The sequence below is a fragment of the Candoia aspera genome, chromosome 2 (assembly GCF_035149785.1).
Source record: "Candoia aspera isolate rCanAsp1 chromosome 2, rCanAsp1.hap2, whole genome shotgun sequence".
NCBI classification, from domain to species: Eukaryota; Metazoa; Chordata; class Lepidosauria; order Squamata; family Boidae; genus Candoia; species Candoia aspera.
The window spans coordinates 4,302,679-4,361,674 of NC_086154.1; the positions used below are offsets into that span (position 1 = coordinate 4,302,679).

General features: G+C 45.5%; 2 protein-coding genes across 2 annotated transcripts; both read right to left on the reverse strand.

The window, feature by feature from the left end:
• Window positions 1-1,375: 1,375 nt before the first annotated feature.
• On the reverse strand, window positions 1,376-9,165 carry LOC134491920 (zinc finger protein 595-like). The gene is made up of 6 exons (XM_063295999.1): window positions 8,604-9,165; window positions 8,173-8,302; window positions 7,939-8,021; window positions 6,458-6,584; window positions 6,285-6,374; window positions 1,376-3,634 (listed from the first exon to the last, which is right to left on the reverse strand). Exons 1-6 carry the CDS (start codon window positions 9,015-9,017, stop codon window positions 1,764-1,766), a joined length of 2,715 nt encoding a protein of 904 aa, XP_063152069.1. The 5' UTR covers window positions 9,018-9,165; the 3' UTR covers window positions 1,376-1,763.
• A 12,862-nt stretch (window positions 9,166-22,027) lies between these two features.
• LOC134488845 (vomeronasal type-2 receptor 26-like) lies at window positions 22,028-30,547 on the reverse strand. The gene is made up of 4 exons (XM_063291178.1): window positions 30,263-30,547; window positions 24,142-24,276; window positions 23,203-23,329; window positions 22,028-22,926 (listed from the first exon to the last, which is right to left on the reverse strand). Exons 1-4 carry the CDS (start codon window positions 30,545-30,547, stop codon window positions 22,028-22,030), a joined length of 1,446 nt encoding a protein of 481 aa, XP_063147248.1.
• Between the last annotated feature and the right edge of the window lie 28,449 nt (window positions 30,548-58,996).

The following is a 58,996-nucleotide window of genomic DNA, read 5'->3' on the forward strand; positions in this document are numbered from 1 at the left end:
TTAGTTCCTTTGATCTATTTCCATTGGCCCCTTCACAATGACTCTCTCAACACTTCTGCTTTTTCCAAGGACAGCATTGAAATTATTTTGTGTCTGTTCCTTCCTGCAAATTAAACAGTTTCAATCTTCCATAATTAGAACAGGGGCTATAAACATCTCTTGGGATCTACTCCTTCCATGTAGAGGGTCTGGGAGATGACCTGGAAGGAAACATGCAGCAACCATCATATACTGTAAGCAAAGAGGGGTGAAACACTTCTTAAGTCCCGGCAAGTAAGACAGTATTCGGAGGAGTCTGAGGCAGGCTCCTCCCTGATTCACTAGTGTATAAGGAGGGAAAGCACAAACAGGCTTGCAAGGTTTTGTTACTATGGCCTATCTCTATAATTCTAATGGTATATGAGAAAGACCTTGAAAGATGGGGCAAAGATGTGCTACCTAGGGAAGGGGCATAGCCTGCAGCTGCATAATGGGAGGAGAAAGAAGCTCCGAAGGGACCTTCCCTAGCTTCCCAGGCTGTCAAGGAGACGGCAGGAGATTTGTACTTTCAGACTTGCTAGATTCTGTTAATGTAGCCTTACAAGAAAGAATTAGCTTATCTGGTCATACTTCCTCTCTGGCCTACCTGGGGAGGCTAACAATAATGCATAATTCTAATCTTCCTGTGGAGTTAGCTTTCTGATTTAGTCTATCTCAGAGGGCTAGCATCCTCCCTTTTTTTTTTAATATCTTGAGTATCTGTCGATTGATTATATGCCATGAAGTTGGTGTAAACTCTTAGCAACCACATAGATTTTTCCACGACAATCTGCCCATAATCTGGTCCATGAGGTCTTCCAATGATCCACTCATTGCCACTGTAACATAGTCCATCCATTTTGCTGCTTGTTGTCCTCTTCTTCTTTCCTTCCACCTTTTGCAACATTACAGCCTCCTCTACAGAGCTAGGTCTTCGAATAACGTGTCTGAAATATGTCAACACAATACAAGGATACAATTCTGTACCTTCAACTTTCACAGCTACCTGGTGGAACACTATAGCAGCACAACACAACCCTGAGGATGGAAGGATGGGGGCCTCAAGTTGCTTATCCTAGAAGTGCTTTGGCTCTTCACTCACTGATTTGTGTTCTGAGGTTAGGTGCTTAGTAGTTCTCATGGCCATCGCCTAACTCATCTGGCGTCTTCTTCAGAAATCCCAATGTGTGAGAGAGACAGGTCTCCCACTCCCTGCTGCCTGTCTGATAGTAAAAAGGTTTTTAAAAAACTAAATAATGGATTAACTGCTATAGTGCCACCTCCTGGCTGTATAATGTTGAGGTATATGATTAGAGGTTCAGCCCTTCCATAGGAGAAAGGCCAATCTCACAAGATATGAACAAAATCAAACTTTATATAAAAGAACAAACTGAATATTAAAAAGACTAATTTAACTTTGGAGATTTTTTTAAAATACAGGCAACATTCTTGGCAGACCAAAGATGATGCTGATAGGCTACTAATAGGATTTCTCCATCACTGCCATTATTATTAACATCAAGGGGAGAAGGGGGAGAAAGTGATGACAATGATTATGATGATTTTTAAAAGGAAAATCCTATTATCTTCTGTTGTTTTCGTCCCAATAATTTTTTGTTCCCTGGCTACAAGTGCAGCTCTCAGTCTGGAACTTCAGATTTATATTACTTCCTTTTCTGAAGACTAACTGATGAGAACTAAGATGAATGCTTTGACTGAAGGTCTTTCCAAAGGTCCATGAACTTCTAAAGTTTTTCCTTCAAATGGACCCTTTTATGGGAGTTAAGGGATCTCTTTTCCCTAAAGTTCTTTCCACACTCCATGCATGTATATGGTTTCTCTCCTGTGTGGATCCTTTTATGGATAGTAAGATCACTGCTCTTCCTGAAGTTCCTTCCACACTCCATACATTTATACGGTTTCTCCCCCGTGTGAATCCTTTTATGCGAAGTAAGGGAACTGGTTGTATTGAAGTTCTTTCCACACTCCATGCATTTATATGGTTTTTCCCCTGTGTGGATCCTTTTATGCGAAGTAAGGGAACTGTTTGTGCTGAAGTTCTTTCCACATTCCATGCATTTATACGGTTTTTCCCCCGTGTGGGTCCTTTTATGAGAAATAAGAGAACTGTTTGTGCTGAAGCTTTTTCCACATTCCACACATTTATATGGTTTCTCCCCTGTGTGGATCCTTTTATGGGAAGTAAGAGAACTGTTTGTACTGAAACTCTTTCTGCACTCCATGCATTCGTAAGGTTTCTCCCCAGTGTGGATCCTTCTGTGGGAACTAAGGCCTCTGCAATCAATGAATCTTTTTCCACACTCGGTGCATTTATATGGTTTTTCCCCCGTGTGGATCCTCCTATGGGAAGCCAGTTGATTGCTCTGAGTGAAACTCTTCCCACACTCCATGCATTTATATGGTTTCTCCCCCGTGTGGATTCTTTTATGAGAAGTAAGTTGACTGTTCTGAGTGAAACTCTTCCCACACTCCAGGCATTTATACAGTTTCTCCCCTGTGTGGATTCTTTTATGACAGTTAAAGGTGCTGCTTCCCCTGAACCTCTTCCCACACTCGGCGCACTGATACAGTTTCACCCCAGAATGGATCCTTTTATGGAAATTAAAGGCACTGCTCCATCTGAACCTCTTCCCACACTCGGTGCACTGATACAGTTTCACACCAGAATGGATCCTTTTATGGGAATTAAAGGCACTTCGCCACCTGAAGCTCTTCCCACACTCCATGCATTTATACGGCTTCTCTCCTGTGTGGATCCTTTTATGAGATGTAAGAGAACTTGAATCTCGGAAGCTTTTTCCACACTCCATGCATTTATATGGTTTCTCACCCGTGTGGATTATTTTATGGGAATTATAGGTGCTGCTCCATCTGAATCTCTTCCCACACTCGGTGCATTTATATTGTTTCATACCAGAATGGATCCTTTTATGGGAATTAAAGACACTGCTCCATCTGAAGCTCTTCCCACACTCCATGCACTGATAAGGTTTCTCTCCTGTGTGGATTATTTTATGAGAATTAAGTCCTCTACAATCAATGAAACTTTTCCCACACTCCATGCACTGATAAGGTTTCTCTCCTGTATGAATCCTTTTATGGGAAATAAGGCAACTGCTTTTATTGAAGCTCTTATCACATTCCATACATTTATATGGCTTCTCCCTTGAGTGGATCCTTTTATGGGAAGTCAGAGAAATGTTCTTGCTGAAGCTTTTTCCACACTCTGTACATTCATAAGCTTTCTCTACCATGTTCATTTTTGTATGTAAAGAAAGAGCCCAAGACTCTTGCCCATCCTCCCTGCATCCATATCGTTCTTCTTTAATGTGTGCTCTGGAGTGTTGATTTAAATCTACTACATCTTCAAATATTTTCACACTTTCCCCTAAACATCTCCTTTGTCCTTTGCCATCTTCTTGCACAAAGAAATCTTGAATTTGAGTGCACTGGACAGTGGAGATTTTCTTTCTTCTATTTTTTAATGGTGTTCCTCCGGGACTTTTGGGTTCCATTCTATTTCCAAGTATCTCCTTTTGCTGTTTCTCAGTGATCATCTGGAATGGTTCCATCTCATTCTCTTGCCCTCTGGACCCTTGGAAATGAGAAAATAAAAATACTAAGAAGACAAAGGAAAAGAAACAGATCAAACCATCAGAAGTGCTGAGAATACCCTGCTGAAATTCTGCTAATGACTCTCCATCACAAAGTCAAATAAAGTCATTCAATGTTTACTCATTTTGGGCTTGCAGTTGGGTTATTACCAAATTTATATGTGTACGAAATTGGACAGAAGGAATATTTAATTAACTAATTTAGAAGCTGCCCAACTCCAAAATTTCTCTTTGAGGCTTACACAACGTAAGAAAATAATAAAGAAGAACCTAAGTATCCAGACAAACTAAAAAACAACCAATCACCACAGAATCCACAAACACCCTTTCCCAAAGCCAGATTTTTAACAATTTACAGAACATCATTGTGGCAGGAATCAAGGAAATTCTGAGGGGATATCATTCCTGGGGGAGGTGCTACAATAGAGAAGCCATGCCTCCTGGTTCCTGATAGATGGCATTGCTTGATCAAGGGGACCAAAAGCATACTAATTCTGCCGGATCTCACTGGATGGGCACAAACCATGGGAGACAAGCAGTACCTCAAATAACCTTGCCCTATGCCAGGAAGGGCTTTATAGGTGATAACCAGCACCTTGAATTGCACCTAGAAGCCTACTGACAACCAGTGAAACTCATAGAGCAGTGGTGTCATGCCCAACTCTGCCAGCGCCGCTGCATTCTGGACTAGCTGCAGCTTCTGAGTGATCTTCAAGGTAGCTCCATGTCCAGCACATTGTAACAGTTTAATTGTGAGGTCACTAGGGTGTGAGTGACTGTTTGGAGGGCCTTTCAGTTTAGGAATGGGCAGAAATGCCACACTATGTATGAATGAATAATGAATCTATACAAAAGCCTTCTTGGCTTCAGTGGCCACCTGGTCTTTGAGCAGGAGCTGTGAGTCCAAGATGCCCCCAGATTGCACACCAGTCTTGAATGGGGAAATATAAACCCACCCAAGATAAAGATAGAATGTCTCTCAGATCCAGGAGGCCAAAAAATATACAGCAGGACTGAGCTGAGTCTATTGTGTCCATCCAGACCAGCATAGCCTCTAGACACTGGGACAGAACACAAATAGCTTCACTTGGCCAGTCTAGGATCGAGATATATAATTGGGCATCATCTGCATATTGATGATACCAGACCCTGAACCAGCAGATGACCTCACCTAGTGGTTTCATGTAGATGTTAAACAGGAAACGGGAGAGTAAGAGGTTGAGGGTGAGATCTCTCTTGCCATCAACACTGATTGAAACGACCAGTGAAAAAGGACAACCAACAGATAAAAGTTGAGTGTCCTCAACTCCCACTGAGAAATCAAGGAATACCAGGATGGACAGATCACCCCCATCCCAGGTCTACCAAAGGTCATCAGCAAATGCGACTAATGTCACCTCTGGCCTGAAACCTGAGGGAAATGGGTCCAGATAATCAGCTTCCTCCAGGATCCTTTGCAACTGCTGCCAGACTACCTTCTCAACAACCTTCCCTTGTCCAAAATCATCAGGATTCTTGAGGAAGCTGAGGCATCACCCCCTCCCTCAAAGAAGCTGATACCTCTGCACTTACCCAGCAATATCTTATCTCCCAGGCAGCCTTAACAACCCAGGAACGGCCTAGATTTAATAAACAGGTGGTCAAACTCACAGTTTGGAGGACCCTATCCACCTCCTCAGGTATCTCAGACTCAAACACACCCCAGATAACCCGAGACTGTGCCCCAGGCACCTCAGCTGGACTTGCCCAATTAGAGTCCAATTCCGAGTAAGTCTGAGCGATTTAATCTGCCGGATAGTTGTAATATTCTTTACAGCAGCTCTGCAGATGTTCCTGTAGCCCATCCCTCCCTTGTAGGAAACAGGTCATCTTACATAGAGCTACTAGACGTCTCTCGGCAGATGCAATAAGGGTGGAGAAATATTGATGTTTCACCACCCTTAGTGCCACTAGGCAATCCTGAATATGGGCACTTACCCATGTTCTTTCAGATTCACTCTGGGTAGTTTCTACCTTACCAGCAGTAGAAACCTTCAGAAAGTAGGATTATCTGAAAACAAACCATGCTATTGTCATTTTCCTTACATATTAACTCTCAAAATGTATCTCTGTAAGGTCTCACCAGAGGTCAGATTCAAGAAACTGAAGGATCAAAGGAAAGGAGCTTCTAAAATTCGGTCCCAGGATGCCTCAAAGGACAACTGGAGCCAAGGAGAGAGGCAATTGAATTTAGGTTGCTATACATCCTTACCTACCTTTCCTGAACTACAATATTCATTTTCCTTTCACCACAACTACATCTTTGCAGAGAAATAATACCTGGCATAGTTGATCAGTCAATGGAAAATCACACGTCAGTCAGTGGAAAATCTGCACAGGGAAAAACCGTATCATCTGATTGAAAAAGCCAAGGCTCACAATGAAAGGGAAAGGGACAATAGCCAAAGAAACTCCCTGAGGAAGCAACGCAGTTCGTAGGCCGAACAGGCAAGCAGCGGGCCCCACTCAAATAGCACCATCAAATGCCAATATACTAGTCTATAATTGCTGAATTTAAATTAAGACTAAAAAGGGAAAAGTCACTAAGAAGAACCACCAAACAGTTAGATAAGAACTTGTCACTTGACCCACCTAAGGAAGCAACACTTGATCTCTTCCCTTCCATGGAGTAGAAGACTGGATTTTCTTTCTTCCAGCCAGGAGATGAGATCTGGTTGAGGACTTTTTGAATTAAAAATAGCTCATTACAACTGACCACAAAATGCCACTTCTAAATATCACAGCACAGAAGAGAGGGCTCTTACCCAAAGAGGCCACGTGCCTAGCATTCTCCAGCATGACTTCCTTATGGAGGGCTTTTTGGTGAGGATCCAGCTGAGACCACTCCTCCTTGGAGAAATGTACAGCCACCTCCCTGAAGGACACGAGAGACTGAACATGGGGGAAAAAGTTCTCTATTAACAGACAGGCCCAGCAAAGATTTGCGAGTTCTTTCAGAATTCACAAATCTGCAATGGACAAAACAGGCATTTTCTACAGGATCCAAAACTAGGTGAGTAAATGGCGCCTTTCGCTGACAGTACGTTGGGGACACATTTTTATAGAATCTGCAGGACTTCAGGGCCATTCAGTGAGAGAAAGAACAGGGTTATTCAGGATTAACTGGCAGACAGGCCTGGGACACACCACCAATTAGTGGCTCCAATCCTTCCTGTGGATTGGTGGGGACAATTTTCACCAGTGTTTTGGGTTATCTCCTGAGGGATCAAAGCTGCCAACTCTCAACCCTACCGGAAAGGACATCAAGAGATATCTGTAATATTTTTTTCAATATACAGGTGATCTTCTAGAGTTGCTTGATTTTATTTTATTAAATAAATAAAATCTGTAGCTCAATGTCTGCTTTTTATTTGATTCCAGGGAAGCTGAGCCAATGTCTGGATGGGAGATCAAAAAGTGAAGCTCAGGAGGAGCTTTCCCTAGCTTTATTGACAGCATCCAATCATCTGGATCTCCTTAGAGCAGTGTTTTTCAACCTAAGATTGCGAAAGACTTCTTTAGAGGCTTGATTGAAACTAAATCTTACAACCCAAGCATTTAAAATGCAATCAAGCCTCTTCCGTCCGGCCAGTTTCCTTAGAAATTTATGAAGTAGAAATAATCCCATTATCCTATTTTCCATATACTCTGTCATTTTAAGAGTTTATACCTGGCAGCCTCTTTCAACATCATTTTTAAAACTGGGATTCCTTTAGCTTTCCTTACATTGTTCTTCAGGGGTACTTTTTAAAATTGTAGGTAACCAATTTGATGATTTCACATTTAAGCAATTCTCCACAACGCAGATTCTTTGGGAAGATGAACTTGCAACTTTTCAAGTGGATAAACTGAAGTGGCTCTTTGTTTTAAATGCCAGTATTTATTTATTTATAATTTATTAGCCACCCAACTCCAATGGACTCTGATTTATTTGCTTAAATCCTTGAAAGATAATTTAATTCCTGACTCTTGCAGGATACCTTTTTTTGCGCACCATCTTACATTCAAGAAGGGAAATCATTGAACTTGCTGAAAAAAAAATGGATCAGAAAGAATCTCTCAGGGTCAGTATTTTGTTTCATAAGATTTCCAAAAGACTTTTGTGAAATAGCTATGCAGAGAGTGACTGGTCAGTGATTTCTACACTCCACTTGCTTAAGAACCACACATTCTACACTGAGACCAAGAAAAAAATGGGAGGCCTTCACTGGTACATCCGCATCTTCTCTGATGTTTCTCCTCCTACCTGAGCTGGAGGTTCAGATGCTCTTTTGATTCTACCAGGAAAAGGAGATGGTCCTACAAATGCCAACGACATCTCTTTGCTTCCTGTCAGGGAGTCAAAAGTAGTGGAATCTAAAATTTTAAAAGCAGAATGAATAAACATGGGACAATATGGTACACTGAAGAACACAGAATATGAAAGGTAGCTGGCATCTCTCTAGGAAAATTTCCATCACTCGGAAGGCCTCTCCCTTACCTAGTGAGGTGTCCTGACTGTGATCTTCCTTGGAGAAGCCCCCCAAAAGTGCCCTCTGAGATGGATTTGAGGGATCACCCCTCCTTCCATCAGGACATTCGGCAATTGCCTCCACGAAAGACCTCTGGATCTGATGTACCAGAAGGAGCAAAGGGGAAATAAGGGAACAGCACGTAAAAAGAAACAGATTCTTCTCCTCTGCCCATAACTTCATAGCCCCTTATATGCATTTGTGGGGATGGAAAGTGACTACCAATCAATTGTCCCCAATATGTGCCCTGGAAGGAGCAATGGGTCAATTTACATAAACAGTTATTTAAATAATGTTGTCACAATATCAGTGCCACAAAACTCATGCAGGGAGATATCTAGGTATTGAAACAGAGAATTCATAACATTAGCACCCCTTTCAGACTTCCACATTCTCCCACCTGCAGCTCTTCTAGCCTCTTCTCCTCTGCCTGGCTCAGGAGGAAGCCCTCGGCCAGGGCCACCGCCTGGGAGCTGGTCTCCGCCCCACACTCCCGCACCCAGCTCTCCATGTCTGGGGGCAGGATGGCCAAGAACTGCTCCAGGACCAGCAGGTCCAACATCTGAGCCTTGGTGCGTCTTTCTGGCTGCAGCCACTGATGGCAAAGGTGGGAGAGCTGGCTGCAAATCTCACGGGGTCCCTTGGACATCTGGTAGCGGACATTCCTGAAGTGCCAGTGATATCGCTCCGACATTATGGTTTCCTCTTCCAAGATATTCTGTCCAGATCTTTCCCAGATTTCTCCACAGCTCCCAGGCCGAGCACAATGCGGGCTGTTTCCATCTCCTTCACCTGCTGGGGAGAGGGCATCCATTGTGTCTCTGTTCTCTGAAACAGCTTCAAATGGGGCCAAGAGAGCTCCTGGGTCTCTGCAGATCTTTTCGTTCAGAAGACCTGGGCGGCATGAAAACGGAATGGACGAGACCCATCAGGCTAACCAGCCCTCACTGCCTAGCTGTTGTTTTTTGTTTCCAGACATGGAGACCAAAAAGGCTTCCAGAGTATGAATCTGAAGGGGCAAAGAAAACAAACTTCAGGAATTACACAGACCTGAAAGGGGGCGGGGGGGGGGCTTTTAACCTGTTTCACGGCTCTCTGTGATGATGAGCATTCAGAAGAAAGTAGAGATATTTCTGGGCTGGCACATCTTTGGGAAGACACACAGGAGGGATCACCTCAGACAGGTGAGGGCGGGTGGGTGTCCGTCTGGAGGTAGAGAATGTGGAGAACCTCCAAGCTCCACTTCCACCAAGGACTCAGCATAGTAAATAAAGGCATTTGGAGCGGGGTTGGACTTCTTCTCCCTCACGGACAAACCATCAACCTTCGCTTCTTAAGAGAAGAGCGATGCCTTCACGCTCCCGCCCAGGCAGGGTTCGCCCAAAGCACTCGTTAGGGGAAAGGCGACGCCCCAATAAACCAGATCATGGCTTAGCGTGGCAGCCGGGTTCCCTCAGCTGAAAAGACCCTCCCTCCCTCCGCGCCCACAAACGCCCTTCGAAGGGACCGACCCCCATTGTCGCCAACCTTGGCTAGGGCTGGGACGCAGCCGCCCCGCGGTCCCGTTTCTGCAAAATTGCTGATTTGCACGCATTGCAAAATCTCTTCTCCACCCCGCGCCTCCTCCTTCCTCTGGATCCTGGACTTTTTCCTCCTGGCCAACGCGGTTAGTATCGCGCTTTTCCTTCTCCCCCTTGGCTGACCCACGCACAGAAAAAAGGCAGCGGGGGGAAAAAGGGGCCGCAGGCTCTCCCCCCCCCCCTAGACTCAAAAGACTGAACCTGGGGGCTTTTATTATTATGTTTTGCGTTCCTTCCGCAGCACGAGGCCACCTGGGGCTTCCCACGAGCAGAGCTCCGCCGCCACGCAGCCCATGTCACGTCTGAACCGTGTTCCTGCAAGAGTTTCCTGCAGCCTCTTCGACTTCTTGGAGATTCCGTCGAAGGGTTAAAAAGAGTGAGCGCAAAGCCCTAGAAAGGCAAGCATTTACGCGATGCCACTCACTTCCTTCCACCCCCTGAAAATCCCAGTTTAGATATTCCTCATCGCTGTCCGAATGATCCGGCGCATGCTCACTTCCCTCCTGAAGTTCGCAGGCTGCCAGTCGTGGTTATTTTGCAGAGGGAGCCCCCTGGTGGATTCTGCGCATGCTCACTTCTCTCCTGAAGTTCGCAGGCTGCCGGTCTCGGTATTTTGCAGAGGGAGCCACTGGTGGGATCTGCGCGTGCTCACTTCACTCCTGACGTTTGGAGGCGGGCAGTCCTGATGTGCTTGCAGAGGGAGGCTCTTGGTAGGTCCTGCTCCCAATGCTAGAAGACCTTGTGAGCGATGGGAGAAAAGGTGAATTTTCCATGGAGGGCCAGGGATGATGGGAGTGGGAAGAAAGCACCCCTTGAGGGGAGGGCAGAGGCAGGGCATGGAAGCAGGCCCTGAGATTTCTCCAGAAGGGTCCCTAACTCAGCTTTTGTGCTGCCCCCACCAACAATCAGTTATTTTAATTAGTTGACTTCTGATTTTACTTTGGGAAATGGATTGGATGGATTTGAGGTACTCACTGGGTCTAATCTTTAGTCGACATCCCATGAGTCATCACAGATTCGCCGGTGTATGGATTTAAGAAAGAAATAAATTCACATTGTCTGGGAAGGAGGAGGCCAGAAAGAGTCCTTAAATAGCAAAACTCTTCAAAGAAGTAAAGTTCTAAAAAAATTACCTCAGAATTGCACAACAATGGCAATATTTTCTGAATTTTTGTGTTGTATGGTTCCTGTATTATTTTATTTTTAATTGTGCTATACCGTATGCCTCCCAGAGTCAGGCAGCCTAAAAATTTAAATAATAATAATAATAATAAAAATAGGGGTAGGAGTAGGAGTAATAAATAGGTAAGGCTACAATAGCCACCTCCAAGTGAACGACTCCAAAGAAAATATCAAAGCCTAGAGTCGCCCAGAGTCACTCTCTGAGTGAGATGCGCAATGACTAAATTTGATATATAAATAAATAGAATAAATAAACCTCTGTAAAGGAGCAAAAAGGAGAGAAAGAGAAGTGACAGCCAAAGACTGGAGCAAGAATGAAGTTCGTTTAATGAAGTAATGTTAACCAGAATGTATTTAATGTAACCGATTAAATGAAGTATTTTAATTAGCCTCAGAAAATATACCAAAAGACATATCGTTTGATTATGTGTTTTGCTGCTGTTTTTACGGTAAACTGCCTCAAGATGTTTCTATGAAGCGGTAAGTGAATGTATAGAATCAGAGTTAATTATTTATTTATTATTTGATTTTATTTTGGTATTGCCCACCTCCTGAGTGACTCAGTGTGGCTCTCAATATTCAACGAAGTATAAATAAAATCCAAGGGACGCGGTGGCACTGCGGGTTAAACCACTGAGCTGCTGAGCTTGTCGATCGGAAGGTCGGCGGTTTGAATCCGCGTGACGGGGTGAGCTCCCGTTGCTAGTCCCAGCTCCTGCCAACCTAGCAGTTCGAAAACATGCCAATGTGAGTAGATTAATAGGTACCGCTTCAGCGGGCAGGTAACGGCGTTCCGTTTAGACCACGGAAGTGTCTATGGACAAACGCCGGCTCTTCAGCTTTGAAATGGAGATGAGCACCGCCCCCGAGAGTCGAACACAACTGGATTTCATGTCAAGGGAAACCTTTACCTTTACCTTTACTATAAACAAAATAACATAATAAAAATAAAGAGAAATAACACAATGGGAGTCCAAACAATGACATCAACCCAAAAACAAAAAAATGCAATTATTTCTAACGGGGTGGGGGGGGTTCCGTCCAACAACAGGAAGAATATTAGCAGTGATAGTAATAAAACTAAAGAATCCCCTGAGATCTAAGGCAGCCGAAGTACCTTTTCTTTTAATTATTAAGAACTTTATTCAATTTCAACATATATAGTTACAGTACAATATAAAAAGAAAAAGAAAAGCAAGAAAAGATAGCTAAAGAACAAAGAAGAAACTATAAAAGAAAGGAAATGAAAGGCGGTTTCCCATTTCTCCCATGCAGGTATAAATACAATTTGAGATGTAACCCTTTGCCCATATTTAGACCATATTAATATTGTTCCTTTCAAAGTAAACCATTTAGTCACCAAAACCCACAATTAAGGCTTCATTTTTTCCATCACACCCAGGTAGTCTCAAAGTGGTTGCCAAGTGGCGATAAATTTGGAGACAGTACCTTGAGACCCTAAGGGAAGGGAAGTGCCGCAAGGGGAAAAGAAAAAAAAAAAAACTTCTAGTTAGGACACTAGAGAATGTAGGGAACAGAAAATACCCCACTGCATTTGGGGATAGGAGTGAAATAAGGAGAGAGAAATTCAGCTACGGTTAAAGGAGAGAGACACAACAGGAAAAAGAACTCCAGTGAAACCTTAATGGATGAAAAGTTTACTCCAGAGCTGCAGGAAACTTTTTTCCTTTTTTTTTTTTTTTAAATCAACCTCCCCGTTTTTGTGGAAAGGTGGGGATGTAAAACTTGCTTCCTTTCAGGTCATGGTTCTACCTATCAGGATCGCTTTGGATTTTGGTTTTGCCAATTTAATATATTTGAAGCAGCTTTTTGTTGTTGTTTTCTGCATCCTTTAGCAATATCAGCTCATTTATTTATCCCTAAGTACATTATATATATAAGGGACGCGGTGACGCTGCGGGTGAAACCGCTGAGCTTGCCGATCAGAAGGTCGGTGGTTTGAATCCGTGTGATGGGGTGAGCTCCCGTTGCTAGTCCCAGCTCCTGCCAACCTAACAGTTTGAAAACATGCAAATTTGAGTAGATTAATAGGTACCGCTTCGGCGGGCAGGTAACAGCGTTCCGTTTAGTCATGCCGGCCACATGACCACAGAAGTGTCTACGGACAAACGCCGGCTCTTCGGCTTTGAAACGGAGATGAGCACCGCCCCCTAGAGTCGGACACGACTGGACTTAATGTCAAAGGAAACCTTTACCTTTACGTACATTATAACTGCATGGGTGGAGTTTGTTTCAAGCTGGTCACTGACTGAAATAACATTACCTGTCTTTGGATGGGACCTCAACAAAGTGAAGCCGGTTGCTTCCCTGGCATTATTGGTTGGCCAATATCACCTGAAGGCATCTTGATTCCACGCACTTTCAACACAATTTCACTTAGAAAGTTTTCCAGCTTGCCAATTAGAGCTTTATAACCTAGTCATAATCTATTTATTGCATTTCACTTCTCATCCACCACATTCAGTGATTTAATGTGGCAGATATTTTTAACACTATTTTTAAATTAGATACATCTTTCAATGCCATATTTAAATGATACTTTTCAAAACTGCGGTTAGCAAATTCAGTGATTTCATAACTTTTCAGCAGTTTTCCATGAAGCAGGTCATTTGGAAAGAGGAGTTTAATAACTTTATTAAATTTTAAAATAGACAGGTAAAATCTAACAAGACTAATAATTAAGAAAGGAGTTGAGAAAGGAATAAAAAAGGAAAAAGAAAAAAGTGCAGCAAGATAAAGAAAGAAAAAAAAAGAAAAAGATACAAAAAATGCAGGACAAGGAATGAGGAGACAGTGAATTCTAGTCCTTGCTGAGGCATGGAAACCAACTGGGTGACTTTGAGCCAGTCCCATTCTCTCAGCCCAGCCCATCTCACAGGGCTGTTGTGGGGAGAATGGGAAGAGGGAGCGTTATGTATAATTGTGTTTTGTTGTACAAAATAAAGGTGGGATATAAATCTCATAATAATAGGCAGATAGGGTGGTCAGGAAGTGGCTGGAATATAGGATGTCTCCAATTTACTTCCACCAGGGACACAGAATATTGAATCAATATATATTGAGGGCTTGGGGATTTCAGTTGCCTGACCACCAGCACAAAACCCACGCACCCTTTTTCAGGAAATAGCTTGACAGTCACACTCAAAGGGAAGAATCAAAGTGCCAAATCCAAAACCCAGGGTAACAAACTGCAAAGGTTGTGTTCACATAAAATGCAATTCTGAAGCAAATAAACTCCATCACACGGTATGTGATGTCCCGGGTCACACACTGGATTGCCACAACACGCTTTGACCCTGAAATTAACCCAGTCCAACATATTGTGTGAATGTAAGCGGGGAGCCCCGCTTGCCCCTCTCCTGCCACACTTTCATTTCCCTGCTAGAGTTCTGCATTGTAGGGACCTCCCCCCTCTTACACGGTGGGCTTTTCCTAACATTCCCAGGACACAAAATGGGACAATTCCCCGCTCCCCCCATCACAATCCTTCATTGGATTTTTCCTTTGGATGCTGGTCAATTTCCATGTGGCCAACATAGCTGGTGTTGTGCTTTTGCCTGGCACATAGAAAGAGGTAGCAAGGAACATTGGTTACATGTATATCCCACTTTTTCTTCAGCATACATAGTGTTCCTTCCTCCTGTTTTTCCCCTGTGAGGTAGCTTGGGCTGAGAGAGAGACTGGCCCAAACTCACCCCATGTGTTTCCATGGTTGAGGGTGGACTAGCATCTGGGTTTCCCTGGTGTTAATCCAACAGTTAACGACTATGCCACACTCCCCCAGGATCTCAGGATGGCGCACATAGCATTTTTCCCCAACAACAACCCTGTGGAGTAGGCTGGGCTGAGAATTAGTCCCTAGCCCAAAGTCATCCACTGAGCTTCCCTGGCGAAGGATGGATTTGAAACTGGGTCTCTCCATTCCTAGTCCAACACCTTAACCGCTATGCTGGACTGAGAAGATTGAGCCTGCAAGAGGATTTTAAAGGTCTCCTTGCTCTCCCCAACATGAGCCACCCCAAAGGTTTTACACTCATCTGCAAGATTTCTAGTCCTGCAAGAGGTTCCCACTGCAGCTGGCCTCCTGGGAGGTTCAGTCTAAGGGTTAAAGTGAGTGAGTGTGGACTGAGTCCCAGAGATGAAAGAGTTCGGTGATTTCCCTCACTTCCTGCGATCAGTGAAAAATCCCAGGATGCAACATACAGCCTCCACTGGCAAAATAACCAGGCACATGCTCACTTCCCTGCTGAAGCTGGGAAGCTGCCAGTTTTCCCGGGTTTGCAGGTAGGGCCCTCTGGTGGGTTATCTGCAAAATAAGAGGTGACTCTCAAGGGGTGGAACAAAGGGGCGTATCATTTTCCACTCAGTACAAACTGTGGGGGGGGGGGGGAAGCATCCCATGGGTAGGGAAGCAGGGGCTGAGGAAACATGTTCCATCCAGAAGAGCCTCTTGTGCTGTGTAATAACTGTGGAGTCCTGATTCAGTATATCTTCAGTGTTAATTAATTGAGGACTGTTTTCACGTGAGGCCAGAAAGTGGAGGATTGGCAGACTTTGCACCTCACCCATTCTCCCTGCAGCCTCTTTCTCCATAGTACAAACAGCATTTGTCTTCCATTTCTAAAGCCAGAGTGGAGCCTTTGGCCCAACTTGGCTCTCCAATTCCATATATCCTTGGTTATAATACGGTTTGCTTGGATCTGACTTAAGATGCTGCGTGAATTAGGTTCGGGGACTTGCTTAGAGAGATGAGTTCACACCGTGCAAAACTCTATGTGCATAAAGACAGGAGGGGAGAGACTGAGTCCAGAGCCTCCAGTTTCTGGGGTGCCACAGGGGTCGATGTTCTCCCTCCTCCTGGATGCAACTTCCAGTCCCCTTTCTGGCCATGTTCACCAATCAGGAGGGACAAGGACCCATACAGCAGGTGGCAGGACTGAAATCACAGAAAACTCTGTCTACTGCCTTGGGATTCATAGGCTCAAAACATCCCAGATAACATCCAAACACTTCACTCTGTCGTCTCCATAAATGCCATCCCCTCAGCTTCCAACTTGGAGCAAATGCAAGAGATTTTTTCCACGAAATGCCCCTTCCGACTATTGCCATTTGCGCTGAAAGGATCCAGGAGAAAAGGATAAACAATAAGCAGAATAATGAATTCCTTTTTCCCTTGGGACAGTCAGCAGCTGCCTCCAGGAAGTAATCCGGGTGGAACAGGAGGAGGAAAGACGAAAAACTAGCAGGAAACAAGGTTACAAGACGGGGATTCTCCTTTTCTACCTGCACCTTCTCAGCTCCCCTGTATCCACCAGTGAAGATCAGAAACAAGAGTGGAACAATTGCCCAAAACATCTTCTGGGGAAGAAGCTAAAATCATAATTACATCATCTCATTGTATTAAAAAAGCCAGAATTGCTTGAATTCTGTCAATATGGAGCCGTTTAAGAACTTGGTCATATTGCTTATTATGGTGACACCCCTTGAGAGGTCCCAAGACGAAGGCTGTTTCTGCTCTGTCTGGCTCAGGAGGAAGCCTTTGGTCAAGGCCACCAGCTGGGAACAGGTCTCCATTCTGACTTAGCTGGTCTGGCACATATTCATGGAAAGGGAAGAGTGACGAAATTAAGGAGATGGGGGCAATGGTGTGTCTGGGAGGGTATGTCTGACGGCCTCAAAGTATTGAATAAATACATATGCAGGGATTTTTCGTTTCTTTTTCCTCACAGCCTAGCAAAAGCAACATTTCCTTCCTCAGAGACAGAATTACATTCTCACTCTGACATGCAGGTTAGGTACAGACAACGTGTCAAACCTAAAACATTAAATGTCTGCCTTCAAACAAACTGCAGTGCCCAGATAAACCAGATTGTGGCTTAAGGTCATGTCCACACAACCTGCTAGGACAATACCTGAATTGTCAGTACAGCTGAACCATAAATGGTGCAAGGCCACTTTCACCTCCTCTAGCATAATCCTGTGAACCCCCTCACCCAGTCCTCTTCGGGCCTCCGTTCCCGCAAAACGTTTGTTTGTCCCCTTGAGTTTTTCAGTGCCAAATTTACCCCTTTCCCCCCATTCATCAGCTTTTTTCAACATCTCCCAGAAATGAAAGGGGGGGAGGGAATGATACCTCCAGATCACATGCTTTGATCAGATTTGGTCAAGCTTACTGTTTTCCTTCTTGCCTGTCACATGCATGGAAAGCAGGGGGATATGGGACCTCTTCCCAAGACTCAGAGCCTTGATGAGGACTTGTTAGGTTTTTAGTTTCCTCCCCAGCAGGAAGCCCTGGACTTTCCCCATCCTAACCCAGTCAGAATCATGTCCAGATCCCCATTCTTGCAAGTTTCCTGCAGCCTGGGAGTCTCTGTCGAGGATTTAAAGAGAGGCAATGCAGATTCCTAGAGAGGCAAGACACTTGGTACATCCTTCATTCCTTATCTTCCCTTGACAAAACCCATAACGCCAGGTACACGGTCAACTGTCTGAAGTGTGGGAGTGCCCAGTCCTGATATGTTTGCAAGGCCACAGACTCCTGCACGAAATGGGTATCATTTCTTTATTAAAGTCCTGTGCCTCACTCAAAGGAGGGCGGAGCAGAACGTGGGTTCTGTTAGGTTGTTGCCAAGCAACAGAGTAAACATTCCGGTGAGTGGCAGTTGGCTGCAGCCTATAGGAAAGGCTCGGCTGCCTCGGTTCTCTTTGCTGGAAACCACGTCTAGCTCAGGGGTCATCCCTGTGTAGGAAGGTCACTCTTGATCCTCAGACCCGGGCACTGGCTGCCAACCTCGACCCGGCTCTTGAACCTTGGACCGACTTTAGACTTTGCAGGCAAGCCCTTGCTTTGTTTGACATTCCCGAGTCCATTGCTAACTCTGTGACCTGAAAATAAAATGGGTAATCTTCCCCGAAATTGTGTATGTGTGTGAGGCTGCAACCCGAAGTGGGACATCCACTCTGCTGGAAGCAGTAGACAGCAGCATACAAATAGCTCAACATAAAGAAAGAAAAACCATAACCCTGGAGTGATCACCCACTCAGGCACCTTGCCTAGGAAGGGAATGTTGGTCAAGGGTCTATAGCAGCTTTCATCCGGTGTGTCCAGATTTGCTTTCCTCAAAAGCAACCTGATCACTGCCTCTAGAGCTGGGAATTGCTCCCTCTTTCAGTGAGGCCTTTGCATCTTCCTGGACCCAACTGGACAGCCCCTGCCCACACCAGTGCCAGACCAAGCGTGTCTGCAGGGAGGTTGATGGGTGGCAGGTTGGCAGCACTCAGGCTATCCCCCGTCTGTCCCAATTGTCCAATCTAAGGTACAGACATAACAGTCCTCTGTGAAGGTCTGAGGCCACTATTAGATTTGTTGTTTTAGCAATGGTATGATGACCATATACTGTAGAATTATTTCTCAGAGCCCAAGTCTATGCATGACTACTCAGAGGTAAGTCCCATTCTACTCAATGGGTTGAGGTGTTTGTTTCTGGAAAGTAGGAGCGTATTACACCTACTTCCTGCTGAATAAAAGGGGCTGACTTCGGAGTAAGGTAAATAACAGCATTTTCAAAAACCTCTCTATCAATGGGGCTTACTCCCAGGTAAGTGTGGATAGAATTGCAGCCTCAGTCTCTTTGGGGTAAGATGTTCTGGAAATTGTGTTCAATCAACTCAGTCTCTGTAGACCAAGATGTTCCAAAAATTGTCTTTGTTTAAATGTTCACTGAAGGCCGCAAGCACTCAGTCCTCCCTCTCTCTCCGACTCTTCTCACAAAGGGTCGACGCTTGGACCCAAAAAATTGCAAACTTGGATTCATCACCCCATAATGCTCTTTTGCACTGATCCTCATTCCCATCTTTGTGAGCTTTAGCATATCTCAGCCTTTTCACCCTGTTCCCCCTCCACAAACGTATATATACATAAAAGTGTTACCTGGGATTTTTAGGCTTCATTATTAGCTTTTTCAAAAAGGTGATATTAGCCTTTAAGCGTGGCACCCATGCCTTCAAGTTCAAGAAACCCTGTTTTCCTTTTACCCAAATCCCTTTCTTCCTTTTACGTGCAAAAACTAGCCTTTTCAGCAACTACACAATAGAGAGCATATTATGAAAGTCCCTGAGCACACTTGTGAGTTTGAAATAAGATACAAACCCAGCTGGGAAAGGGACTGATGTAACCCATAAATTTGCCACTTCTGGAACATTATCTGTAATCAGTGTTTTCTATTGTTTTAAGTTTCACATGTAATCCATGTCTTTTCTTGTTTGATTAGTTCCTTTATGACGTATCACGTATACTGAGTGTATCTATCCTTTGTCTCTGTACCCTATAAAAGGACTTGACCCCCCTCCCCCTTAATACATGCTTTTTACTTTCGCTTGAATTGCTGTGTGATTCGTGGCTTCAGGTAGGCAAAAAGCCACCGTTGCAAAGTTCGTCTCTCTCCCAAATTCAGGGACCAGGTTTTTATCAGCTCCACGCCAGACTCGGGTGCCTGGGTTTCTAGGCAACATCAGTACCCTGCACATGAACAGGCCCATTTTAGGCCAACACTGTGCTGGTAAGAAAAGGAAGGTGTGCTTGCTTTTCCTTCCTTACTGCTGTCCACCAGCCCCATATGGCCTTGACTCCTCCTGGACAGAGACTTTAGAGATGAATGGAGTCTTTCCTTGCCTTGTTATCTGGGGCTCCTTTGGTTCTTTGGCCTCTGAAGATAGTCAGATAGTCGCTCGGTTGTCTCCTGCCATTTGCTGGTTGGATCACTGCCCTCTCCAACCTCCCACCCACCCACCCACCCACCCCTGCGGTTGTATAGGAATCAGGAGTGGTGATGACCACTTGGGTCTGGAAAATTTTCAGTGTCTTGTTCCAGGAGACGCAACTGCTGGCAGCCTGAAAAAGGCTGTGGTGCATTCCTTCCTGAAGAGGCCATTGCTGGACCTGGTGATGTTAGACAACTACTGACAGGTTTGCGACCTGTCCTTTTCGGGGAAGGTTGTTGAGATGGTGGTGGTGGACCACAGCAACCTAGATGAAGTGAATTATCCAGACCCTTTTCAAGCCTGGTTTCAGGGAAGAGACAGCATTGATTGCTCTCCTAGTTGACCTGTGTTGGGAACTGCATGGGTGAAGTGTCCCCTCCTGGTCTTGATGGCTCTCTCTGTGGCTTATCATACCATCAGCCATAGTATTCCTTTCTACCACCTGTGACATTGGGGTTTGGAGGTGTTTCTTGCAATGCTTCCATTCCTTCCTTAGTAGGCAGTGTTGGTGCAGGAGATGGGTATCCCCTGACTTGTTGGGTGTCACAGGGTTGCTCTAATCTCCCCTGCTTTTAACATCGATATGAATCCACTGGGAGGCATCATTCCACATTTTGGGTTGCAGCATCATCAGTGTGCATCTATTGACTGTATATCAGTACCATAGGCTGGGGGAGTGATGCTGCAGACTCCCTTCCCAAGTACCTGAAGACTGTTTGGGTCTGGATGACGGGAAACAGGCTGAAGGTGAACCCAGGCAAATCAGAGTTGTTGATACATCAGGACCTGCTGTCACTGACAGAAATGTTCCTTGATGAGGAAATATTACCTGGTTCATGGCTCATGGGAACAGCTTCATGACTCATGGCTCCAGAAGGTGGAGTCTGTGGACACACTTCTACACCCAACTCTGCTTGGTATGCCAGTTCAAACTTTATTAGGGGCAGAAACACCTGGCAAAAATATCTCATGCCTTTACCACCACCTGCTTAGACTACTCTACAAGGGGCTGCCCTTAAAGGATATTAGGAAACTGCAGTTGGCTTCAAGCAACACACATACTTTTGGCGAGCAAGTTTGGGGACATTTCATTGGTTGCCAGTTGCTTTCTGGGTCCAATTTAAGGTGCTGGTTTTTTACCTACAAAGCCCTTTATGGCTTGGCACTTGGATAGCTAGAGGACCATCTTTCTTCTCAAGGCACTATCATCCTGATCAATTAGATCTACCAGGGGGAAAGAGCTGCAGATCCCACAATTTTGAGAGGTGCCTATTCTGTTGCAGTGCCTCTATTTTACACAGCCTCCCTGTGGAGATCCGGCTGGCTCCCTTCGCACTGGTGTTTCAAAAGCTCCTGAAGGCCAAGGTGTTTTAGAGAGCCTTCCCCTGATGTGATGTGATGTGATGTGATGTCATAATTTCCTTTGCATTGTTTCAGTGCTATTGCTCACTTATTAGGCAGTGGATACATTTTGTATTGCACTGATATAAAAATATAAAATAAAAGGAATAGCTCAGAGGGAATGGGAAAACCTTGTCAACTATTCTGAGTTAACAACTGAAAAAGATTCTGAAATAAACTGCTAAGATTTTTCATCATAATTATGGGAATGTTAGGCACTCTTGCAATGGAATTGGCAAAACAACCAACAAAATTAGAATTATTGGACCACAGAACTTTTAGTTTGCAAAAACAGTTTGCTTAGAATCACATATAGATTACAACAGACACAAAGCTTGATTTGTCTCTAAATTGCTAGCATTTGGAGAATATGCTTCATAAGAGACAATAGTAATAACAAATTGGATGGGAGGAGATGGGAGGGGACAAATTGGATAAATAAATCAATAAAATAAAATAAATGACAATGACAATATCCTTAAGATCAGTTAAACTACTATCCTAAACACGTAAAAAATACTTCCTGCTACAGTGGAGATTCTGCTCTCTCTCTCTCCCTTTTTTTTTCTTTCTCTCTCTCTCTCTCTTTCTTATCTATCTATCTATCTATCTATCTATCTATCTATCTATTTGGTAATTAAATATATTACCAAGCATCTCCCCAAAAGACTGGTCTGGAACAGGGTTTGCAAACCTTGGCAAATTCAAGAATTATTGATTTCAACTCCTGGAATTCCCATCTTGCATGGCCATTTCTACAAATTTTAGAAATTGAAGTCCACACAGCCTAAAGTCTATCAGAAATGTTTTTTTCAGGTGGCAGAAAATGGATGTCAAATTATGGTCTGGAAGGGGAAAAATGCAGAAAATGAATCAGATATTAGGTTTTCACTATCAGCTGCTCCTTTGTATTCAGATCTGGTCTTAGTAACATAATGTAGCACTTCGGGAGGAAGATGAAGACCAGCAGGCCAGCGCTGGAAGCCAAGATGGAGAAGACCTGCACAGCCACCATGTACTTGCCCTTGGTGCTCAGGTACGCGGGCACAAAGGAGAGCCAGACACTGCAGAAGACCAGCATGCTGAAGGTGATCAGCTTGGCTTCGTTGAAGGCCCCAGGGAGGTTCCTGGCCAGGAAAGCCACCATGAAGCAGATGGCGGCCAAGAAGCCCATATAGCCGAGGGCACCATAAAACATAATGACGCTGCCTTCATTGCATTGCAGAACAATCTCTCCAGGCTGGGAGTGCATATCAGAATCAGGAAATGGGGGAGACATGCCTAGCCAGATGCTGCAGATGACCACCTGGACACAGGAAGAACAAAGGATGATGAAGTTGGCCAAACTCCTTCCCAGCCATCTCCTCACCCTGTTTCCAGGTTTTGTGGCCAGGAAGGCCAGGACCACTGTGATCGTTTTGGCCAAGACCGAAGAGACAGCAACTGAGAAGGTGATGCTGAAGACTGTTTGTCGGAGAAGGCAGGTGGCTCTCCTTGGCTGTCCAATGAAGAGGAGGGAAGTCAAGAAGGAAAGCAGGAGGGAGGCCAGGAGGATGTAGGAGAGGTCCCGGTTGTTGGCTTTCGCAATGGGAGTGTCTGTGTATTTAAGAACGATTGCTAACACTACGGCAGTAATGAAGGACCAGAAGAGTGCAAGTGAAGCCAAGATGATTCCCAAATCTTCTTTGTAGGAGAGAAAAGTTATTTTCTTAGGGAGACATTTATCTCGCTCCTTATTTGGATGCTGATCTTCGGGGCATTTGGTGCAGTAATCTGCATCTGAAGAGGAGAACAGTAAAAGTATTTTCCTCCACTGATTTAGCCTCTTCCAGGCCAGTAACAAGAAAACCTTATGGGGTAACCACTTAGCAGAAGGAAGAGAAGAATAAAAGTTGGGTATGAACTGAGGCTAATGAGGGACCGTGCAGCTCATCACCTTCAGTTCCATGAGCAGAGCGAGCCAGGTAGCATGAGGTGGAAGAACATTTACACAAAGGACATGCTATGTACTTCCCTTTGGTCAAAGCGCTGCCCATTTCCTCTGGAATCACCCACCTTCCTGGGTGGAGAAGGTCCCTTCCGCACAGGGAACACAGCTGTAGCAGCAGACGGGCTTCCCTTCTTGACCCACCTTGAAAAATCCAGACCGACAACTTTCCACACACCGCGAAGGAGGCAGACTCTAAGCAGAAAAATGGGGAGCATAGAGGAATACAGTTTAGGGCTGGCTGATTGAAGGAAAGGAATAGTAAGGCAGAGTTGGCAAGGCCCTCATGGGAATGTCAGATCCCAGCCAAGCGTGACTTGACTTAAACTCAGAAAAAATTGTGAACATTTTCATGATGGTATTTATCCTGATCAGGTTACTGTATTATAGATACTTTATTCCATTTATTAAACTGAGAATTGAATCATGGCGGGACTTTAAAATATCCCAGAAAAACATTACATCTGCCTCATTTTCCCATCTTTTCTCCTATTCATTATAGGTTTTATTCTGTAGGCATCAGAGGACTACCAGCTCCCCGATCTGATCTGTAAAGGGTGACATTTGGAAAGAGTTAAAAAAAAATGGCAGTGTTTCATCCAGGAAGCCAAAGCCGTGTCCCTGAACTGGATACAACAGGGAAACATACTTTTTGCGTGTCAAAAGCACCTACCAAGACGTTTCTGTACTGAAAGGATTTTCCGGTGACATCACCGTTGCCCGGGGGACGACCAAGGGGGCTCCTTTCATGTCCCTGTTATTTTCCCACCAAAGTCGTACCTATTTATCTACTTGCATTTGCATGCTTTCAAACTGCTAGGTTAGCAGCAGCCATGGGGAAGTCCTCCCCTTACAATGATTAGAATTCTGGTGACAAAAAGTAGAAATGCGGTGAATGAATGGATTTTTCCCACCTTGTTCAACCATTGGGGCCACATAACAGCATCTTGGTCAACAACAAACTTGGCTTCCTGCGATCTCTGTCTTGCGAAACTCCCAAATTTCACTCTGACAAGGGACCCATTAGGAAACCACAGATAGTTCACAATGTCAAAGTCAGCTGCCAGCTGTCGCTTCTGGTCCAGATATACCCCGTCCATGGAACTGTTATGAAACTGGGGGTTTTGCAGGAAAGGATGAAGCTGGAATGGTAAGAACAACATTATCAACAACTGCAGCCTTTTATAGAAGTATAACTTGATTGCCATTACACCATTCTCAAGCTTGGGTTTTCTGATTTACTAGATAAGTAGGAACTTCAAGTCAATTTCTTGATTTATTTCTTCCTTTCTTGAAGTGACTTTTAATTTCTGGTCATTTTCTGGACATATCAATGCAATTTTCTCAGCAAGGACATGGAAATACTTTGCCAATCCTGTCTCCTGAACTGCTCTGTAACTCCTTACTCTGGTCTGCAGCCCTGGGATTTTCTGTGCATCTCCCACCCAAGCACTCACCAAGCCCAAGCGCACTTAGTTTTCATGTCCAGACAAGTTCAACCAAGTGAAGTCACCTGATCCATCCTGATTGATTGCTGGTTCTATATTCCAGTTCCTTTCAACCCTGTTCGTATTGGGAAGGAATCTGATATTTTACATATTATTTATGATCAGCATTGTATTTATTTGGTTAATTTCCTGCTTCTTCTTCATTGGCCTAAGGATGCATACAGTACATAGCATCCCCACTCTGACTTTTGTCCATAAGAACAATCATCTGGATCTCCACAGTTCTAGTCCAACATCTTCACTACTACTCTGAGAGTTAAGCCAAGACCCAGAAGTTCCCTGGTCAGAGATGTTAGTGATAGGAAGAAGCAACAACTCCTGGGAATACCTTTCTCTCAACTGCTGGAAATGACGTTATACTTTCTGCTAAGGCAGCAATTAAGGTCTTCAATAAGCTGGATAAATATGTGGGGTCAGTAGAGACACACAAACCTCCCCTTAAGAAGCCCACTTCATGGGGCCCATTTTATTCCACAAATCTAACTATTCCATGCTGTATTAGTCTCCGTTTCGATCTATATGGTATGCGCTATTTATTCGATTGACTATGCAGTAACTAGTCAATAGAATAAATATTTCTTGAGAAACCTGTGAGCCCCCCCTTCGCCATCGTCAACAGCTGATAGTAAGTAGTAGTATTGCAGTTAGTGATAGTGATTGTTGTGTTCAGCTGAGATCTCTTTGAGGGAGCAAGAAATACCTGCCAAGGTTGCACCCTTTCCGGTCGCCAGGCATTTCCGCCTCCCCCCAGCATCCTCGTCTTGGACCTGGAGAGGCAGGCAGCATCCAAGGCCCTCGCCACGGCCCAGATGCTGTTGTAAACATGGTAGCTGTCTAGAGAAAGGGTGTCTTCAATCTCCTCCTGCAACAGAGTATCCAGATCTTCTCTCTCTTTGCATCTAAGCCACTTTTTAGCAGGGAAGGCATGCTTTTCAGATGAACACGGAAAAGCTTTCATGGCAAACTGAATGATTGAAGAGTAAAGGACATCAGCTTTGTCATATTTTATCCAGCTCTTTGTTTGGATGGAGAAGGAGAAAATGCTGTCAACATGTCGGAAAGGTTTTTGTCTCAAATTCAAAGTGAGATCCCAGATAGCTGTTACCACCCAGATTTTTCTGATGGAAGGTTTCATCGAGAATTGAAATAAGTTGTCGATTATTTCCATACCATAGAAATACATATTCTGCAAAGTAGACTCTGCATAGTAAATAAAGACATTGACTTGTTTCCATTTGTCGTATAAAGTAGATTCTAGGTTAAATGGATTTGTCCCCACCATTGTGATCCTCTGCATGAAAACAGCACAAATGCGATTTCTGGCCAGAAAAGGTGCCAGAGTTTTCAAGAACGTTTCTCCGCTTTCAGTTTCTGGAGCAACAAGAGCCACTGAGGTCCATCTGAAATAGTGTAGCAGTTTAACCATCCCTGTATATTGGATTCCTTCCTTTGGGAGCATCCGGTAGAAAAAGGGAAGTTGGGTTTTGTCATTCGCATCATCAGAAACAAAAGCGTACGAGATCTGGAGACAGTGGATGGAAGTGGCAATGCCCAGTCAAATCAAATTTCATTAATTTTTCACTCTAAATTCTAAGTATTTCTAAATTGTAAATTGGAGTCACATAAAATAGAGCAGCTCCCTGGTTCTAAATACTTGGGGTTTATTCTGCACCATTCTGGGAAGCTCAGGTTGTTTCAAAGGCCAGAGGAGTCCAGCAGCAATTCATTCTTTTTTCTCCAGAGGTGCCCAAGATATACCAGTTGCCCTCAAGGGTTTTGAAGCCAAGACGTTATCCCAGCTGTTATATGGAGCTCAATTAAACCCAGGAAATAATTATCAGATCTTGGAAAAGTTACAGTCAACATTCCTAAGGAAGCTATTCCAAGTGGCAAAATGTGTGCCTAATACTGCCCTCTAGCTGGAGGAAGGACTTAAAAAAACTTGAAACAAGGACATGGCTACCTGTGTTTAAATATCGGCTGAAGGTTCACTTCCAACCCCAAGGTCTGATGCAGCTAATATTAATTAATAAATATGATTCCTCCTGGAAAGTCCAAATTGAGGAAAAAAGTATATAAATTGGTTTTTTGAAGGGAGATACTCATGTCCATGGGACAAGATGAGGCCATGGCAGATCCTTGATAGAGAATTTTAGTCGGAATGGAGTAAACCAGTGTTTCTCAACCAGGGTTCTGTGGAGCCCTGGGTTTCCACGAGAGGTCACTAGGCCTTCCACGGGAGATCACAATTTTTTAAAAAAAATATTTCAAATTCAGGCAGCTTCACACAAAAGAGGTAAGTTTCATTCTTCATTTTTAGTTTAAGAACACTGTTAATATATATAGACAGGCCTACACATAAAACGAATATAATAATTTTGTAACTACTGATCTATATTTGAGACTGAATGTGCAGGGATTCCCTGAGGCCTGAAAAATATTTCAAGGCTTCCTCCAGAATTGAAAAGTTCAGAAAGGATGTAGTAAACTGTCACCTGGGGTACAATTGGGACCCAGCAATGCCCATTTAAAAGCAGCATTGTACCTCGATCAGTGGCACTCATTTCACACGCCAGTAAGGTAATGCTCAAGATCCTGCAAAGTAGACTTCAGCAATTCATGGCTCAAGAATTGCCAGATTTACAAGCTGGGTTTAGAAAAGGCAGAGGAACTAGAGACCAGATTGCCAATATCCGATGGATAATGGAAAAAGCCAGGGAGTTTCAGAAAAACATCTATTTCTGTTTTATTGACTATTCTAAAGCCTTTGACTGTGTGGACCATAACAAATTGTGGCAAGTTCTTAGTGGTATGGGGATACCAAGTCATCTTGTCTGCCTCCTGAAGAATCTGTATAACGACCAAGTAGCAACAGTAAGAACAGACCACGGAACAACGGACTGGTTTAAGACTGGGAAAGGAGTATGGCAGGGCTGTATACTCTCACCCTACCTATTCAACTTGTATGCAGAACACATCATGCGGCATGCTGGGCTTGAGGAATCTGAGGTTGGGGTTAAAATCACTAGAAGAAACATTAACAATCTCAGATATGCAGATGATACCACTTCGATGGCTGAAAGCGAAGAGGAACTGAGGAGCCTTTTGATGAAGGTGAAAGAAGAAAGTGCAAAAGCTGGCTTGCAGCTAAACCTCAAAAAAAACATGATTATGGCAACCAGCTTGAATGATAACTGGCAAATAGAGGGAGAAAACGCAGAGGCAGTGAAAGACTTTGTATTTCTAGGCGCAAAGATTACTGCAGATGCTGACTGCAGCCAGGAAATCAGAAGACGTTTAATCCTTGGGAGAAGAGCAATGACAAATCTTGATAAAATAGTTACGAGCAGAGACATCACACTGACAACAAAGGCCCACATAGTTAAAGCAATGGTGTTCCCCGTAGTAACATATGGCTGCCAGAGCTGGACCATAAGGAAGGCTGAGCGAAGGAAGATCGATGCTTTTGAACTGTGGTGTTGGAGGAAAATTCTGAGAGTGCCTTGGACTGCAAGAAGATCAAGCCAGTCCATCCTCCAGGAAATAAAGCCAGACTGCTCACTTGAGGGAACGATATTAAAGGCAAAACTGAAATACTTTGGCCACATAATGAGATGACAGGACACCCTGGAGAAGATGCTGATGCTGGGGAGAGTGGAGGGGCCGACCAAGGGCAAGGTGGATGGATGATATTCTAGAGGTGACGGACTTGTCCCTGGGGGAGCTGGGGGTGTTGACAACCGACAGGAAGCTCTGGCGTGGGCTGATCCATGAAGTCACAAAGAGTCGGAACTGACTAAACTAATAAACAACAAAACCTACATCAACTCACAAATAATACATTTTGATAAGCATTTACATTACTATGATTCAGTAGTATACCATCAGCAGAGCTGGATGGAAAATGTCATAAAATTCCATACGTGGAAAGGTTTTGTCCTTGTAAAGACGGTAATAGACAGCCACTCTGGTCTAGTGGTTAAGGTGCTGGGCTAGAACCCAGGAGTCTGTGAGTTCTAGTCCCGCCTGAGGCATGAAAGCCGGCCGGGTGACCCTGGGCCAGTCCCTCTCTCTCAGCCCAACTCACCTCACAGGGTTGTTGCTGTGGGCAAAATAGGAGGAGGGAGGAGTATTAGGTCTGTTTGCCGCCTTGAGTTATTTATAAAAATAATAAAGGTGGGATAAAAATTAATTAATTAAATAAATAATATTGAAAGGCAAACTCATATTCTGTTATATTGTAATTTTTATTTAGAGATACACAAAACCTGTTAACTCCTCTGCTAATTCCATTTCTGGGATGGACTGAAGAATTTTATATGCATTTTTACTAGCAAATAAGGATTCCAAGATAATTCTTGCTGTTTCCAGGTTTGTTTTTGCAACTTGTAAAACTCACGTATGACTGATAGCAAAATAGTCCAAGCATGAATGTATATGGTTTATCCTATATGCCTTATTTTATTTTGTATGTTCTGTTTTGCAGCTCAGCTCTGTAGGTTTTATTTATTCAGTTTTATTTAGTCTGGGTCATTGACTTGTAGTAAAGGAGTTGATTTAATTTGAAATTGTAAATTGGGAGATCATTGTGACAAGGAATACAACTGGTTCCACTTCTTCAAAGGAGGTCCAATTAGTGAGGACATGCATTCCCCACTCATACTATTTTTCACTGACTATTTCTAACTATGCATTAAATTATACTGCTTAATAAAGTATTTGTGTGTGTGTGTATCCAGAGGAAGAACTATCTTCTGATGAATACCCATCTATGCTTCATAGTGAAGTCGAAACCAAAAGATGGAGGATTCCCTAATCTTCTCCTTTACTTCCAAAAGAGACAAAGCTTTCCAGAATTTCATCCCACTTCCCCAACTGTCTTCCACAGCACCAAGAAACACATCTCAGAAAGGGGACCTGCTCTCTTCTTAAGGACAACCAACAGCCAAAGAATGCATATCTATACCAGTGCTCAGTTAATTTTGTGGAAATACCCATTCTGCTCTTCTGGAACGTATCCATGTATTTATGTATATTTAGGGATCCCAGACCAGCCTATGACCCTGGGGGTATTCCATCCAAGTTCTAAGCAGATTCTGGTTGCTTCGGAGGAGGAGGAACAAGCAAGGTTTCAAAAGAAAATAGTGATCATCTCTTATCTTCCACTCTTTTCTTTGCCAGCCCACATGATTATTTCTCCACCATGTTATCCCTCTTTGTATTGCTTTTAAAGTTGAAATAATGTATCTGATACAGTATATGACCTCTAAACATGCTTGCTATGGAGAAAGTCCACAGCATTGCAGTAAAACACTCATAAATGGCTGGAGCCAAATGGTAGTATTTTTCACTGTGCTCAGTGAAGTCAGATTCAACTTTCAAGAGGTCGGCACTGATTTGGCATTTCAAACTTCATTGGCATAAAGAAGGAAAGTGAAAGACAAAGTTCTGCCCAAAAGCAAGAAACCTCTATAAAATCATTTATGATAACCCTTTAAAAACAATATATCCCCTAGTCCAGCTTGGGGATATCTCTTGCCCATTTGCTAAATGCTCTGTGAGATTCCAAAGTCAAAATCAACCATGTCCTTTCCTCAAATCCAGAACTTTCCACACTTACCTGTGGGATTTTGTAGATGCTGAGCATGGTTGCAGTATGGTGGGAAAGGTCATAATCGGTCCCTTCAAGGACAGCCAGCAGGTTTTTCCGTCTTCCACATTTGTAGTTTGGAACATTTGCCTCCCCAGCAGAAAGCAGGTCCAGCAAGACTTCAGCATTCATTTCTGCATTGAAATTGCTGTCGTGGACGTTGTAGCCCAGAGTGATGTTGGGCAAGATCAGGGGATTCTGGTTGATCTGGCGGACAGCGATCAGGAAGGACAAGAGGTACCAGATACTCACCATTTTTCTCCTGCAATAATGTACAAGATATCGTATCACTATCCTACATTCATTCCCAATATCAGGTTCACTTCTTGCTTGTTCAACATAAAGAGGAAGAACGAATAATCCTAACCCAGAGACATAAATATGATGTGACAGGTATGACTGAAACATGGTGGGATGGCACTCAGGATTAGCACATAGCACTGGTAGGCTAGAAATTACTGAAAAGGAACAAACATAACCAAAAGGATGAGTGTGTTGAACCATAGCTATAGAAAAATGCCCCTGCAGAGAAACCCAGGAAGAGGAGCTTGAATATGAATGAAAGGAGAGGAAACAAGTGGGAGATGATCATGCACCCTGTAGGCAGTCAGAAGGTATGGAGGAGACCTTTCTCTCAGATGGCCAGCATTTCAGGCAGAAATGGGTAAGTGATGATACCAGGAAATGTTAATTATGCTGGCATCTGCTGGTAATGGCAGCCGAGCCAAAGGTCTACCACATTCTTGGCACCTCTTGCTGACAGCTTCAGTTTCCAGTTGTGTATATGGAAAGGAAGAGTCCTTTCTGCCTATCTGAACAGCAGACTTAGGTTTGTGCTTCGGATCTGAAAGTCCTAATGCTCTGTTCTCTTTGCAGATTTCAAAGGAGCTTAGCCAGCCGCATATTCTGAAGAAACAAGTTACACCCTTGGCAGTGCCTTGATCTTCATGCATCTGCAAAGCCTTTGTCCCCTCCAATAGCAATTTAGATACTGGGAAGAGGCCGTATTAAATTAGGAAAAAGTAAAATCAGTTGTGGGTGGATTAGCAGCAAGGCCATCCCCACATAATGACTCACCAGAGAAAAGATTTGCTGGAGGGAATCACACTGAAATTATACAGTGGCCGTATCGCTTTCCTGGCAGAGATAACTCCACCAATGACATAATGGCCTGGTCTGAAGTGATTTCTCCAGGCTGTTTCAAGTTCCTCTAAAGTCAAGGGGCATTTTCTCTTTGGCATCTCCCAGGATATTGGGGGAAGCAGAAGCAGAAGCAGAAAAAGGAGGAGAACCTTTGTGTGCATATCTGTCACAGCCACTTGCTCCTCACAAGCAATTAAGAAAAGGATCAGAATGAGCTCAGATCTGATGCTTTGATGGGTTTCCTAATGCGAAAAGAACCCGGGAGAAGCTTTATGTATGAAGGAGATCTTAAAGAATGAATCCTTCTCATGTCCCCTTGTTTTGAACTTCAACGCTCAGTGGTCCAGGAGGCATATATGGTGTTCTGTTTTCAGAACTGGGGGCATGATGTCATCCAATGTTCCTTTATTCTGATGTTTGTTTCAAAGGCAATCTTGGGAAAAATCCCTGGAGATTCATGAAGGAGCTAAAGTTAATTGCTATCATTTTCAAATTTCGACACTGTGGCATCCTGAATTCACTCTGTAGTCGCATGTACAGCCAGAGAAAACATGTTTTCCAAAGTTTCCAGTTGTGGCTGCCTTCCATTTTGTCACATTTAGTGACAAGCTTGTCAAGACAATTGCATTCTTATCACAGTTTGTTTGAATGATTAAACTCACGTTTAGGGTACATAAGAAGCCAGTAGCTAGCCATGTACCTGAGAGTCTCTTGGATCTGAAAATGTTCCATTCAGTACCTGTACCTTGGCATATGTAACTCCATGGGTCCTCTCTATCTGGATTGTACGAATGTTGCCAATATCTCTATCCCAGGTTCTCCTCATGAAATCTCCCAGGCCTTTCCCTAAGATTGTCTGATCCAAACCTCCCAACAGGCAAATCAACATAGGTTCCCTTCACTGGCATGAGGCTAGCCCAGTAAATGTTTCCAGAAGATGTGTCTGTAGGGACCCATCCTGTATCTCATTGTCCACCACAAAATTTGTGTCTTCTCTCTTATCCTGTTCCAGTTCTTGCATGAAGGCAAGATGGTCCCTCTTTTGGACTTTCTGCATGAAACAGAAAATAATGAAATTATGATATATGGATTTGATGTTTAGTAAAATTAGTTGATAACAGAAAACATGGATGTCCCCCTTTCTGGGGGAAGATGGGCGGTAATAGAAATTTGAATAATAACTAAATAAAATAAATGTTATGTTGTAATGAGTAAGAATTTAATGTATGTTTTACCTTTATCTGTTGTAAAAGAAGTCAGAAGTTGTTCTTTTTTTTTAATTTGTTTCTTTGTTTCTTTTCTTCTGCACTTCTGTTCTCTTTCTCTTTCTCTTTCTTTATTCTTTATTCTTTTCTCTTTTCCATTCTTTTAATTGATTCTAAGGTTCTGTTTCATTTTATCCCTTTGTTTTGATACTTAATAAAGTTATTACACAAGGATTATTCTCATTGTTATGGGACAGACAAACAATCCTGATCAGCAGAGGTGAGACTTCTTATACTCACACAGCTTTTTTAGGGTGGCAGAGAAGAGAGGTTCTTCAACATGGCATGAAAACAGTGGAAAGGAAATGGTAGACAACCAGCAGCCTCCATGAAACAGGAGGGCAACAAGCCGCCTTTGGAGGTGCGGGAGGTGCCGCATGGGTCTGAGAGAGAGCACAGAGCTGCTGCCATGAGCACTGATAGTGAGCAGGAGGGGGCCCCTATCCAGGGGGGAAAACGCATGCGTAGTCCTGAGGGGTTAAGCAGCCATTCAGAGAGAGACAGATCAGACCCGCCTTAACCTTTGGGGTTTATATGTCTGGGTTTTCTGACGCTTCTTCTGTTTGTTAGGATTTTCTTTCTAATGTAGCAGTAATAAACACTAGAGACCTACTCCTCGTCTCAGTGTGGTTCCTGGCTGTTAGGACAGCTGCAGCAGGGGTCATGAAGGGTGTGCGGAGGTGCGCAAGAGCTGCCACATCAGTCGGGGGGGCACAGGGGAAGTGGCGCAGGTCAGGAAAAGTGCGCAGGCTGTGCAAGAGGTGCCATGCGGGTCAGGGAGAGTCCGTGGGGAAGTGGCACAGGTCAGGAAAGATGTGTGGGATGCACAAAAGGTGCTGTTGGTTGTGGTGGGCGTGCGGGGGTGTAGCACAGGTCGGGAATGGTGAATGGCGGTGCATGAGTGGTCGACACTACTCAACCACAGAGGGGCTGGGGGGGGGTTGCGTGGGGGGGAGACTTACCTGAGCAACTTGCAACCTTCCCTGCCAGGTTCTCCATTGACTTGTGGGAAGCCCTCATGAAGCATTGGAAATGAGGATCACATGACCGCGGTAGCAGGGCAGCGCTGAAGGGGCTACAATTTCGCAAATGCAAGAGATTTTTTCCATGAAATGCCCCTTCCGACTATTGCCATTTGCGCTGAAAGGATCCAGGAGAAAAGGATAAACAATAAGCAGAATAATGAATTCCTTTTTCCCTTGGGACAGTCAGCAGCTGCCTCCAGGAAGTAATCTGGAAGTAACAGGAGGAGGAAAGACGAAAAATTAGCAGGAAACAAGGTTACAAGACGGGGATTCTCCTTTTCTACCTGCACCTTCTCAGCTCCCCTGTATCCACCAGTGAAGATCAGAAACAAGAGTGGAACAATTGCCCAAAACATCTTCTGGGGAAGAAGCTAAAATCATAATTAAATCATCTCATTGTATTAAAAAAGCCAGAATTGCTTGAATTCTGTCAATATGGAGCCATTTAAGAACTTCGTCATATTGCTTATTATGGTGACACCCCTTGAGAGGTCCCAAGACGAAGGCTGTTTCTGCTCTGTCTGGCTCAGCAGGAAGCCTTTGGTCAAGGCCACCACCTGGGAACAGGTCTCCACTCTGATTCTTCTGGTCTGGCACATATTCATGGAAAGGGAAGAGTGACGAAATTAAGGAGATGGGGGCAATGGTGTGTCTGGGAGGGTATGTCTGACGGCCTCAAAGTATTGAATAAATACATATGCAGGGATTTTTCGTTTATTTTTCCTCACAGCTTAGCAAAAGCAACATTTCCTTCCTCAGAGACACAATTACATTCTCACTCTGACATGCAGGTTAGGTACAGACAACATGTCAAACCTAAAACATTAAATGTCTGCCTTTGTCATGCACTGCCTACCACAGAGTAAAACACAGACGCTGATTCAAAGGAGAGCAGGTTCTGGTTTATTTCATACGTAGTGTCAGTTGCGAAAAAAGCTGAGAGTGAGGGGAGCGCGCCGGTGCGGGGTTTAAATACCCCGCGCCGGTCAGCGCCCCCTTACCCTGGGTTACGTCATCCCCCCTTTGTCCTGCATGCTGTCGTGCCGGTAGGTGAAGGGTTGCGAGGCCCCAGCTGGTGCCCCGGGATCGCCCATCATCGGTTTCCTCTTTCAGCCGGTGATTGCTGTCAGCTGGGCGATCTCCGTTGCGCTTTTGCTAACAGCTTGGGTGTGCCTCGCGATCCGCCTAGTCTTTGTCTTTCCCTTTTGTGTTCTGATGGCTGCATCCTCCGGCCAGGGTCTGTGTCTGTTGTTGTGCGTGCTATGCTTATCTTGAATCCCTTCCTCTGCTTCTTCGTTATTGTCATGTGTGCCGTTGTGCTGATGTCTTCAGCTCAACGGCACTCCTGACATAATGCCCCCTGTCCGAATAGAGCCCCCCCCCCCGGCCTTCCGGTTTTTACCAGGAGAGCTGTCAAAATGTTTTTTCTTTTTTTTTTAATTTCCCGCCGGAGTGTTTTCGCCCCTCCCTTTGTTCCGCCTTCTACCTCGTGTCCATCTAGGGTGTGTTCCCATTGCGCATGCCCCGACCACACCCTGGGCGTGCGCATGCTCCGGCCACACCCTGCTTGTTTGGCTCAGTTCGTCGAGGAAAGAGGCGTGGCTGGTCGGGTGCTTTTCAGCTCCAGGTAGGACCCTTATCTTTTTGCAAGTGCGTCGTCATTGTTACTTGTGCATCCTGGGCGTTGCCCCCAGGCATGCACTGGTGACCAATGTCACTCCCTCGTGGGCCCGGGGCGGGGGGAGGGTGAGTCCCGGGGGGGAGGTCTACCCAAGTCACGGGCTTGGGGGGCCCTTTCCCCTGGGGGCGCGGCTGGTGGGGGGGGCCGTGGGGAAAAGGGTGTTCAGGGGCCGGTTCGGCTTGTCGTCCCTTTGGCTTGTCGGGGTACGTCCGGTGGAATGCCCGGGTCAGGTCTGGCGCCTTGACGTGTTTCGCCGCCACCCATTCTGGGTGGGGGAAGTGTTTCCACCTTACTAAGTAGTGTAATGTTCCCCGTTGACGGCGAGAGTCGAGCATGTCTCTTACTTCGAAATGTTGTTGGCCGTCGATCATCACTGGGGAGGGCAGTGGCGTGCTCGGGTGCCATCGAGAGGTGGTTGCAGGTTTCAGGAGGCTGGTGTGAAATACCGGGTGGAGTCTCCGTAGATTGTGCGGCAGGTCCAGGCGTATTGCCACCGGGTTCACTATCTGGGTTACTCGAAGCGGCCCGATATACTTAGGCCCCAGTTTTTTCGAGGGTTGAGGTGACTTCAGGAATTTGGTGGATAGGTAGACCATATCCCCTGCCTGGAACGTCGGTTGCTGGTGCCGGTGCTTGTCGGCCTGCTCTTTGTAGGCCGCCTGTGCTTCGTTCAGTGCTGCCGTGATTATTGGCCATGATTCCGCAATCTTCCGTCCCCAGTCACTAGCATCCACTTGGGGTCCCGGGGGTTGTGGTAGCTCCGGTATGGGAACGAAGTCGCGCCCCGAGACTACTTCGAACAGGGTTTTCCCCGTGCTCGTGTGGACGGCGTTATTATATGCGACTTCTGCAAACGGGAGCAGTTCGACCCAGTCATCTTGGTGGTAGTTTGTGTATGAGCAGATGAATTGTTCTAGGGTGGCATTGAGGACCTCTGTGGCTCCGTCCGTCTTGGGGTGCCAGGCCGTGGATAGGGCTTGTTGGGTCCCCGTCAGCTTTAGGAAGGCCCGCCAGAATTTCGAAGTGAATTGTGTGCCCCTGTCGGTCACCACGCGTGCGGGACATCTGTGTAACCTGTACATGTGTATAAGGAAGAGTTTGGCTAGTTGTTGGGCGGACGGGACCGATGAGCAGGGGATGAAGTGGGCCTGTTTCGAAAAGTAGTCTTTCACCACCCAAATGGCCGTTTTCTTCTGGCTGGGTGGGAGATCTACTATGAAATCCATGGAGATTTCCTCCCATGAGCGGGAGGGCTCCGCCACATTTTGTAAAAGTCCCAGGGGCTTACCTGGTGCCCGTTTGGCCCTGGCACATGTCGGGCAGGACGCTACATAGGCTTTCACGTCCTGTCTCAGCGCGGGCCACCAGAGTTGGCGTCGTGTTAGGTGCAGGGTCTTTAGGAACCCGAAGTGTCCCGCTTGCTTGGTGTCGTGGGATCTGCGCAAGATCGCCTGGCGTTGCGAGTCTGGGACATATATTCTGCCTTCCCCCCATGCCAGGTCCTGTGCCATCGTCACCTTGTCGGGGTTTGCTAGGAGCCAAGGGTCGGTTTTGAGGGCAGCGGTGAGGTCTGCGCGTATCCCCCCTGGCAGTTGCGGTTGGCGCCGTCTGGTCACTGGTTGCCCCACCGTCGGTTGCGCCGGGGGTTGGGCTGCCTCCGAGCGCCGCTCCGGGTGGTCACCGCCATCCGCAGCTGGGAAGCGGATAGGACCGTCCCGATCATGTCTGGGGCGGGCTCCTCGTCTTGGGGCAGTCGGGAGAGGGCGTCAGCCAGGAAGTTCTTTTTGCCCGGCATGAACTTCAGCTGAAAGTTGAAGCGGCTGAAGAATTGGGCCCATCTGACCTGTTTTGGGCTGAGGCGTCTGGGCGTTCGGAGGGCCTCGAGGTTCCGGTGGTCTGTCCCGACCTCGAATGGTTGGGTGGCTCCTTCCAGTAGGTGCCTCCATGTTTCCAACGCCGATTTCACCGCGAAGGCTGCCTTCTCCCAGACGTGCCAGCACCTTTCTGTCTCAGAGAATTTCCTTGACAGGTAGGCGCATGGTTTCAGGACTCCTGTGGGGTCCTTTTGGAGTAGGATGGCCCCCAGGGAGAAGTCTGAGGCGTTGGCTTGGACCACGAACGGCCGTTCTGGGTCCGGGTGCACGAGGATTGGCTCCGTGGTGAACAGCACTTTCAGCCTGTTGAATGCGGTTTGGCACGCAGGAGTCCAATTTAGTACTGTGCCCGGGTTCTTGGCGCGTCGTGTGTCCCCCACCCCTTTAGTCTTGAGGAGGTCTGTTAGGGGGAGGGCTATCTCCGCGAACCCCCGTGCGAATGACCTGTAAAAATTCGCGAAGCCGAGGAAGCTCTGGAGTTGGCGCCTGTTACAGGGGCGTTCCCAGTTCACCACCACCTCAACTTTTGCGGGGTCCATCTCTTTGCCTTCTCCGGAGATACGGTACCCCAGGTAGTCTACGCGTGCTTTATGGAATTCGCACTTTGAGGGTTTGGCATAGAGTTTCGCCCTTTTTAGCTTGTCGAGGACTTGTCTGACTAGGGTCACATGTTCCTCGTGCGTTTTGGAGTAGATAAGGACGTCGTCTATGTAGGCCAGGACCCCTTTGAACAGGTGCTCATGCAGAACCTCATTGATGAGCTGCATGAACACCCCCGGGGCCCCTGCTAGTCCGAATGGCAGCACTTTGTACTGAAAGGCGCCTAGGGGGCAGTTGAACGCAGTTTTCCATTCGTCCCCCTCCCTGATTCGGATTCGGTAATACGCCTCGCGAAGGTCCAGCTTGGAGAATACTCTGCCTGTGGACAGGTGGGCGAGCATGTCTTTCACGAGGGGTAAGGGGTATTTATTGGATAGGGAAGCTGCATTGAGGCCCCGGTAGTCGGTGCAGAGCCGTAGGGTGCCGTCTTTTTTCTCTCGGAATAAGAAGGGCGTTCCGACCGGTGAGCATGCTGGCTCTATGAATCCCCTCTCTAGGTTTTTGTCGATGAACTCCCGGAGGGTTGCCATCTCCTTCGGGGTCATCGAGTAGATCTTCAGCCTAGGTAAGGGGACATCGGGTAGCAGGTCAATCCTGCAGTCCGTCTTGCGGTGGGGGAGTAGTTGATCAGCTTCCGCCTCTCCGAAGACCTCTGAGAAGTCAGCGTATTGCTCCGGTAGGTCTTCTGGGGTAGCTGTGTTGTCCTGAGTTGCCGCCTCTGCTCGTCCCACCGTGGGGTTGGTCCTGCCCTCCGGAACTGGCGCCCGGTACTCGCCGTCGTCGAATTGGAAGGTGCGGGTCTCCCAGTCGATGCGCGGGTTGTTTGTTGCGAGCCATGGTATTCCCAAGACTACGATGGGCCGTCCTATGTGGGTTAACACGAACGATGTTCGTTCGGTGTGGGTATCCATTTGTAGGGTAACCGGCTCGGTCTGCATCGTGGCTGGTGTCCCTCCCGCTGTTGAGCCGTCCAGCTGGTGAAATGCCAGCGGCGTGGGGAGGGGGAGGCAGCGTAGGGCGAGTTTGGCGACTATGTCGGGGTGGATCAGGTTTTTCGAGCACCCCGAGTCCACTAGTGCCGCAGCCATGGTGGCTCCATTGCCCACAGAGAGCTTGATTGCCGCCATTATTACGGAGCTTTCGCCGCTCTGTCGAAGTGATCCGCGCCTCTGTCCCACCACCTGCCTCGTGGCGCGTTTTAAGGCAGGCGGGGAGCGTTTCCCGCTGGCTGGTCTGGGTCTACGGCGTCCTCTCCCCCCCAGTAAGCGTCCCAGCCTTCGTCCGTTGTCACTGCGGCTCCGGTCATTTGGCGGTGGGGGGGTGGCGGCGGGTTAGTTGGTTTGAGGTTAGGTTTCAGTGCAGGTTTAGGAGCGCTCGCTGGGGTTCGGTTGGAGAAGCAATCTGCCGTTTTGTGCCCCATTTTTCCACACCTCCCGCAGGGCCCGCGAGTGAATTTCTTCCTTAAATATGTGGGACCGGCTGTCCCCACGTGTGGCGCGGGTACCTTTGGGTAGGTGTTGGTTTTGTCTTCTGTCGTTGCCATTAGGATGGTGCGGTGCGCGTGTTCTGCTCTCCCCGCGAGGTGGATCCAGCCGTGCAGAGTCTCCGGATCATCCCGGTAGAGGGCCCATTGAAGTACTTCGCGGTTGAGCCCCCTTTTAAACATTTCTAACAGGGTGGTCTCGGACCAGTCGTTGATCTTCCCTGTTAGGGCTTTAAATTCGAGGGCGTAGTCCGGGACAGTGCGTGCGCCCTGTTTGAGGCTTTGGAGTGCGCTTTTAGCCCTCTCTTTGGCTAGTGGGTCCTCAAAGTAGCGCTTCATCTCGGTGATGAAAGCATGGAAGTCAGAGAGGGCGGGGGAGTTGGACTCGTACATTTGGACGTACCAGTCCGCCGCCCGGTCTTGTAGTTTGATCGCTACGGCTGCGATCTTGTCCACTTCGGAGTTAAAGGAGTGTCCGTGCCGCCCCATGAACTCCCTGGCGTTCGTAATGAAGAACGACAGTTTCGCGGGGTTCCCGTCGAAGAAAATGGGGAAGTCCTTTGGGGCCCGGGCGTTCTGTGAGTCCCCTCTTCTCGCTTCCCGACTCACAGCTTCATCCGCTTGGGCTGCTTGTTGATTCGCATTTGGCCCATGGGGGTGCGACGACCCGCTCGGGGTGTGGACCTGCACGGGAACGTCTTTGGGCGGCGCAGGGGACATCAGTGATTGTAGCATGGTCCTGAGGTCCTTTAGCTGGGCCTCCGTGGCCGCGAGTCTGGCTTGAGTTTCCCCGTCCGGGATCCGCGCCGCAGCTGGGGTCGGGTCTATCGGTGTGTCCGCAGGGTTGAGCCGCTGGTGGGGTTCAGGCATTCCCGTCCGCTGGTCAGCTTCCTCCGTTTGGGAGTGCGTCAGCTGGGTTGCCTCTCCGTCCTCCTCCGTGCTTGCCACAGTTGGGCTGACGCTCCACGCCCATGGCTGGGGTGCGATGTGGGGCGGGGGGGTCTCCGCTGGTCTCGGGAGGTATGTTGCTCCCTCCCGTGGCCGGGTCGCCTCCGCCTCCGTCTCCCTCTGGGGTTGGAGCTGAGGCTCGGGGTGGGCCAGGCGGGTGTCCGTGGCTCCTGGGGTCCGCGGTGCCTCTGGCCTCGATCGGTCCTCCTCCGCTTCTTGCCGTGCGGTTCGCCCGCCTTGGCCGCGACGCGTCGGCCTCATCGCTCGTGGTCTCCTCGCCGTCTATTCCTACCGCGGCTCGTTGTCCGGTGGGGCTCGGCGAGGCTGTTTGTGACTCTCAGCTTTATGTCATGCACTGCCTACCGCAAATTAAAACACAGATGCTGATTCAAAGGAGAGCAGGTTCCGGTTTATTTCATACGTAGTGTCAGTTGCAAAAAAAGCTGAGAGTGAGGGGAGCACGCCGGTGCGGGGTTTAAATACCCCGCGCCGGTCAGCGCCCCCTTACCCTGGGTTACGTCATCCCCCCTTTGTCCTGCATGCTGTCGTGCCGGTAGGTGAAGGGTTGCGAGGCCCCAGCTGGTGCCCCGGGATCGCCCATCATCGGTTTCCTCTTTCAGCCGGTGATTGCTGTCAGCTGGGCGATCTCCGTTGCGCTTTTGCTAACAGCTTGGGTGTGCCTCGCAATCCACCTAGTCTTTGTCTTTCCCTTTTGTGTTCTGATGGCTGCATCCTCCGGCCAGGGTCTGTGTCTGTTGTTGTGCGTGCTATGCTTATCTTGAATCCCTTCCTCTGCTTCTTCGTTATTGTCATGTGTGCCGTTGTGCTGATGTCTTCAGCTCAACGGCACTCATGACAGCCTTCAAACAAACTGCAGTGCCTAGATAAACCAGATTGTGGCTTAAGGTCATGTCCACACAACCTGCTAGGACAATACCTGAATTGTCAGAACAGCTGAACCATAAATGGTGCAAGGCCACTTTCAACTCCTCTAGCATAATCCTGTGAACCCCCTCACCCAGTCCCCTTCGGGCCTCCGTTCCCGCAAAACGTTTGTTTATCCCCTTGAGTTTTTGAGTGCCAAATTTACCCCTTTCCCCCCATTCATCAGCTTTTTTCAACATCTCCCAGAAATGAAAGGGGGGGAGGTAATGATACCTCCAGATCACATGCTTTGATCAGATTTGGTCAAGCTTACTGTTTTCCTTCTTGCCTGTCACATGCATGGAAAGCAGGGGGATATGGGACCTCTTCCCAAGACTCAGAGCCTTGATGAGGACTTGTTTGGTTTTTAGTTTCCTCCCCAGCAGGAAGCCCTGGATGTTCCCCATCCTAACCCAGTCAGAATCATGTCCAGATCCCCATTCTTGCAAGTTTCCTGCAGCCTGGAAGTCTCAGTCTAAGATTTAAAGAGAGGGAATGCAGATTCCTAGAGAGGCAAGACACTTAGTACATCCTTCATTCCTTATTTTCCCTTGACAAAACCCATAACGCCAGGTACACGGCCAACTGTCTGAAGTGTGGGAGTGCCCAGTCCTGATATGTTTGCAAGGCCACAGACTCCTGCACGAAATGGGTATCATTTCTTTATTAAAGTCCTGTGCCTCACTCAAAGGAGGGCGGAGCAGAACGGGGGTTCTGTTAGGTTGTTGCCAAGCAACAGAGTAAACATTCCGGTGAGTGGCAGTTGGCTGCAGCCTATAGAAGAGGCTCGGCTGCCTCGGTTCTCTTTGCTGGAAACCACGTCTAGCTCAGGGGTCATCCCTGTGTAGGAAGGTCACTGTTGATCCTTAGACCCGGGGACTGGCTGCCAACCTCGACCCGGCTCTTGAACCTTGGACCGACTTTAGACTTTGCAGGCAAGCCCTTGCTTTGTTTGACATTCCCGAGTCCATTGCTAACTCTGTGACCTGAAAATTAAATGGGTAATCTTCCCCGAAATTGTGTATGTGTGTGAGGCTGCAACCCGAAGTGGGACATCCACTCTGATGGAAGCAGTAGACAGAAGCATACAAATAGCATAACATAAAGAAAGAAAAATCATAACCCTGGAGTGATCACCCACTCAGGCACCTTGCCTAGGAAGGGAATGTTGGTCAAGGGTCTATAGCGGCTTTCATCCGGTGTGTCCAGATTTGCTTTCCTCAAAAGCAACCTGATCACTGCCTCTGGAGGTGGGAATTGCTCCCTCTGTCAATGAGGCATTTGCATCTTCCGTGACCCAACTGGACAGCCCCTGCCCACACATGGGCCAGACCAAGCGTGTCTGCAGGGAGGTTGATGGGTGGCAGGTTGGCAGCACTCAGGCTATCCCCCGTCTGTCCCAATTGTCCAATCTGAGGTACAGACATAACAGTCCTCTGCGAAAGTCTGAGGCCACTATTAGATTTGCTGTTTGAGCAATGGTATGATGACCATATACTGTAGAATTATTTCTCAGAGCCCAAGTCTATGCATGACTACTCAGAGGTAAGTCCCATTCTACTCAATGGGTTGAGGTGTTTGTTTCTGGTAAGTAGGAGCGTATTACACCTACTTCCTGCTGAATACAAGGGGCTGACTTCGGAGTAAGGTAAATAACAGCATTTTCAAAAACACCTCTATCAATGGGGCTTACTCCCAGGTAAGTGTGGATAGAATTGCAGCCTCAGTCTCTTTGGGGTAAGATGTTCTGGAAATTGTGTTCAATCAACTCAGTCTCTGTAGACCAAGATGCTCCAAAAATTGTCTTTGTTTAAATGTTCACTGAAGGCCGCAAGCACTCAGTCCTCCCTCTCTCTCCGACTCTTCTCACAAAGGGTCGACGCTTGGACCCAAAAAATTGCAAACTTGGCTTCATCACCCCATAATGCTCTTTTGCACTGATCCTCATTCCCATCTTTGTGAGCTTTAGAAAATATCTCAGCCTTTTCACCCTCTTCCCCCTCCACAAACGTATATATACATAAAAGTGTTACCTGGGATTTTTAGGCTTCATTATTAGCTTTTTCAAAAAGGTGATATTAGCCTTTAAGCATGGCACCCATGCCTTCAAGTTCAAGAAACCCTGTTTTCCTTTTACCCAAATCCCTTTCTTCCTTTTACGTGCAAAAACTAGCCTTTTCAGCAACTACACAATAGATAGCATATTATGAAAGTCCCTGAGCACACTTGTGAGTTTGAAATAAGATACAAACCCAGCTGGGAAAGGGACTGATGTAACCCATAAATTTGCCACTTCTGGAACATTATCTGTAATCAGTGTTTTCTATTGTTTAAGTTTCACATGTAATCCTTGTCTTTTCTTGTTTGATTAGTTCCTTTATGACGTATCACGTATACTGAATGTATCTATCCTTTGTCTCTGTACCCTATAAAAGGACTTGACCCCCCTCCCCCTTAATACATGCTTTTTACTTTCGCTTGAATTGCTGTGTGATTCGTGGCTTCAGGTAGGCAAAAAGCCACCGTTGCAAAGTTCGTCTCTCTCCCAAATTCAGGGACCAGGTTTTTATCAGCTCCACGCCAAACTCGGGATGCCTGGGTTTCTAGGCAACATCAGTACCCTGCGCATGAACAGGCCCATTTTAGGCCAACACTGTGCTTGTAAGAAAAGGAAGGTGTGCTTTGCCAGTTGCTTTCTGGGTCCAATTTAAGGTGCTGGTTTTGACCTACGAAGCCCTTCATGGCTTGGCACTTGAATAGCTAGAGGACCATCTTTCTTCTCAAGCCACTATCATCCTGACCAATTAGATCTACCAGGGAGAAAGCGCTGCAGATCCCACAATTTTGAGAGGTGCCTATTCTGTTGCAGTGCCTCTATTTTACACAGCCTCCCTGTGGAGATCCGGCTGGCTCCCGTCGCACTGGTGTTTCAAAAGCTCCTGAAGGCCAAGGTGTTTTAGAGAGCCTTCCCCTGATGTGATGTGATGTGATGTCATAATTTCCTTTGCATTGTTTCAGTGCTATTGCTCACTTATTAGGCAGTGGATACATTTTGTATTGCACTGATATAAAAATATAAAATAAAAAGAATAGCTCAGAGGGAATGGGAAAACCTTGTCAACTATTGCGAGTTAACAACTGAAAAAGATTCTGAAATAAACTGCAAAGAGTTTTCGTCATAATTAAGGGGACATTAGGCACTCTTGCAATGGAACTGTCAAAACAGCCAACGAAATTAGAATTATTGGACCACAGAATTTTTAGTTTACAAAAACAGTTTGCTTAGAACCACATATAGATTACAACAGACACAAAGCTTGATTTGTCTCTAAATTGCTAGCATTTGGAGAATATGCTTCAGAAGAGACAATAGTAATAACAAATTGGATGGGAGGAGATGGGAGGGGACAAATTGGATAAATAAATATATAAAATAAATGACAATGACAATAACCTTAAGAACAGTTAAGCTACTATCCTAAACAGGTAAAAAATACTTCCTGCTACAGTGGAGATTCTCTCTGTCTCTCTCTCTCTCTCTCTCTCTCTCTCTTTTTCTTTCTTTCTCTCTCTCTCTTTCTTATCTATCTATCTATCTATCAAATTTAATTACCAACCATCTCCCCAAAAGATTGGTCTGGAACAGGGTTTGCAAACCTTGGCAAATTCAAGAATTATTGATTTCAACTCCTGGAATTCCCATCTTGCATGGCCATTTCTACAAATTTTAGAAATTGAAGTCCACACAGCCTAAAGTCTATCAGAAATGTTTTTTTCAGGTGGCAGAGAATGGATGTCAAATTATGGTCTGGAAGGGGAAAAATGCAGAAAATGAATCAGATATTAGGTTTTCACTATCAGCTGCTCCTTTGTATTCAGATCTGGTCTTAGTAACATAATGTAGCACTTCGGGAGGAAGATGCAGACCAGCAGGCCAGCGCTGGAGGCCAAGATGGAGAAGACCTGCACAGACACCATGTACTTGCCCTTGGTGCTCAGGTACGCGGGCACAAAGGAGAGCCAGACACTGCAGAAGACCAGCATGCTGAAGGTGATCAGCTTGGCTTCGTTGAAGGCCCCGGGGAGGTTCCTGGCCAGGAAAGCCACCATGAAGCAGATGGCAGCCAAGAAGCCCATATAGCCGAGGGCACCATAAAACATAAAGACGCTGCCTTCATTGCATTGCAGAACAATCTCTCCAGGCTGGGAGTGCATATCAGAATCAGGAAATGGGGGAGACATGCCTAGCCAGATGCTGCAGATGACCGCCTGGACACAGGAAGAACAAAGGATGATGAAGTTGGCCAAACTCCTTCCCAGCCATCTCCTCACCCTGTTTCCAGGTTTTGTGGCCAGGAAGGCCAGGACCACTGTGATCGTTTTGGCCAAGACCGAAGAGACAGCAACTGAGAAGGTGATGCTGAAGACTGTTTGTCGGAGAAGGCAGGTGGCTCTCCTTGGCTGTCCAATGAAGAGGAGGGAAGTCAAGAAGGAAAGCAGGAGGGAGGCCAGGAGGATGTAGGAGAGGTCCCGGTTGTTGGCTTTCGCAATGGGAGTGTCTGTGTATTTAAGAACGATTGCTAACACTACGGCAGTAATGAAGGACCAGAAGAGTGCAAGTGAAGCCAAGATGATTCCCAAATCTTCTTTGTAGGAGAGAAAAGTTATTTTCTTAGGGAGACATTTATCTCGCTCCTTATTTGGATGCTGATCTTCGGGGCATTTGGTGCAGTAATCTGCATCTGAAGAGGAGAACAGTAAAAGTATTTTCCTCCACTGATTTAGCCTCTTCCAGGCCAGTAACAAGAAAACCTTATGGGGTAACCACTTAGCAGAAGGAAGAGAAGAATAAAAGTTGGGTATGAACTGAGGCTAATGAGGGACCGTGCAGCTCATCACCTTCAGTTCCATGAGCAGAGCGAGCCAGGTAGCATGAGGTGGAAGAACATTTACACAAAGGACATGCTATGTACTTCCCTTTGGTCAAAGCGCTGCCCATTTCCTCTGGAGTCACCCACCTTCCTGGGTGGAGAAGGTCCCTTCCGCACAGGGAACACAGCTGTAGCAGCAGACGGGCTTCCCTTCTTGACCCACCTTGAAAAATCCAGACCGACAACTTTCCACACACCGCGAAGGAGGCAGACTCTAAGCAGAAAAATGGGGAGCATAGAGGAATACAGTTTAGGACTGGCTGATTGAAGGAAAGGAATAGTAAGGCAGAGTTGGCAAGGCCCTCATGGGAATGTCAGATCCCAGCCAAGCGTGACTTGACTTAAACTCAGAAACAATTGTGAACATTTTCATGATGGTATTTATCCTGATCAGGTTACTGTATTATAGATTCTTTATTCCATTTATTAAACTGAGAATTGAATCATGGCGGGACTTTAAAATATCCCAGAAAAACATTACATCTGCCTCATTTTCCCATCTTTTCTCCTATTCATTATAGGTTTTATTCTGTAGGCATCAGAGGACTACCAGCTCCCCGATCTGATCTGTAAAGGGTGACATTTGGAAAGAGTTAAAAAAAAATGGCAGTGTTTCAACCAGGAAGCCAAAGCCGTGTCCCTGAACTGGATACAACAGGGGAACATACTTTTTGCGTGTCAAAAGCACCTACCAAGACGTTTCTGTACTGAAAGGATTTTCCGGTGACATCACCGTTGCCCGGGGGACGACCAAGGGGGCTCCTTTCATGTCCCTGTTATTTTCCCACCAAAGTCGTACCTATTTATCTACTTGCATTTGCATGCTTTCAAACTGCTAGGTTAGCAGCAGCCATGGGGAAGTCCTCCCCTTACAATGATTAGAATTCTGGTGACAAAAAGTAGAAATGCGGTGAATGAATGGATTTTTCCCACCTTGTTCAACCATTGGGGCCACATAACAGCATCTTGGTCAACAACAAACTTGGCTTCCTGCGATCTCTGTCTTGCGAAACTCCCAAATTTCACTCTGACAAGGGACCCATTAGGAAACCACAGATAGTTCACAATGTCAAAGTCAGCTGCCAGCTGTCGCTTCTGGTCCAGATATACCCCGTCCATGGAACTGTTATGAAACTGGGGGTTTTGCAGGAAAGGATGAAGCTGGAATGGTAAGAACAACATTATCAACAACTGCAGCCTTTTATAGAAGTATAACTTGATTGCCATTACACCATTCTCAAGCTTGGGTTTTCTGATTTACTAGATAAGTAGGAACTTCAAGTCCATTTCTTCATTTATTTCTTCCTTTCTTGAAGTGACTTTTAATTTCTGGTCATTTTCTGGACATATCAATGCAATTTTCTCAGCAAGGACATGGAAATACTTTGCCAATCCTGTCTCCTGAACTGCTCTGTAACTCCTTACTCTGGTCTGCAGCCCTGGGATTTTCTGTGCATCTCCCACCCAAGCACTCACCAAGCCCAAGCGCACTTAGTTTTCATGTCCAGACAAGTTCAACCAAGTGAAGTCACCTGATCCATCCTGATTGATTGCTGGTTCTATATTCCAGTTCCTTTCAACCCTGTTCGTATTGGGAAGGAATCTGATATTTTACATATTATTTATGATCAGCATTGTATTTATTTGGTTAATTTCCTGCTTCTTCTTCATTGGCCTAAGGATGCATACAGTACATAGCATCCCCACTCTGACTTTTGTCCATAAGAACAATCATCTGGATCTCCACAGTTCTAGTCCAACATCTTCACTACTACTCTGAGAGTTAAGCCAAGACCCAGAAGTTCCCTGGTCAGAGATGTTAGTGATAGGAAGAAGCAACAACTCCTGGGAATACCTTTCTCTCAACTGCTGGAAATGACGTTATACTTTCTGCTAAGGCAGCAATTAAGGTCTTCAATAAGCTGGATAAATATGTGGGGTCAGTAGAGACACACAAACCTCCCCTTAAGAAGCCCACTTCATGGGGCCCATTTTATTCCACAAATCTAACTATTCCATGCTGTATTAGTCTCCGTTTCGATCTATATGGTATGCGCTATTTATTCGATTGACTATGCAGTAACTAGTCAATAGAATAAATATTTCTTGAGAAACCTGTGAGCCCCCCCTTCGCAATCGTCAACAGCTGATAGTAAGTAGTAGTATTGCAGTTAGTGATAGTGATTGTTGTGTTCAGCTGAGATCTCTTTGAGGGAGCAAGAAATACCTGCCAAGGTTGCACCCTTTCCGGTCGCCAGGCATTTCCGCCTCCCCCCAGCATCCTCGTCTTGGACCTGGAGAGGCAGGCAGCATCCAAGGCCCTCGCCATGGCCCAGATGCTGTTGTAAACATGGTAGCTGTCTAGAGAAAGGGTGTCTTCAATCTCCTCCTGCAACAGAGTATCCAGATCTTCTCTCTCTTTGCATCTAAGCCACTTTTTAGCAGGGAAGGCATGCTTTTCAGATGAACACGGAAAAGCTTTCATGGCAAACTGAATGATTGAAGAGTAAAGGACATCAGCTTTGTCATATTTTATCCAGCTCTTTGTTTGGATGGAGAAGGAGAAAATGCTGTCAACATGTCGGAAAGGTTTTTGTCTCAAATTCAAAGTGAGATCCCAGATAGCTGTTACCACCCAGATTTTTCTGATGGAAGGTTTCATCGAGAATTGAAATAAGTTGTCGATTATATCCATACCATAGAAATACATATTCTGCAAAGTAGACTCTGCATAGTAAATAAAGACATTGACTTGTTTCCATTTGTCGTATAAAGTAGATTCTAGGTTAAATGGATTTGTCCCCACCATTGTGATCCTCTGCATGAAAACAGCACAAATGCGATTTCTGGCCAGAAAAGGTGCCAGAGTTTTCAAGAACGTTTCTCCGCTTTCAGTTTCTGGAGCAACAAGAGCCACTGAGGTCCATCTGAAATAGTGTAGCAGTTTAACCATCCCTGTATATTGGATTCCTTCCTTTGGGAGCATCCGGTAGAAAAAGGGAAGTTGGGTTTTGTCATTCGCATCATCAGAAACAAAAGCGTACGAGATCTGGAGACAGTGGATGGAAGTGGCAATGCCCAGTCAAATCAAATTTCATTAATTTTTCACTCTAAATTCTAAGTATTTCTAAATTGTAAATTGGAGTCACATAAAATAGAGCAGCTCCCTGGTTCTAAATACTTGGGGTTTGTTCTGCACCATTCTGGGAAGCTCAGGTTGTTTCAAAGGCCAGAGGAGTCCAGCAGCAATTCATTCTTTTTTCTCCAGAGGTGCCCAAGATATACCAGTTGCCCTCAAGGGTTTTGAAGCCAAGACGTTATCCCAGCTGTTATATGGAGCTCAATTAAACCCAGGAAATAATTATCAGATCTTGGAAAAGTTACAGTCAACATTCCTAAGGAAGCTATTCCAAGTGGCAAAATGTGTGCCTAATACTGCCCTCTAGCTGGAGGAAGGACTTAAAAAAACTTGAAACAAGGACATGGCTACCTGTGTTTAAATATCGGCTGAAGGTTCACTTCCAACCCCAAGGTCTGATGCAGCTAATATTAATTAATAAATATGATTCCTCCTGGAAAGTCCAAATTGAGGAAAAAAGTATATAAATTGGTTTTTTGAAGGGAGATACTCATGTCCATGGGACAAGATGAGGCCATGGCAGATCCTTGATAGAGAATTTTAGTCGGAATGGAGTAAACCAGTGTTTCTCAACCAGGGTTCTGTGGAGCCCTGGGTTTCCACGAGAGGTCAGTAGGCCTTCCACGGGAGATCACAATTTTTTAAAAAAAATATTTCAAATTCAGGCAGCTTCACACAAAAGAGGTAAGTTTCATTCTTCATTTTTAGTTTAAGAACACTGTTAATATATATAGACAGGCCTACACATAAAACGAATATAATAATTTTGTAACTACTGATCTATATTTGAGACTGAATGTGCAGGGATTCCCTGAGGCCTGAAAAATATTTCAAGGCTTCCTCCAGAATTGAAAAGTTCAGAAAGGATGTAGTAAACTGTCACCTGGGGTACAATTGGGACCCAGCAATGCCCATTTAAAAGCAGCATTGTACCTCGATCAGTGGCACTCATTTCACACGCCAGTAAGGTAATGCTCAAGATCCTGCAAAGTAGACTTCAGCAATTCATGGCTCAAGAATTGCCAGATTTACAAGCTGGGTTTAGAAAAGGCAGAGGAACTAGAGACCAGATTGCCAATATCCGATGGATAATGGAAAAAGCCAGGGAGTTTCAGAAAAACATCTCTTTCTGTTTTATTGACTATTCTAAAGCCTTTGACTGTGTGGACCATAACAAATTGTGGCAAGTTCTTAGTGGTATGGGGATACCAAGTCATCTTGTCTGCCTCCTGAAGAATCTGTATAACGACCAAGTAGCAACAGTAAGAACAGACCACGGAACAACGGACTGGTTTAAGACTGGGAAAGGAGTATGGCAGGGCTGTATCCTCTCACCCTACCTATTCAACTTGTACGCAGAACACATCATGCGGCATGCTGGGCTTGAGGAATCTGAGGTTGGGGTTAAAATCACTAGAAGAAACATTAACAATCTCAGATATGCAGATGATACCACTTCGATGGCTGAAAGCGAAGAGGAACTGAGGAGCCTTTTGATGAAGGTGAAAGAAGAAAGTGCAAAAGCTGGCTTGCAGCTAAACCTAAAAAAAAACATGATTATGGCAACCAGCTTGAATGATAACTGGCAAATAGAGGGAGAAAACGCAGAGGCAGTGAAAGACTTTGTATTTCTAGGCGCAAAGATTACTGCAGATGCTGACTGCAGCCAGGAAATCAGAAGACGTTTAATCCTTGGGAGAAGAGCAATGACAAATCTTGATAAAATAGTTACGAGCAGAGACATCACACTGACAACAAAGGCCCACATAGTTAAAGCAATGGTGTTCCCCGTAGTAACATATGGCTGCCAGAGCTGGACCATAAGGAAGGCTGAGCGAAGGAAGATCGATGCTTTTGAACTGTGGTGTTGGAGGAAAATTCTGAGAGTGCCTTGGACTGCAAGAAGATCAAGCCAGTCCATCCTCCAGGAAATAAAGCCAGACTGCTCACTTGAGGGAACGATATTAAAGGCAAAACTGAAATACTTTGGCCACATAATGAGATGACAGGACACCCTGGAGAAGATGCTGATGCTGGGGAGAGTGGAGGGGCCGACCAAGGGCAAGGTGGATGGATGATATTCTAGAGGTGACGGACTTGTCCCTGGGGGAGCTGGGGGTGTTGACAACCGACAGGAAGCTCTGGCGTGGGCTGATCCATGAAGTCACAAAGAGTCGGAACTGACTAAACTAATAAACAACAAAACCTACATCAACTCACAAATAATACATTTTGATAAGCATTTACATTACTATGATTCAGTAGTATACCATCAGCAGAGCTGGATGGAAAATTCCATAAAATTCCATATGTGGAAAGGTTTTGTCCTTGTAAAGACGGTAATAGATAGCCACTCTGGTCTAGTGGTTAAGGTGCTGGGCTAGAAGCCAGGAGTCTGTGAGTTCTAGTCCCGCCTGAGGCATGAAAGCCGGCCGGGTGACCATGGGCCAGTCCCTCTCTCTCAGCCCAACTCACCTCGCAGGGTTGTTGCTGTGGGCAAAATAGGAGGAGGGAGGAGTATTAGGTCTGTTTGCTGCCTTGAGTTATTTATAAAAATAATAAACGTGGGATAAAAATTAAATAAATACATCATATTGAAAGGCAAACTCATATTCTGTTATATTGTAATTTTTATTGAGACATACACAAAACCTGTTAACTCCTAATTCCCTTTCTGGGATGGACTGAGGAATTTTATATGCATTTTTTACTAGCAAATAAGGATTCCAAGATAATTCTTTCTGTTTCCAGGTTTGTTTTTGCAACTTGTAAAACTCACGTATGACTGATAGCAAAATAGTCCAAGCATGATTGTATATGGTTTATCCTATATGCCTTATTTTATTTTGTATGTTCTGTTTTGCAGCTCAGCTCTGTAGGTTTTATTTATTCAGTTTTATTTAGTCTGGGTCATTGACTTGTAGTAAAGGAGTTGATTTAATTTGAAATTGTAAATTGGGAGATCATTGTGACAAGGAATACGACTGGTTCCACTTCTTCAAAGGAGGTCCAATTAGTGAGGACATGCATTCCCCACTCATACTATTTTTCACTGACTATTTCTAACTATGCATTGAATTATACTGTTTAATACAGTATTTGTGTGTGTGTGTATCCAGAGGAAGAACTATCTTCTGATGAATACCCATCTATGCTTCATAGTGAAGTCGAAACCAAAAGATGGAGGATTCCCTAATCTTCTCCTTTGCTTCCAAAAGAGACGAAGCTTTCCAGAATTTCATCCCACTTCCCCAACTGTCTTCCACAGCACCAAGAAACACATCTCAGAATGGGGACCTGCTCACTTCTTAAGGACAACCAACAGCCAAAGAATGCATATCTATACCAGTGCTCAGTTAATTTTGTGGAAATACCCATTCTGCTCTTCTGGAACGTATCCATGTATTTATGTATATTTAGGGATCCCAGACCAGCCTATGACCCTGGGGGTATTCCATCCAAGTTCTAAGCAGATTCTGGTTGCTTCGGAGGAGGAGGAACAAGCAAGGTTTCCAAAGAAAATAGTGATCATCTCTTATCTTCCACTCTTTTCTTTGCCAGCCCACATGATTATTTCTCCACCATGTTATCCCTCTTTGTATTGCTTTTAAAGTTGAAATAATGTATCTGATACAGTATATGACCTCTAAACATGCTTGCTATGGAGAAAGTCCACAGCATTGCAGTAAAACACTCATAAATGGCTGGAGCCAAATGGTAGTATTTTTCACTGTGCTCAGTGAAGTCAGATTCAACTTTCAAGAGGTCGGCACTGATTTGGCATTTCAAACTTCATTGGCATAAAGAAGGAAAGTGAAAGACAAATTTCTGCCCAAAAGCAAGAAACCTCTATAAAATCATTTATGATAACCCTTTAAAAACAATATATCCCCTAGTCCAGCTTGGGGATATCTCTTGCCCATTTGCTAAATGCTCTGTGAGATTCCAAAGTCAAAATCAACCATGTCCTTTCCTCAAATCCAGAACTTTCCACACTTACCTGTGGGATTTTGTAGATGCTGAGCATGGTTGCAGTATGGTGGGAAAGGTCATAATCGGTCCCTTCAAGGACAGCCAGCAGGTTTTTCCGTCTTCCACATTTGTAGTTTGGAACATTTGCCTCCCCAGCAGAAAGCAGGTCCAGCAAGGCTTCAGCGTTCATTTCTGCATTGAAATTGCTGTCGTGGACGTTGTAGCCCAGAGTGATGTTGGGCAACATCAGGGGATTCTGGTTGATCTGGCGGACAGCGATCAGGAAGGACAAGAGGTACCAGATACTCACCATTTTTCTCCTGCAATAATGTACAAGATATCGTATCACTATCCTACATTCATTCCCAATATCAGGTTCACTTCTTGCTTGTTCAACATAAAGAGGAAGAACGAATAATCCTAACCCAGAGACATAAATATGATGTGACAGGTATGACTGAAACATGGTGGGATGGCACTCAGGATTAGCACATAGCACTGGTAGGCTAGAAATTACTGAAAAGGAACAAACATAACCAAAAGGATGAGTGTGTTGAACCATAGCTATAGAAAAATGCCCCTGCAGAGAAACCCAGGAAGAGGAGCTTGAATATGAATGAAAGGAGAGGAAACAAGTGGGAGATGATCATGCACCCTGTAGGCAGTCAGAAGGTATGGAGGAGACCTTTCTCTCAGATGGCCAGCATTTCAGGCAGAAATGGATAAGTGATGATAACAGGAAATGTTAATTATGCTGGCATCTGCTGGTAATGGCAGCCGAGCCAAAGGTCTACCACATTCTTGTCACCTCTTGCTGACAGCTTCAGTTTCCAGTTGTGTATATGGAAAGGAAGAGTCCTTTCTGCCTATCTGAACAGCAGACTTAGGTTTGTGCTTCGGATCTGAAAGTCCTAATGCTCTGTTCTCTTTGCAGATTTCAAAGGAGCGTAGCCAGCCGCATATTCTGAAGAAACAAGTTACACCCTTGGCAGTGCCTTGATCTTCATGCATCTGCAAAGCCTTTGTCCCCTCCAATAGCAATTTAGATACTGGGAAGAGGCCGTATTAAATTAGGAAAAAGTAAAATCAGTTGTGGGTGGATTAGCAGCAAGGCCATCCCCACATAATGACTCACCAGAGAAAAAATTTGCTGGAGGGAATCACACTGAAATTATACAGTGGCCGTATCGCGTTCCTGGCAGAGATGACTCCACCAATGACATAATGGCCGGGTCTGAAGTGATTTCTCCAGGCTAGTCCATGTTCTCCTAAAGTCAAGGGGCATTTTCTCTTTGGCATCTCCCAGGATATTGGGGGAAGCAGAAGCAGTAAAAGGAGGAGAACCTCTGTGTGCATATCTGTCACAGCCACTTGCTCCTCACAAGCAATTAAGAAAAGGGTCAGAAAGAGCTGAAATCTGAGGCTTTGATGGGTTTCCTAATGCGAAAAGAACCTGGGAGAAGCTGTATGTCTGAAGGAGATCTTAAAGAATGAATCCTTCTCATGTCCCCTTGTTTTGAACTTCAACGCTCAGTGGTCCAGGAGGCATATATGGTGTTCTGTTTTCAGAACTGGGGGCATGATGTCATCCAATGTTCCTTTATTCTGATGTTTGTTTCAAAGGCAATCTTGGGAAAAATCCCTGGAGATTCATGAAGGAGCTAAAGTTAATTGCTATCATTTTCAAATTTCGACTCTGTGGCATCCTGAATTCACTCTGTGGTTGCATGTACAGCCAGAGAAAACATGTTTTCCAAAGTTTCCAGTTGTGGCTGCCTTCCATTTTGTCACATTTAGTGACCAGCTTGTCAAGAAAATTGCAATCTTATCACAGTTTGTTTGAATGATTAAACTCACGTTTAGGGTACATAAGAAGCCAGTAGCTAGCCATGTACCTGAGATTCTCTTGGATCTGAAAATGTTCCATTCGGTTCCTGTACCTTGGCATCTGTAACTCCATGGGTCCTCTCTATCTGGACTGTACGAATGTTGCCAATATCTCTATCCCAGGTTCTCCTCATGAAATCTCCCAGGCCTTTCCCTAAGACTGTCTGATCCAAACCTCCCAACAGGCAAATCAACATAGGTCCCCTTCACTGGCATGAGGCTAGCCCAGTAAATGTTTCCAGAAGATGTGTCTGTAGGGACCCATCCTGTATCTCATTGTCCACCACAAAATTTGTGTCTTCTCTCTTATCCTGTTCCAGCTCTTGCATGTGGGCAATATCGTCCCTTTTTTGGACTTTCTGCATGAAACAGAAAATTATGAAATTATGATATATGGATTTGATGATTAGTAAAATTAGTTGATAACAGAAAAACCTGGATGTCCCCCTTTCTGGGGGGAGATGGGCGGTAATAGAAATTTGAATGATAAATAAATAAAATAAAAGTTATGTTGTAATGAGTAAGAATTTAATGTATGTTTTACCTTTATCTGTTGTAAAAGAACTCAGAAGTTATTCTTTTTTTTTAATTTGTTTCTTTGTTTCTTTTCTTCTGCACTTCTGTTCTCTTTCTTTATTCTTTATTCTTTATTCCTTATTCTTTTCCATATTTTCCTTGATTATTAGGTTCTGTTTCATTTTATCCCTTTCTTTTAATACTTAATAAAGTTATTACACAAGGATTATTCTCATTGTTATGGGACAGACAAACAATCCTGATCAGCAGAGGTGAGACTTCTTATACTCACACAGCTTTTTTAGGGTGGCACAGAAGAGAGGTCCTTCAACATGGCATGAAAACAGTGGAAAGGAAATGGCAGACAACCAACAGCCTCCATGAAACAGGAGGGCAACAAGCCGCCTTTGGAGGTGCGGGAGGTGCCGCATGGGTCTGGGAGGTTACAAGAAGGGGATTCTCAATATCTACCTGCACCTTCTCAGCTCCCCTGTATCCACCAGTGAAGATCAGAAACAAGAGTGGAACAATTGCCCAAAACATGTTCCTGGGAAGAAGCTAAAACCATAATTAAATCATCTCATTGTATTAAAAAAGCCAGAATTGCTTGAATTCTGTCAGTATGGAGCCGTTTAAGAACTTGGTCACATTGCTTATTCTGTTGACACCCCTTGACAGGTCAAAAGACGAAGGCTGTTTCTGCTCTGTCTGGCTCAGCAGGAAGCCTTTGGCCAAGGCCCCCACCTGGGAACAGGTCTCCACTCTGACTTAGCTGGTCTGGCACATATTCATGGAAAGGGAAGAGTGACGAAATTAAGGAGATGGGGGCAATGGTGTGTCTGGGAGGGTATGTCTGACGGCCTCAAAGTATTGAATAAATACATATGCAGGGATTTTTCGTTTATTTTTCCTCACAGCCTGGCAAAAGCAACATTTCCTTCCTCAGAGACACAATTACATTCTCACTCTGACATGCAGATTAGGTACAGACAACACGTCAAAGCTAAAACATTAAATGTCTGCCTTCAAACAAACTGCAGTGCCCAGATAAACCGGATTGTGGCTTAAGGTCATGTCCACACAACCTGCTAGGACAATACCTGAATTGTCAGAACAGCAGAGCCATAAATGGTGCATTGCCACTTTCACCTCCTCTAGCATAATCCTGTGAACCCCCTCACCCAGTCCCCTTCGGGCCTCCGTTCCCGCAAAACGTTTGTTTGTCCCCTTGAGTTTTTCAATGCAAAATCTACCCCGTTTCCCCCCATTCATCAGCTTTTTTCAACATCTCCCAGAAATGAAAGGGGGGGAGGGAATGATACCTCCAGATCACATGCTTTGATCAGATTTGGTCAAGCTTACTGTTTTCCTTCTTGCCTGTCACATGCATGGAAAGCAGGGGGATATGGGACCTCTTCCCAAGACTCAGAGCCTTGATGCGGACTTGTTAGGTTTTTAGTTTCCTCCCCAGCAGGAAGCCCTGGACTTTCCCCATCCTAACCCAGTCAGAATCATGTCCAGATCCCCATTCTTGCAAGTTTCCTGCAGCCTGGAAGTCTCAGTCTAAGATTTAAAGAGAGGGAATGCAGATTCCTAGAGAGGCAAGACGCTTAGTACATCCTTCATTCCTTATTTTCCCTTGACAAAACCCATAACGCCAGGTACACGGCCAACTGTCTGAAGTGTGGGAGTGCCCAGTCCTGATATGTTTGCAAGGCCACAGACTCCTGCACGAAATGGGTATCATTTCTTCATTAAAGTCCTGTGCCTCACTCAAAGGAGGGCGGAGCAGAACGGGGGTTCTGTTAGGTTGTTGCCAAGCAACAGAGTAAACATTCCGGTGAGTGGCAGTTGGCTGCAGCCTATAGAAGAGGCTCGGCTGCCTTGGTTCTCTTTGCTGGAAACCACGTCTAGCTCAGGGGTCATCCCTGTGTAGGACGGTCACTCTTGATCCTTAGACCCGGGCACTGGCTGCCAACCTCGACCCGGCTCTTGAACCTTGGACCGACTTTAGACTTTGCAGGCAAGCCCTTGCTTTGTTTGACATTCCCGAGTCCATTGCTAACTCTGTGACCTGAAAATTAAATGGGTAATCTTCCCCGAAATTGTGTATGTGTGTGAGGCTGCAACCCGAAGTGGGACATCTACTCTGCTGGAAGCAGTAGACAGCAGCATACAAATAGCTCAACATAAAGAAAAAAAAACCATAACCCTGGAGTGATCACCCACTCAGGCACCTTGCCTAGGAAGGGAATGTTGGTCAAGGGTCTATAGCGGCTTTCATCCGGTGTGTCCAGATTTGCTTTCCTCAAAAGCAACCTGATCACTGACTCTAGAGCTGGGAATTGCTCCCTCTTTCAGTGAGGCCTTTGCATCTTCCTGGACCCAACTGGAGAGCCCCTGCCCACACCAGTGCCAGACCAAGCGTGTCTGCAGGGAGGTTGATGGGTGGCAGGGTTGGCAGCACTCAGGCTATCCCCCCCGTCTGTCCCAATTGTCCAATCTGAGGTACAGACATAACAGTCCTCTGCGAAAGTCTGAGGCCACTATTAGATTTGCTGTTTGAGCAATGGTATGATGACCATATACTGTAGAATTATTTCTCAGAGCCCAAGTCTATGCATGACTACTCAGAGGTAAGTCCCATTCTACTCAATGGGTTGAGGTGTTTGTTTCTGGTAAGTAGGAGCGTATTACACCTACTTCCTGCTGAATACAAGGGGCTGACTTCGGAGTAAGGTAAATAACAGCATTTTCAAAAACACCTCTATCAATGGGGCTTACTCCCAGGTAAGTGTGGATAGAATTGCAGCCTCAGTCTCTTTGGGGTAAGATATCCTGGAAATTGTGTTCAATCAACTCAGTCTCTGTAGACCAAGATGTTCCAAAAATTGTCTTTGTTTAAATGTTCACTGAAGGCCGCAAGCACTCAGTCCTCCCTCTCTCTCCGACTCTTCTCACAAAGGCTCGACGCTTGGACCCAAAAAATTGCAAACTTGGCTTCATCACCCCATAATGCTCTTTTGCACTGATCCTCATTCCCATCTTTGTGAGCTTTAGCATATCTCAGCCTTTTCACCCTGTTCCCCCTCCACAAACGTATATATACATAAAAGTGTTACCTGGGATTTTTAGGCTTCATTATTAGCTTTTTCAAAAAGGTGATATTAGCCTTTAAGCATGGCACCCATGCCTTCAAGTTCAAGAAACCCTGTTTTCCTTTTACCCAAATCCCTTTCTTCCTTTTACGTGCAAAAACTAGCCTTTTCAGCAACTACACAATAGAGAGAATATTATGAAAGTCCCTGAGCACACT

Coding starts and splice junctions, on each gene's coding strand:
- LOC134488845 (XM_063291178.1), bottom strand. CDS start 30,547: ATGGTGAGTATCTGGTACCTCTTGTCCTTCCTGATCGCTGTCCGCCAG. Junction 24,277..30,262: donor GCATCTACAAAATCCCACAG/GTAAGTGTGGAA, acceptor TTACCATTCCAG/CTTCATCCTTTCCTGCAAAA. Junction 22,927..23,202: donor GACCTTCTCCACCCAGGAAG/GTGGGTGATTCC, acceptor TCTCCTCTTCAG/ATGCAGATTACTGCACCAAA.
- LOC134491920 (XM_063295999.1), bottom strand. CDS start 9,017: ATGGATGCCCTCTCCCCAGCAGGTGAAGGAGATGGAAACAGCCCGCAT. Junction 8,303..8,603: donor AGAGGCTAGAAGAGCTGCAG/GTGGGAGAATGT, acceptor CTGGTACATCAG/ATCCAGAGGTCTTTCGTGGA. Junction 3,635..6,284: donor ATCAAGTGTTGCTTCCTTAG/GTGGGTCAAGTG, acceptor CTCATTTCCAAG/GGTCCAGAGGGCAAGAGAAT.